This window comes from Hylobates moloch, unplaced genomic scaffold (genome assembly GCF_009828535.3).
Source record: "Hylobates moloch isolate HMO894 unplaced genomic scaffold, HMol_V3 SCAFFOLD_2, whole genome shotgun sequence".
Lineage (NCBI taxonomy): Eukaryota > Metazoa > Chordata > Mammalia > Primates > Hylobatidae > Hylobates > Hylobates moloch.
Window position 1 is genome coordinate 70651120 of NW_026652277.1, and position 72089 is coordinate 70723208.

At 35.2% G+C, this 72089-nt stretch overlaps 2 long non-coding RNA genes across 2 annotated transcripts; one reads left to right on the forward strand and one right to left on the reverse strand.

Annotated features, from left to right (window-relative positions):
• Positions 1 to 485: 485 nt before the first annotated feature.
• On the reverse strand, positions 486 to 33818 carry LOC131381630 (uncharacterized). The gene is made up of 3 exons (XR_009210508.1): positions 33716 to 33818; positions 6052 to 6114; positions 486 to 578 (listed from the first exon to the last, which is right to left on the reverse strand). It is a non-coding gene; the product is annotated as an uncharacterized LOC131381630 (long non-coding RNA).
• A 167-nt stretch (positions 33819 to 33985) lies between these two features.
• LOC131381627 (uncharacterized) lies at positions 33986 to 40988 on the forward strand. Its single transcript, XR_009210505.1, has 5 exons — positions 33986 to 34141; positions 35744 to 35884; positions 36973 to 37162; positions 37406 to 37647; positions 40722 to 40988. It is a non-coding gene; the product is annotated as an uncharacterized LOC131381627 (long non-coding RNA).
• Positions 40989 to 72089: the final 31101 nt, after the last annotated feature.

Genomic DNA, 72089 nt, shown 5'->3' on the forward strand with positions numbered 1-72089 from the left:
AGAGAGAGAAGACTCAGACTTTATAGTTTTATAGACCGATTATGAACATGATTTTGATCTGGTGACTTTTACATGGCCTAAGTTACAAGATAAAGACTATCTCCCTAAGACTGGCTGAAGTAAATTTATGGGATTCCAAAGATGATTAATAATGCTATGACAGGAAACAAGAAAGACAGAAAATCTTTCCTGAAGCTCCTTTCTCCTGTTCTCCAAGAGAGGGTCAAAGGTGTGATTTACCCAAATGCAGTCCTGCAAGAATCAGGTATATCCTGTTTATTTCCTTTCTACCATCTCTTCCTCTCCTGAGGCTAAGTAATCACATTGGAGATAATATGGTTTTAGAGACAGTGAGAAAGATACTATATTCTTCTTAGTTTTTCTCTACCTTCTTACAGAAAGGCATTATCTTAGTTCAGCTGCTATAACAAAAATACCATAGACTGGGTCACTTAAACAGCAAACATTCATTTCTCACAGTTTTGGGGGCTGAGAAGTCTAAGATCAAGGGGTTAATTGTTTTGGTTCCTGATGAGGGCCTCCTTCCTGGTTTGCAGATACTATCTTCTTGCTTTATGCTTCACATGGTGGAGAGAGAGAAAGAGAGTGAGAGAGTTATTTAGACAGAGAGAGACAAAAAGAACAAACGCTCTGGCCTCTTCTTTTCTGAAGGCACTAATCCCATCATGAGGAGCTCATTCTCCTGACCTCATCTAAACATAATTGCTTCCACAAGGCCCCATCTCCAAATATGATTACATTGGAAGTTAGGGCTTCAACATATCAATTTTGGAGAAACACAAGAATTTAGCCCATAGCAATTTATTAAACCATAACCCTATAATTTCAATTTTTAAATGTCAGTCTACAACTTCATGTTTATCAATCCTTAGCCTTGATATATGAACCTGCTTGCAGTTTCTTCAAGCAAAATTGGCTGTTTATTAGTTGTATCCTACAGAATTTTTGTTCTCCTTCCCTCTGTACACACCCGAGCTATACCTGAGCAACATCTATTCTGCACCTTCCCTTTATGTGGAAAATACTTAGTTTCAGTAATTAGACTCCCCATATTAGAATTTTTTTTTTGCTTCTGTGGTTGTTTGAATCTTGCTTTTCAGACTGGATAAGGTGAATCTGCTACTAAGGCATGTTTTACAACAATGTTTCTATTTGTAGCATATCCAGCATATAAATGGAATTGATATTTAATGAAACTGCATGAAAGCTCATGACATAATTTTGGTTAGTGATATGGTTTTGCTGTGTCCCCATCCAAATCTCATCTTGAATTCCCATGTGCTGTGGGAGGAACCTGATAGGAGGTAATTTTCCTCACTTCCACTTTTGCTTCCTACTCATTTTCTCTTGCTGTCACCATGTAAGAAGTGCCTTTCACCTCCCACCATGATACTGAGGCCCCCCCAGCCATGTGGAACTGTAAGTCCAATTAAACTTCTTTTCCTTCCCAGTCTCGGATATGTCTTTATCAGTATCATGAAAACATATTAATACAGTAAATTGGTACCAGTAGAGTGTGGCGTTGCTGAAAAAATACCCAAAAATGTGGAAGTGACTTTGGAATTGTGTAACAGGCAGAGGTTGGAACAGTTCTGAGCCCTCTGGCTCAGAAGAAGACAAGAAAATGTGGAAAGTTTAGAATGCCCCAGAGACTTGTTGAATGGCTTTGACCAAAAGGTTGATAGAGATATGGACAATAAGGTCTGGGCTGAGGTTGTCTCAGATGGAGAAAAGGAACTTATTGGGAACTGGGGCAAAGTTAACTCTTGCTATGTTTTAGCGAAGAGACTGGTGGCATTTTGCCCATGCCCTAGAGATTTGAGGAACTTTGAACTTGAGAGAGATGATTTAGGGTATCTGGTGGAAGAAATTTCTAAGCAGCAAAACATTCAAGAGGTGACTCGGTTACTGCTAAAGGCATTCAGTTTTATAAGGGAAGCACAGCATAATAATTTGGAAAATATGCAACCTGACAATGTGACAGAAAAGAAAAACCCATTTTCTAGGAAGAAATTCAGATCAGCTACAGAAATTTGCATTAGTAGCAAGGAGCCTAATTACTCCCCAAGACTATGGGGAATGTCTCCAGGCCACGTCAGAGGCCATCACAGCAGCCCCTCCCAGGCCACGTCAGAGACCCTCACAGCAGCCCCTCCCAGGCCACGTCAGAGACCCTCACAGCAGCCCCTCCCAGGCCACGTCAGAGACCATCACAGCAGCCCCTCCCTGGAGGCCCAGGAGGAAAACAGGATCCCGGTGCTGCGTGCAGCCTAGGGGTTTGGTGCCCTGTGTCTCAGCCACTCTAGCCATGGCTGAAAGGAACCAATGTACAGCTTAGGCTGTGGCTTCAGAGGGTGGAAGTCCCAGGCTTTGGCAGCTGCCATGTGGTGTTGAGCCTGCAGGTGCACAGAAGTCAAGAATTGAGGTTTGGGAACCTCTGACTAGATTTCAGAAGATGTATGGAAACACCTTGACGCTCAGGCAAAAGTTTGCTACAGGGATGGGGAACTCATGGAGAACCTCTGCTAGAGCAGTTGCAGAAAGGAAATGTGGGGTTGGAATCCCCACACAAAGTCCCTACTGTGACACTGCCTAGTGCAGCTGTGAGAAGAGGGCCACTGTCATCCAGACCCCAGAATGGTAGATCCACTGACAGCTTGCAATTTGCACCTGGAAGAACCTCAGACACTCAATGCCAGCCTGTGAAAGCAGCTAGGAGGGAGGCTGTACCCTGCAAAGCCACAGAGGCACAGCTGCCCAAGACCATGGGAACCCACCTCTTGCATCAGCGTGACCTGGACGTGAGACCTCAAAGGAAATCATTTTGGAGCTTTAAAATTTGACTGCCTTGCTGGATTTTAAACTTGCATGGGACCTGTAGCCTCTTTATTTTGGCCAATGTCTCCCATTTGGAATGGCTGTATTTCTCCAATTCTTTTTTTTTTTTTTTGGCTGGAGCGCAGTGGCGCAATCTCGGCTCACTGCAAGCTCTGCCTCCCAGGTTCACGCCATTCTCCTGCCTCCGCCTCTCCGAGTAGCTGGGACTACAGGCACCTGCCACCACGCCTGGCTAAGTTTTTTGTATTTCTTGTACTCCCATTGCATCTAGGAAGTAACTACCTTGCTTTTTATTTTATAGGCTCATAGGTGGAAGGGACTTGCCTTGTCTCGGATAAGACTTTGGTCTATGGACTTTTGAGTTAATGCTGAAATGAGTTAAGACTTTGGGGCACTGTTGGGAAGGCATGATAGGTTTTGAAATGTGAGAACATGAGATTTGGGAGGGGCCAGGGGTGGTATGATATGGTTTTGCTCTGTCCCCACTCAAATTTCATCTTGAATTTCCAAGTGTTGTGGGAGGGACATGGCGGGAGGTAATTGAATCATGGGGGCCTGTGTTTCTCATGCTATTCTCGTGATAGTGAATAAGTCTCTCGAGATCTGATGGGTTTATCACAGGTTTCTGCTTTTGCTTCCTTCTCATTTTCTCTTGCCACCACCATGTAAGAAATGCCTTTCACCTCCTGCCACAATTCGGAGGCATCTCCAGTCATGTGGAATGGTAAGTCCAATTAAGCCTCTTTTTCTTCTCAGTCTTGGGCATGTATTTATCAGCAGCATGAATACGGACTAATACAGTTACTCTCAATGTATAATGGAAAAGAGTCAAAGAGAAAACAGCTAAATATATTGACAGGCTAGATAATATTGATAATATATTTTGTTTGTCCATCAACAAATGGTCACTTCTTCTTTTATTCTTTTTTCATTTATAAGAGGCAATGTTACCTGTCTCAGGGACTAAATCATTTTTTTCTCCACTTGTCAGTGATTGGCTGAAGGGTAATATTATTAACTCCCTTCTGGTACTTGAATTATAACCAGAAGTAGAATACAAAGTTTTTTCCACCCTGAGAAAAACAGATACCTAAAGATAAGCAGCCCTTGCCTACTTTCTATTCAGGGCATTAAAATGAGGAAATCGTCCTCAATGGCTACTGCACCGTTCATACAACCCAAAGAAGTAAATCAAGAATACACCAGAGAACTGAACCCAGAGGACTATATTGTTCAACTGCTTTATCTGCTCTGAGACTTTTCATATGTAGACTGTTTGTTACAGGGGAATGTACCTTTCTATTTTTTTTTTCACCTTTTAAGTCAAGTAAGGTCAGGAGCTTGAGACTAGCCTGGCCAGCATGGTAAAACCCCGTCTCCACTAAAAATATAAAAATTAGCCAGGCATGGTGGTGGGCACCTGTAATCCCAGCTACTCGCGAAGCTGAGGCAGAAGAATCACTTGAACCCGGGAGATGGAGGTTGCAGTGAGCCTAGATCGCACCACTGCACTCCAGCCTAGGCAACAGAGCAAGACTCCGTCTCAAAAAATATGTGTGTATGTGTGTGTGTGTGTGTGTGTATATATATACATATATATATATATATGTATATGAGTATGTACACAAGTATGCTTGAATATGACTTTACTATCACCAGAAGAATGTACAAAGCATGCCTAACTGTGGTTGCTGCTGGAGAAGAAAACTGGGACACTGGAGGTTGAGGATGAAAGGGAGCCTTTCCATTTAGTATCATGTGTATGCATTGCTATTAAACAATAAAATTAAATTCTCTAAGGAGAGAATAGAAGGAACAACCAAAGACTGCTTATAGGGTCCACACCCTAAAATCCCTTTGGTTATTCCAATTAGGTGGATCTTAACTGACTCAAGAATTTGATGACCGTGACTAACAATAAATCTCCACCTGTTAAGAAACACATCTGGACAGAGGCATTTTCTCATGTTACTTAAGTCCCCTTCTATCTGCCTTTCAGAAAAATTTGGAATTGAAGCCCTTTGGTACAGAATTTGCAGGATGTTGCCCATTATATATTTGGCTATGTAGGGGCCCTGGTCAGTTTTCCAAGTAACACTACCTATGATTGTAACCTAAATATAGTTACAGTATTTTATTGCCCACAGAGGAATTTCCTCCCTTTGCTTTCCTATAGCAGGAATTTATTTCTCTGCAAAAAAAAAATGATGTTATGAGCCCTGAAGGCAGTGCGAAGCAAGCCTCTGCATCTGCAGATAAACTTTTAGGAAAGGCATCACTAGTGAACTAGATAAAATAGCAATTGAACCACTTTATTAAGGCTTGCAGCTTTCTAAAAGCCTCTTATTTCTCTCCAGTAGGAGTGAACTGTGATAGTATCTATGGTGAAGGACAGCATCCTCAGTTTGAAGGAACTCCATTTTTATTTTAAGCATTAATATAAAGCACCTTTTCACTCTTCTTCCACTCACATTGCTTCCACTCACCTACTCTACTTCCTTTCCTTTCCACTATCCTTCCACTGACTCCTGCCTTCCAAAACATATTGCCTTCCTAAAGAATTTAGTCCCTTGCCAAAGAAGCAACTCACTCAGCGTAAGACATAGGGATAATCTCCAGTACTGTGCACACTGTGGTTGAAAATGAAGTCTTTGGCTGATGAGTGTGTGTAGATGTATTACTAATGTGAATTCTATAGCTGTCATATAATGGCTATTATGAACTAGCAGACCCAGAAAATTACATGGTGTAATTGTTATTTGAATTTATATTTAATTTCCAGTGGAAAATGTGGTCCAGTCAACAGTCTCAAGTTTATCAGTCAATGAAATCTTAAAATACCTCTGCCTTATTTACCCATTCATAAAATTGAAATAAAAACAACTATTGTACAACAATGCTATTAGAATTGGAAGTACCCTACCTTCAAGTAAGCGAAAGGCTTTATCATTAAATAGCATGCAGTATGTTACTTAAACAGACACAGGTAAATTCAAGAAATATAACCCAGATGTGGGAAAGGGGAGAAAAAAGCATATTGAATGGCCGGTTCATCAGTGGAAAACCTCATACTTAGGGGAAAATAAATCAACTGCACTTTTTGAGGAGATAAAGAGTCAACACAGAGATACTGCATTTCTAAATTACTAATTACCTTTTATAGATTAAATTATTTAACAAATTTTCATTTACCATGTGCCTTACATGTGTCCCAAATCAGGCTGCTTATTATCATGCCAAATTCTTTTCCACACTCTAAAGAATGTCAAAAATGGTTAAGTCAGTGCACTATCTCTTTGCCATATAAATATATTTCATTTATAATTCAAGATTAATATTTTCTTTAAAGGAAGCAACGGGTTTTCAATGGTTGAAGCTGTTACAGGAGAGCATCTTTGAATATTGACCTATCTAAACAATAAGACCTTAGAGAATGACATCAGTCATTTCTAATTTTTAGATTAAAAGAATGACATCAAATATAGCAGGAAATTTAGAATAACACATTTTGAGAAAAACATATGGTATTTTTATGTAAATTCAAGCCTGCACATAAAAATCTCATTTGTCAGTTATCAGCAATTCTTTCTTGACTGTCTCTGATTCAGGATGAGCCCATCTTTAGCAATGGAGAGAAACAGAATCTGATTTTTCATATTCTGGTTTTTAAATTGTTACACATTCTAATTCTGAATCAAAGTTTATTATTAAGAATTATTAGTTATATATAAATTAATTAAGCTGTGTCTTAATTGATATAAAATAGGAGTTTGAATACTGGACATTAAGAGTCTCCCCTTGGGTGAGATGTGATTATTCCTGATTTAAGATATAGGCAAAATCATTCACTAGGTTTTGAGCACAACACACACCTAATCAGAGAGTGGCTGGGCAAAGGGATTTTATAATCATAGAGATAAATATTAATAATAGAAGGAGATGTGTAATGTCTTATTGTCAAAATATAAAATATATTTAGCAGTGAGTACTACTAAATACACCGCAATCACAGAAGTCAACTTCTTGGGTAGAGCACATTTCTATTTTGAAAACTTAGTTGGCTTGACCACCATTATAGCTTGCTGTTTTTTTATTGCTAGGTATTATTTCTGTACAATATCAAAAATATAGTTAGAAAATACAACTGCTTTCAGAAATCTTTGTATGCCCTTTTGATAATGTTTTACTTCAGATAATTTTTAACACAGATTATGTATTTGTTAATTATTTGTTTCCATTTTGGTAGAGGACCTGAAAGACTATTCTGGGTGATTGGACCCTGTAAGTTACAGAAAATAGTGTTTCAAAACTGTTTTAGAAGATGTATTTAAAATATATATAGGGGTGGGGACCAGATGGCCAACTAGAAACAGCATTGTTTGGAGGCACCCATCAAAAAAAACCATAATAAGTGTGTGAATCCTTCACCAGCAACCAAGGTATCCAGATTCTCTCATCAGAAATGACTAGAAGGCTGACGTGACCCACAGAGAGAAGGAAGAACAGTGTGGTGCTGTGGCTCACCTGAGATCCACCCTCCCCCCAGCCAAGGGAGGTGGTGAGTGACAATGCTATCCAGCTGGTGAAACTATGCTTTTTCCATGGAACTGTGCAGCCCATGGATTGGAAGATCCCACTCACAAACCCATGCTACCAGGGCCCAGCATCCCAACCCGGGAACTCACAGACTTAACAACCTCTCAGCTTGGATCTACTTAAGCCTACAGAACTTCCTGGGGAAGGGGCGACCAGCATCTCAGCTGTGCCTGTTTGCTGTCTAAGCCACATGAGCTCCTTGGGGAAGAGGCAGCACCCAACACTGGGACTTACAACTGCTTAACATGCTAAGCTCCCTGGGCACCTATCTCTATAGCTCCAAGCTATGGTTTTCCACTGTTGGAATGAGGCAGGCTGGTTGGCTTGGTCCCAACACTTGTCACCCACTGCCCAACACACTGGAAGTGGCAGTCTGCTGCCATAGGGCCTCTTCAGGCCTGACCCTGACCTATCCTTCCTCACTGGGCGGGACTCCCCTGCAGGAATTCCAATAACTCCAGCCAGAGGCTCAGGGAGAGAACCCAGATCTCCCTGGGCCTGAGGCCCTAGAGAGAGGGGTGGCCGCAGTGTCTGCGGACCAGCAGACTTAGCCTTTCCTCCTGGTAGTTCTGAGGAATCTGGGCAGCCTAGATGAGTAGGTTTCTCCCTGGGGAGGCACACCCCCTCCACCAAGAGACCAAGTGCTTTGTTAAATGGGTCCTGTTCCCTGTGCCACCCAACTGGGTGAGACCCTCCAGGATTGTCAGACATCCTACGCAGAGCAATCCTGCTGACATCAGATTGGTGTCCCTTGAGGTCAGAAGTCCCATCAGTGGGACTCCAGCCTCCTTGGGTGACATCTCCAGGTGGAGAAGCGAATCAGATTAATAGGGCCTGAAGTGAACCCCCAGCAAACTGTAGCAGCCCTGTAGAGGAGGGACCTGATCGTTGAAAGAAAACAAACAGGCACCTATCAGTGCTGTACTCCAGCCTCCTTAAGTGACATCTACAGGCGGGGAAGCAAATCAGATGAATAGGGCCTGAAGTGAACCCCCAGCAAACTGCAGCAGCCCTACAGAAGAAGGACCTGATTACTGAAAGAAAAACAAACAAGCAGAAGGCAGCAACAATAGCACCACCACCAACAACAACAACAACAACAAAGCCCCCACAAAAACCCCATCTCATGGTCAGCAGCCTCAAAGACCAAAACTAGACAAATTCACTAAGATGAGAAAGAATCAATGAAAAAAATGTTAAAAACCCAAAAGGCCAGAGTGCCACTTCTCCTCCAAATGATCACAATGTCTCTCCATCAAGGCCACAGAACTGGACAGAGGACCAAATGGATAAATGGACAGAAGTAGTCTTCAGAAAATGGGCAATAAAAACTATGTTAAGCTAAAGGAGCATATTCTAACCCAATGCAAAGAAGCTAAGAACAGTGATAAAAGGTTAGAGGAATTGCTAATTAGAATAACCAGATTAGAGAGGAACGTAAATGACCTGTTGCGCTGAAAAACAGTATGAGAACTTCATGAAACGTACACAAGTATCAATAGCCAAATCAACCAAGCAGAAGAAAGGTTATCAGAGTTTGAAGACCACCTTGTTAAAATAAGGCATGCAGACAAGACTAGAGAAATAAGGTGAAAAAGAATAAACAAAGCCACCAAGAAATATGGGACTTCATTAAAAGGCCAAACCTACGATTGATTGGTATACCAGAAGGAGACAAAGAGAATGGAAATGAGCTGGAAAACACACTTTAGGATATTATCCGGGAGCACTTCCTCAACCTAGTAATACAGGTCAACATGCAAATTCAGGAAATTCACCATTACAACATTCCATGAGAAGATCAACCACAAGATACATAATCATCAGATTATCCAAGGTCAAAATCAAGGAAAAACTGTTAAGAGCAACCAGAAAGAAAAGCAAGGTCACCTGCAAAGGAAAGCCCATCAGACTGAGTGGACCTCTCAGGAGAAACTCTACAAGCCAGAAGAGTATTCAACATTCTAAAAAAAAAAAAAAAAAAAAAAAAAATTTCAGCCTAGAAGTTTGTATCTAGCCAACCTAAGCTTCATAAGCAAAGGATAAGTAAAATCCTTTCCAGACAAGCAAATGCTGGGTGATTTTGTCACCACCAGGCCTGCCTTGCAAGAGCTCTTGAAGGAAGCACTAAATATGGAAAGGAAAAACCGGTACCAGCCACTGCAAAAACACACCAAAATATAAAGACCAATGACACTATGAAGAAACTGCATCAACCAGTGTGCAAAATAACCAAATAGCAGCATGATGACAGGATCAAATTCACAATAACAACCATAAATGTAAAAGGGCTAAATGCATGAATTAAAAGACACAGACTGGCAAATTGGATAAACAGTCAAGAACCACTGGTGTGCTGTATTCAGGACACCCATCTCATGTGCAAAGACACACATAGGCCCAAAATAAAGGGATGGAGGAAAAGTAACCAAACAAATGGAAAGAAAAATAAAAGCATCCTGATACCAGCCAGAATGGTAATTATTAAAATGTCAGGAAACAATAGATGCTGGCGAGGCTGTGGAGATATAGGAACACTTTTACACTGTTGGTGGGAATGTAAATTAGTTAAACCATTGTGGAAGACAGTATGGTAATTCCTCAAGGATCTAGAACCAGAAATACCATTTGACTCAGCAATCTAATTACTAGGTATATACACCCAAAGGAATTGAAATCATTCTACTGTAAAGACATGCACATGTATGTTTATTGCGGGACTATTTACAATAGCAAAAACATAGAACCCACCCAATGCCCACCAATGGTAGACTGGATAAAGAAAATGTGGTACATGTACAACATGGAATACTATGCAGCCATAAAAAGGAATGCGATCATGCTCTTTGCAGGGACATGGATTAAGCTGGAAGCCATCATCCTCAGCAAACTAACACAGGGACAGGAAACCAAATACTGCATGTTCTCACTCATAAGTGGGAGTTGAACAATGAGAACACATGGACACAGGGAGGCGAGCACCACACACCAGGGCTGTTAGGGGTTGGAGGGTAAGGGTGGGAACTTAGAGGACAGGTCAATAGGTGCAGCAAACCACCATGGCACAGGTATACCTATGTAACAAACCTGCATGTCCTGCATGTATCCTGTTATTTTTTTTAGAAGAAGTAAAAAAAGAAACTCCGATGTCTATATCTATATGTACAGATACATATAGATATATATGATGAAATACTACTGTGCCATAAAAAGGAATAAGTTAACAGCATTTGCAGCGGCCTGGATGTGATTGAAGATTATTATTCTAAGTGAAGTAACTCAGGAATGGAAAACAAACATCATATATTCTCACACATAATTGGGTGCTACACTATGAAGATGCAAAGGAATAAGAATGACACAATGGACTTTGGGGACTCAGAAGAAAACGGGGTAAGAGGGTGAGGGATAAAAGATAACAAATTAGGAAATTAGGGTCACTGTATATTGCTTGGGAGATGGGTGTGACAATATCTCACAAATCACCATTAAATAACTTACTCATGTAACCAAATACCACCTCTTCCAAAAAAACTATGGAAATAAAAAAATTTTTTAAAAAATGAAAAAAATTATATATGTGTACATAGGTGTTTTGTGAAATTTTCTCTTTCTATGGTAAATGATGAATAATTAAAATAATTATATATCAATATCCTAAATAACAACTATCAATAATGAAATATATGCATTCAATATACATTTTGAATTTAACAATGTAAAAGTCATCGCACTACTGGGTATCTACTCAAAGGATATTACTATATAAACACAGATACATGCACTCATATGTGTATGGCAGCACTGTTCACAATGACAAAAATATGGAATCAACCTAATTGTCCATCATCCATCCATGGTTGCATAAAATAAATGTGGTATATATACACAATGAAATACTATTCAGCCATAAAAAAGTATTAAATCATGTTTTTTGCAACAACATAGATGGAATTGGAGACCATTATCTTAAGTAAAACAACTAAGAAACAGAAGGAAAACACCACATGTTTTCACAGGTGGGAGAAGGATGGATGATGAAAAATTACTTAATGGCTATAATAATGTACATTATTTGAATGATGAATACACTAAAAGCCCGGACTTCACCACTAGGCAATATATCTGTGTGACAAAATTGCACTTGTATCCCTTAAATTTATACAAATTATGTGTGAATATGTATATTTATTTACATATACATATTTACAATTTTATATATATATACACACAAGTATAGTTATGCATTATTAATATTTAATATTTAGACTGGCACTGGCACCTTCCCTAAGGCCATTTATTTCAGAAGGTCATGTGTCACGTACAGAGCAGCATATGTCCTTAGGAAATAGTGAAGTTCCATGAGGCAGTATGTGAAAGTTACACTCTCAATAGTTTCTTTCCTTTTAATGTATTTTGACAAATTACAGTGTACACATGCCAGGTTAAAATGATTTATGGATTATATTAGCTAGATTAAGCTAAATAAATCTCCCAGAATGGCTAATGACTTTAAAACATTTCTGTAAGAAAACAGTCTATTAAAATAGTATCAGTGATTCAGACACAATAAACAATGAAAAAACATGGGTATGACATTTAACATATCCTAGTAAAAATTCTTAATCATGAAACAAAACCATGATTCTTTTAATTATATCTGACAACTGGTGGGTGACAGATGGAAAAAAAATTAGTTTATCAGACATAGGGATTTGCATTCATTATTTTTTAAAATAAATTGCACTCTATCTTGTTGATTTCTGAGGTAGTAATGCTCCGAACTTCTTACAATTTTTAACAATTTATTTCATCTCTGTCTTAAGAATTTATACTTTGAGTATCCTTACGTTTATAAAACTTATATAAGGGTAACCACCTATATATACAATTTATTTTAACATATATTTTGAAATTGTGGTTAAAAATTGTTTTGGGATAGAGGTCTGTAATTTTTCTAAAAAGTTTAAGTACTATTATCTTGGAGTTTAGACTTTGAAAACTTATAATGAAAATGGGAACTTAGTTTAATCTATCTGTATTTGAGCAATAAGAATTTCAACATAAATATAGCATATAGTCTATAAATTTTAATGTTTTAAAAATGAAATATTATTACTGAAATAAAATGATCACAACCTTGAAACTGCAATTCTTACATTTATTACATGATCACTGTGCAATTAATATATAAATAAATTGATCGTAATCTGTTACACTGTTAAAAAAAAAAAAACAAAAAACCCTTACCTGTGGCCATGGATGGGATGCTATTGGCATAAGTAAATATTTGTTTGGTTTCCAGAAAATTTACCTTACCCTGGGAGTCTTCTATGAATGTTTAAATGTAAATCTATGTTAATCTGGCCTCTTGTTCATCTTTCCCATGGAAATATTGCAAAGGGAAATATTTCGGTTTTGTAATTTAAATATGTCTAAGATTATGTTCACAAGCATACATTTTCTCTTTGAATTACTTAAAAGAGTCTACCTTATCTAATACCCTATAATCTATATTTCTCAAGGACTACTGATAGTGAAATAAGGTGACATCAAATACCTCAAACTATTTCTCTGGTCATGCCACCTCCTTTCCACATTACCCACATTCCTGTTAATCCTGAAAGCTTTCAAGTAACTCTGGGATTAGCAGGAGATCTCTGACATGTTCCTTGAATTATACACTCTGTCTCTCAGCATAGCATAATGTTTAGGTGAATAGATTTTGAGCTTGAGTTCTGGCTCTAAACTTATTGTGTGTGCTTATGAGCAAGGGCGTGAAAGCCATAAGTTTCATTAAATTAGTATATGTAAACTTTTGGAAAGTGTGCGACGCATAGAAAGCACCATGCATGTTTTCTATTGTCATCCTTAGTCACAACTGCTGGTACCCTGGACAACTAATGAAGTAGTTTGGCCACAGGTGCCACCCAATTTATGTCCAACACACTGGAGCCTAAATATACCTAGAAGTGTCTTTGCCAGGAAAGCTGCCAAGTCCCAGTGTTGTGAGCCCTGATGTAGTCTCTGAGGACTTGCTTGCTCTTGGCACTGCCTCCATCCCTGCTGCAGCCGCTGGCTCTGAGGATGCTGCTGCTGTGTGCTCTCAGCTGTGTTAGTCGAACAGCTCATTTTTCTCCTGGCTCTTTTTCCATAGCGCTCTACCTTTCTCCTGGAGCAAACAGAGTGACCATTTTCTTTTAACTAAAACCTGTATGTCCAGAATAAATATCGCAAACTAGAAGCCCATGGGAAGTATTTATTGTTTTTTAATATATTTTTAATGCCTTAAGGTTGGGCCTCTACTTTCAATTGACTATAGACTACTGTTCATTATTATCTTACATTCTAGGACACTTTCCACTTTTTGTTCCTGAAGATATGTTTCTAAAACTCTAGTTTCTTTATTATACTGTTGGATAAATTCATTCCCTAGAAGCTTTTTGAGACTACATTCTTATAAACCCTGGCAGATCACCTCAAGTTCTCCAAAAGTTTCAGAACTTAAGATTGGTGTGGTCTGGGTTTAATATGGAGGTTTTACTTCCAATAAAACATGATAAAAAATGTTTGACAGTTATATAAAGTGTTCTTGGCCTTGAATTGATAGACTTGTTGAAAAATACACATAAAATTCCTTAATGGATAATTTTTGATAAATGAATAAATTAATATTGATATTGTAAACATGTTTACTATATGTCCTTGCACAGAGATTTATACCATCGCTTTAGAGAGTCTCTTCATGCAGTTTTCTTTAATATAATCAAATATATAAACTTAGTCTAACATCTGAGCTACTTTAAGACATAGTAGAACATATGCTGAGAATGTTTTAAAGACTGTTGACTGCCTCAATATCTAGGCTTCTGTTCTTCCTTTATAAGCAAATCTCTATGTTTAGTGTTTTACAGCCTCCCCTTCAGATAGGTGTAGCCCATGTATCCAAGTCCTGTCCAGTGGTATTGAGAAAACAGAAAGTGTCAGGTAGCCAAATTGTAATCAGTGGTCTTATCCAGTGTCAAGCCATGCTAATATTTTCAAAGATGCAGGTAGTGGTGTATACTAGGTAAAACCTGGAGATATTCTGTACTGTCAAAACCCCTTTCCAGGTCCTGAATTTTCTTGGCCCAGATTTAACATAGGAAGTTTCTAAACGATGCGTGTATTGCTGAAAATAAAACCATTTTGGTAATGAAAAGTCCTTGTGTTATACTCCAGTAATTACATAGTTCGAGTGACACTTCCAAGGAATCATACCCTCAAAATTCCATAATTTCATAATTCCAGGTGTGTTAACTGTAAAAAAAATCTGAAATACATCAGATGTCTCCTGCTAAAAGTATTTCAGAGATAAGCATTCTCCAGCTAGTAAATACCATTAGTGAGGTTGCCAGGTCATTAGCATTTTCACAGGAGGATTTGATCTCCCACTTACTAATTTCTTATCAGATATATAAGCCAAAAGGTTATGTGTAACTTTCAGAATTCTTTTCTCTAATGTTATATCAAACAATCTCCAGCAATTCAACTGCATTTCAGACAGCCTAAGAGTTGGCACAGAATTATTAATACACCCATATTGAAAAGCCAGCTTGACTTAAATATACCACTCTTCTTCCTTAATGTAGAACTCTCTAAATCTATTTCCACACCATTCCAAGATCCAAGATTTACATGGACATAAATCAGTGAACTCTTGTAATTCTTTTGGTGCATAAAGCTTTTCCTTTTGATTTAAAAATTGTACATGATCTCCAGTGAAAGTTAAGGTCTGATCTATTTATAAATCTAAAGGTAATTAGGGAAGGGATTAGAAAAGAGGGGTAATGAGGAGAATGACAATGTAAATAAGGAAGGTGATGTTACTGAAGATTTCTCAGGGTATAAACTACCCATTGAACTTACAAAGAGCCAGCCTATGCTGGCAGGAGAAGCTCAGGGAGTGTAGGAGTTTTGGATATACAGATTATTAAAATCTACTAAAGTGTCTGTTACAATATCAGTGTCTCTCTTCACCAATCAATACATTAACTTTCGTAAAAGAGATCTGATGGGGGCTTAAGCCATTCCTGCCCTAGTGGTTTCTAGCAGTGGTACCTTGACCCAACAGCATTATGCTTTCAGAAAATAGGTGTGTGTCCTACATCATTATTTACTTCACCCATGTTCCATCCTCTAAGGATAATAGTTTTTGTTGCCTGGAAACTTGACCATGTCAGATAATCCCTCCTGATTTCTATTTCCTTAGGGTTCTATTCTGTTGCCTGCATACAGTATTGATAAATATTATGAAATGTAGTAAGTTATAAATAACAGAATTATTTCTATCTACTTTTAGTAGAATTATGTTTATTAAGAAACAGAGAGCTCAAGTCATCTTTTAGAGAAGTAAATTGACACACCCAAACCTAAAGTTTCAGGAATTATTCCCCAAACCAATCCATAGACCTGGTGACTAAAGTACATACTGCCTTTGCTTCTCTCACTAGATTGGGGTACATAAGAGGTGACCAACGCTGTTATTTCCAGGGTCATGGTACCCTGCAAGTATTCTTATCTGTAAATATGCCTGCTCCTTCCCTCTCTTGCCAAGTAGCTTCATTAAAAAGTAAAATTTTCTATTGGAAATCTTTCTCACTTCATGTGGCTAAAAGTTTCTTCATCTAATTTGTAAAATCTGAATCGTATCCAGATCTCTAGTGTCAATACAATCTAGAAAACAATGATTTTTGCTTCATTTCTTCTACATGCTATGAACAAATTGTAGTCAATTTTCAGCAAGCCTCAAGCCATTGTATCTATCCTATCTATGGCTGAGTTTCTAACGGGAATCAACTATGAAAATATAATGTTGGTGTATATAAGTTTTATAAATGATAGGTTAGACAAAATGTATTTCTTTACTCTGATGTCTTTGAGAGTATATATGGAATCCCTTTAGAGAGAACATAATAAGAGGTATATTAAAATTTATTTGGCCATACAAATATTTTCATGAAACATCTATTAGAAACTAGTGGTATCTTAGGAGTCGATGCAATAAAGTTTTGGGACTAATATTTAATAGCCCACCTTATATTTTTGGAGACAACTACGTAAGTAAAATCGATTACCTTTTACCCTCATAAAAGAGATGTAAAGAGAAATTAGACTAGTAAATACATATACATTCATGCTTGTATAACAACATCATGTGTATGTATATGAGAGAAAACATATATGGAAAATTGAGGTAGATTAAATAAGAAATAATTACAAATTCAAAAATATAATAGCAAAGCTGACACTATAAATCCTAATGAAGTGACTGTAATGTAGAGGGAAAAAATGATAGACTAAACTGGCGAGAGAGAGATTGATAGATATGAAGGACCAGAACAGGAAGGAACCCAACATAATGATTCCTTCAACCATTTCTGAGAAAGAGATAAAACAAAGTTAACAAAATAAATGCTTATAGTAAGAAGGCTTTCTAGTGTTATGAATCCTGCGAGTGTGCTATTTGAAAGTGTTGAGCATTTGTCAAAAATCTATGAAATTTTATGCATGCCCTATAACATTTTGGACCCTTCATAATTATGAAAATATTCTATAAGCATTTATATTAAAAAAATAGACTTTTTAACAAAAGAAAATAATTTGTTTTATATATCTCTGAACTGTAAATTTCTGAACTTATGGAAAATATATCTACAATTTCGAAGAAAGAAATTCCCTGGAAATGTCTAAGATGGACAATTTACTTTTAATTTTTAATGCAACTGGAAGTTATTCACAGAGAAGCAACTTCTCAGAAACTTTACCACTCGCATAACTTTTAAAAATATTTTATTTGCTATTACATTCAAGTCAACTCTCAAATTAATATAGTTTATAAAGCATCATCAAGAGGAAAGGAAATTATTATGCAAATATGTTAATGATATGTTTTTTCACTTCAATTGTCATTTGAAATGAGACCTAAATGACAAGGAGCCAGCAATTCAAGGATCTGAAAGGTAGAGTGGGAAGGCTTGGTTCGTGAGCATTTTGAAATGAAAAGAGAAATGCAGAGAGGGACTCACAGATGTAAAGCTTTGCAGGCCACAGTAAGATCTACATCTTACGCTGTAAACTCTTTGCAATGGAAAGCTATTGTAAGATATAGGAAAGCAGTCACTTCACATCATTTCATTTTGGAAAGATGCCTTGGGTTACAATGGGAAAGAGGGATTTCTGGAATAGAATTAGAAACAGGAAGGCCAGATAGGGGCTATTATAGGGATTTAAGTGAGACATAATTGTGGCTTAGACCAAGGAAACAGTAGTAAAGTGGGTGCAGAGTGGAAAAATGTGGAATATATTTTGGAGAAAAATAAAGTATGGTGTAGATTGGATGTTGAAAACGAGAAAAATAGAGAAATGAAGAATAACTTCTAGATTTTGATGTTAACAACTGGGAGAATGGTGATTCTCTCCCAGAGGAAAAGTGTATTTTGGGAGATATACTTTCATAGAGGGAGAAGGAATAAAGAGATTGTTTTTTTGAAATATTCAATGTGGAAGTACTTATTAGATGTGAAACAGCAGTGATAAGTGGGTATCTTTTAGACATTAGGAATATAGCTAATGTTTTGGGTGAGTGCAGTGCCAAGGGTTATTAACCAACAAGCCAGATCAAAAGAGGAAAATACATTGAACTCTGAGGTAGCTTGGGATCTAACTACAGGGACTTTGGACAGTGCCCTAGAGATTTCCTGAATTAGCTGAGATGCTTTGAATTAGGGAGTGGAAAACCAATACATTCCATAGAAGAGGTGATTATGAAGCCTTATCAATTTTGTTTTGCAATTTTTATTTTGGACTAATTTTTTTAAGCTAGTGCAAATTCAGACACAGTTTTGAGTTATTAGGTAAGATAAATGTTCAAGGGATTCAATGTGAAACATGTACACATTAATGTAATGTAATAATTAATCTTGAACAATTATCAATTAGGAAACTTCAGTTATCCATGCAATGCATTGAAGTATACCTATAAGAAAGAAAGGCAGGGATCCCAGGTTTATATTAAAACAAATTATGCAAAATTTTTATAAGTTAATATACATTTTCTGAAAGTCCAACTTGTTTTAAATATTTCATTTTTCTATAAAGAGCATTTATTACTTTTGCTTTTAAATTAAAAAGCAAAACAACTTTGTAAAATCATTTTAAAATGTTCACTCCTGCAATAATTTAAATTACTATTACAATTTGGGACATTGAATCTGTTAGGTAAATTTGTATTCATCAATTTTCTTGTATAAGATCTTATATAAGTGAAATGCAAATAATGATTTTGGCCCACGGATATACAACACAACACTATGTACAGTGGTGAGAAATTAGAAACAAATTAAGTGCCAGTACAAGGGCAGTTTAAAAGAAAAAGATGCATCTCAACAATAGACAATAATGGAATGATTAAAGCCAAGATTATTTGACATTTTATGCACCAAAAAAGTTTATACTATAGCTGATAATTGAATAAAACAGTATGCAAATTATGTTTTCAGTATTATCAGAAATGTTTAAAATAATCATTAAGAGCCCAATATACTATGAGAAGATTTTAGCTATAATTGCTTCTAAATGTTGAAATAACTGATTTATTATATTTATTTCATATTTTTGTATTTTATTATGTTGATTCTATCAGTATTCTCGTCTAGATTTATAATCAGACAGAAACAAAAACAACAAGTAAACATAAATTTTAGGGGGGAATTTTGAACATTTTCAGTATCCAGAATCCCCTTTGACAATTGTTAGGGACTTAGAAAAGCGATAAATAATACCTACCTCTCCGAGCTAAACTTTGAGCAGAGAAATATGACAAAAAGCCTGTAGAATATGTGAGATAAAAATATACATTTTTTTCTAATAAAGCTAATATCTGGTATCTGTAGCTCATTTGATTTCCTCATATCACACATTTGATATCTTCTCTCCCCATTCATAAGTAATGTTTGAGTACTTCTAATATGCCTGTTATCATAAAATTTTTTACCTAGAAAGTTAGAGTACATGTTTGGGGGAGCAGACTGGCTTCTATGCAAAAAGAGAAGAAATAGCAAACCATATAGGCATACTATGTTCTGCTCTTAAATTTAATAGCCAAATAAACTAACTTGTCTTTTGCAAAGAATGCTTGGTGTGAGGGAGAGCACTGAGAGGAAGCTAGTAATATCATGCTTGTGGAACCCCTTCCACGTGGAAGGGCACACCACAAATTAGGAAGTTTTGAACACGAATCACATTACCTGTAGGAACCAATTCATTTTTATGGATTAAAATTAATACTTAATTTAGCCTATGACACCTGGAAGAAACATCTATGCACTTCTGTTTGTGAATTTATACCCCACACTTACTAATCCTTCTTGAATAACCAAACCAGATTTAGGAAAATAATATTGCTTACCAAAAGGCATTTTTACATGGTTGCTGTAGGAGAGTTTCTAAGTATACCAAAAGTTTGAATGTTGCTGTTAGAAAACATATTCTAAAAGAAAAATAGGGTTTTTTTTGTGTATAAAATAAGACATGAAGCTTTCCTTTCTCAAATGAAAAGTTATAAAAAATTATTAATTACTTATTTTTAACAGAAATTAAATGATAATAAAAGATTTTGAAATGTTTAACAATATGCCTTCAGCATTCTTCTATGGCAGAATATAGAAGTCAATTAATTTCCTCTTTATAAATGCAAAGCATCACATTGAATGGACATACTTCTCTTTCTTAACTAATTATTCTTTAGTAAATAAATTTGAAGTGGGGCATTAAAAACACAGCAAATAATATCCTAGAAAATATATCTTTCCTAAATTATCAGATTATTTCACTTGACTAAAATATTAGAATCAAATTTTCTAGGTAAAGAAATGCACAGCTAATTTGTGTTATATATTCCAGAACTGATGCCCTTAAAAAATGTAATTGATAAGATTTTTATGAAACCTAATCATTACTTTGGATAGACTGCTAGTTCTTTAAATGTGTTTTATGTACTTTATCTTCACAACATTTAAATACAGCAAAAATGATTAATTTTTTTATTAGTTAACATGTAGTCTGAGTAGTATTTCCACAGTCCAGCAAAACAGATGAATGTAATATTTAAGATTCACGATTGCACATTATTTTAGGAGAAAATTAGTAAAATGGGTGAATTTGTACTTGTTCCAAGATGTAATTTTAATGTGTTTCCAGTGAAGACATTTAATGAGTGAAATACTGGTGTATCTTGCTTAGAAATATCTCTAACACCTGCCCAGCCAAACCTGAATGGAAAGAAACACTTAACGCTTAGAATGTGTATTCTAGAAACCACACCTATTTTTTAGGTATATTCAGAGGCTCCATTATGTCACAGTGTCTTACGTGCAATGTTTATAGCAATAGCTCATTCATTCATCCATCAACAACATAGACTTAGACCTCTTATGCTTCATTTTGGTGTCAGGAATAAATAGGTGAGACAGAAATGACCTTTGCCTTGTAGAATTTTAAAAGGTATATTATTCTGCCAAAAAAATCAATTGCAGCGTTATTTAAGACGATCATTGTAGAATCAGGCAATTAACAATACAATATACATATTTATGTTACCATAGGATTTATTTTTTGAGTAAGTGAATTATACCATTCTCTGATTACTAATGTAAAAAGTATGCAATGCTTATTTGTATATCTAGGCAAAATTGTAAAGTATTCAAATGCCTTCTCAGATGCCCTCCATTCTAATGTTTAAGTTTGTTAATTGCATATGTTCTACTCATCTATATCTCTGCTCCCAAGGAGCCCCCGTATTTTCACGATCATCAGGTTTAACTCTTAATCTATCTGTATGCAGAAATGTCAGCCTAGAAGCACAACACATTTTCTTTTATATTTCGGGCCTCTTCCCCATCCAGGTCTCTAACATCAACCCTAGCACATATGTATTACATTAGAGTCTTGCTTTTAGCTAAGGACTCAATGACCTGCTAGGAGAAAAACAATGTTGTTGGATAATTATGTATTTCTTTTCTTTATTCAAGGATAAAATAATTAAGAATTGCTTCTATTTTATATGGCAGTGTGCTAGGTGCAAAGGATTAATCGTGGCAGAAGGTAGAAGTGAATCTTAGAGGAGGATTAAGACCAATGGCTATTATTTTATTACAGACCATAGTATCAATAGGATCCCTTGAACAAGAAATCAGTATCTCCCAGTTTCCAAATGTTCAACTGTATACATTATACGCGTCTTATCTCAATGTATTTTCCCTCCAATTTGCTATGAATTTTTTATGTAGTATAAATACTTCACTTTTGTACCATACCCATTATACCTTTAAAACATTTCCCACCAGAAGAGTAACAGATATGCACAATAATATTCACAATTCCAATTAATTTTAAATAAAAGTCAAAATAAATAAGGATGATTTCCTTATATATAACTGAAACTTGATATATATTATTTGCCACTTAAAGTGTCAGCAAGAGAATAAGCATTATCTGGAAATTTTTTTGTTTGAAATGGAGAATCTCAAGCCCCACTCTGAATAGGCATTTTAAAAGATCTTTAGATGTCTGTAATAATGGCATAATAAAATTTAAGAAGTACTGTTCTATACAATTTTGTGGAGCTTGAAACAGAAAGAGATGAGGTTAAAATAAGATTATAACAGGAATGGTAAGTTAAAAAGTAGACACACTTGAATGGTCAGGATAGCGGTGGAGGAAAGAAGAACTAGGATGGTAGGGCAGATGTTCTGTTTTGATTGTCCTTCAGCTTGTTTTCCTTTAGAGTATCCAGTGATCCCTGGAGCATTCTAAGATGTTCACTATTTGCTCCTTTAACTCAAGCAATATATATATATTGCATTCTGGAGCATGTATATGCATTTGGGGGCTGCAAGTCACTTGAAATAGATAACATCTTTACTAAGAAAAGTGAATACTTTAAAGTATTTTTGAGCAATTAATAACTGTATTTTTTTCCAATATACATTCACAGCAAAGAATGAATGACAAAGCCACCAAGTATCTAAAAACTATCTTTTCATGAAAGTCAGAAAAATACCCTATGTGGAGGCTTTCTTAACATCTTAATGTAGAATAATTAACTCTCCCATTTGTGCAGTTGTAGAACTTCATTCCTGTCTTGAGGATTACGTGTCTGTCTCCTCATAAGACAGTCTCCTTGAACACAGAGACCAGCTATCTCTGTTTCAGTAGCTTTAATTTGTGGCATAACCTGTACATAGTAGGGGCTTCATACCTCCTTTATTAGTGAAGAACTCAAAGGCTCAATGACACAATGAATGATAGACTAAATTGTTTAAGCAACAAATCTTTCATTTGGCATCATAGTTTAATAAGAGAAGAAAGGCAAGAGCTGTGTCCTTAGCAGAGTTATGAAGAGGGTCATTAAGCAACAGGGGCCCATCCCTTGATTTTTCAAGTGGCAGCTGCTCCATTCACTCAGCAGGTAATGCCAGCTACTCTATCACTGCTAACCCCAGGGAAGGCCATTTAGTGTGCAACTGCCACTTCAGGGGGATTTCATATTTGCAGAGTTAGCAGACTATGTAATCTATTGCATTTTCTATATATGTTCCACACAACTTCTGAACACAAACAAGATGTTTTAAAGAAATATATTGAACCCCGCTGTCCTGTCCGCCACAGCCAGGGTCATTGGAGTTATAGAGTTATAGGAGTTCATTTGAAAATAGATAACCAAAAGAAGCAAGGCAATGTAAGTAAAAGCATAAAATGAATTTTATGTATCATTAATTCTGATAACTGATTTTTTTGCTTTGGAAAATTATTATGGCAGTCTGCTACAAAATACTTAACCTAATTTAAATTTCTGAACACAATTTTTGGCAAATCGCTAGAAGCAATATTTTTAATCAATGAAGTGGATCTAATTTGGATCTCAGACACATAAAGAAAGAAAGAGAAAAAAAGTTTCCTAAGGTAAGCACTTCATATTTCACAGCTGTGTTTTAAATGTTGTTATATGGAACAAAATTGAATGATGACTTTTTATTTCTATACAGAAATCCCACAAAAGCTCAAAGTCTAAACTATTTCCTTGCGAACTATTTTAATTGATATTTTTACAGAGTCATTATGTTTTCAGGAACTACTTTATTACCATAGAGGATAATAATTTTTCCAAGAGCCAGACGATGTGTAGGAGTTCCATTAGAACACCTAACACATTGTTTCAGGAGTCAGAATTTTAAAATTGCTATTACTTTGGTTTGAAGAAAAACTTAAGCTTAAGGAGTTATTCTGAGTCTCAAAAATTTGAATTAGAAAGATAGGATCACACAGCTTTCTGAATTTAATTATTTTAGTTGCTTCAGAATTGTCTGGTGGCATCATCTTTATCAAAACGTTTGACTGCATCAAATATTAATGATATAAATATTGGTTTCATACAGATGAAAGAGGAAATCTCTACTTTGTCATTTGCTCACTAGAAAATGTTGGTAAATGTGAGAAAAGACGTTTATATCGGTCGGTTGACTACATGCTGTGAACTGTAGACAGTCCTCACAGAATTCTGGCTTTATTTCCTTGTTTTATTTATTCCTAGAGCAATCATCCATGATACCGGCAAATAAAGCTATCCACTGCACTTAACCTAAAACCTAGATGAGGTCAGTGACTGTCAGAGTCAAATGGGAGCCAGCAGTACATAAACTGGTCCCTCATCTGGACGTTGTTGAGGAATGCAAACATTTTTTTAAAATGGTGTGTGTGTGTGTGTGTGTGTGTGTCTGTGTGTGTGTTGATAGGAGGAAAAGTGGATTAACTCTGCTTATTCTAGGCTTTAAAATCAATGGGCAAGATTCTGTTTTTTCTGTAGATTCCTATTATTCCTGATGAAGTCAAGATGCACATAAATAAAAGCAGAATGCTGCCCAACTCATTCTAGGTACTAAAATGTTTCACCTGTGCCTTAAAATGTTCCTGTACTTTATATGACCAAAGGAAAAAAAAAAGTCACATACAAAGCACCAATTTTTATTATTTGTAATTGACAACCCAGTTTTCTACTAATATGCTTTTCTTTTAGGAAGTGTAAAGTAGATGAGATGTGTAGAAGAACATTAATTTAATATGATTTAATGAGAAAAGTTAGGTTCTTACAAAATGATATCAGAAACCAATGTACTATGTGGTCCTCAGACAAAGAGGAGGGCCACCTGCATCTCAAGGGGAAGAGCTAATCTTCCCTAAAGAGGTAAAAATTCTGAGAGTCTTAGCAGAACACGCACTTGAACAGACAACTGAGCCAATGAAATTTTGAATAGAACATGAGAGCTGCATTTTTCACAAAGGAAATCCAAAATGTATAATCTATGTCTGGTAGAGTGATGGATTTCTTTTCAGAAAATCTAGTATGTCATCATTAAGGGGGAGATAAGATTATCAGACATTACATTGTGATACTGATGATTTAATCTTCTTCTTAACAGGGCATTCACCAAACAGGAATGCCAAAAGTTTCTGGCAAGAGCTGCAGCCAGAGAAGATGATACTCTCAGAGATACCCCACATTTAGGTGATATTTGAAATACCGTAGTTTTATCTTCAGAATTTCAGAGGACATAGAGGAAATGCATTTGAGTTTCTTCAGAATGTTGTGCAACAATATAGTTTATACAGAAATAACTTCTTTTAAAATGTGATGGATTGGTACACAGAGAATAATTTTAAAATAAATTTTGGAACAGTAACTGTTAGTCATATAGACCATTTCCACATGAATTCATTTGAATCAAACATTTAGATCGTTTAAATATGCACATACAGGGCCAGGCATTGTGGCGCCCTTCTGTAATCACAGCACTTTGGGAGGCCCATGTAGGCAGATCACAAGAGGCCAGAATTTCGAGGCCAGCCTGACCAACATGGCAAAACCTCATTTCTACTAAAAATACAAAAATTAGCCAGGTGTGGGGGGGCATGTCTGTAAGCCCAGCTACTCAGGAGGCTGAGACACGAGAATCACTTGAACCCGGGAGGCGGAGGTTTCAGTGAGCCAAAATCACAACACTGCACTCCAGCCTTGGCAACAGACTGAGACTCTGTCTCTAAATAAATAAATAAATATGCACATACTGAATGCCTATCCTTTCCTGAATAATTAGATACCAGGAGTTTCTTGAACTCGCTGAATAACTTACACATTTTATTAATATAAAGCATGTTATTTTATCCTCACAACTCAGTAAACTTTGGTCCTTAGCAAAAGTGTAGTTTAGGAAATTAATGATTAGTTTTCACAATTAGGAAGTAAGAGAAGCAGAGATCAAAACTGTATTTTCTCCTGTGAATACCATTTTTTAAATTATTATTATTGCCTCCCAATAAATGAAATATGAGACTCAGTCCTTTTTTTTTTTTTTTTTTTTTTGAAGGAGGGAGTTTTGCTCTTGTTGCCCAGGCCAGACAGGCTGGAGTGCAATGGCACGGTCTCAGCTCACTGCAATCTCTGCCTCCCGAGTTCAAGCGATTCTCTTGCCTCAGCCTCTTGAGTAGCTGGGATTACAGGCACCCACCACCATGCCCGGCTAATTTTTGTATTTTTAGTAGAGACAGGGTGTCACCATTTTGGCCAGGCTGGTCTTGAACTCCTGACCTCAGGTGATCCACCCATCTTGACCTCCCAAAGTGCTGGGATTACAGGAGTGAGCCACCGCACCCGGCTGAGACTCAGTCTTTTTTATGTAAAATAGGCTAAATGTATTATTTGTGGAAAGGTTCAGATAATAGAGTAGCCTAGTACCTTATAAGACAATGATGATCAGTGACAAATAGATTCCCAAAAACCAACTCTGCTTACTGCTCTAAATGGAGCTACCAGAGAAGATGGGTCATGTTGCAGAATGCTGTATGGAGCATTACAAGAAGAGAAAGAAGGTCAGTGTGAATAATTAAAAGGAAAGGAGGGGGCAGAGTGGAATGAAATAAAACTGGAGAAATAAGCAGGAGCACACAACATTAGACCATGAAGGCAATACCAAGAATTTTAGTCTTCATCTTAAGAGACTAGGGATCTATTAAAATATTTTAAGTATAATGGGGCATAATCATGTTTAAATATTTAAAAAGATGGCTGCAATGTGGAGAATTGTGAGACATGAATCAGAGTGGATATAAAGTGAATAGACTGAAGCATCTAATGTGTGGTATAACGTTAGTTAATATGTGACTTCTTATTATAATGATGATGATTGTGATCATTTCTCAATAAAACCATGAAGAAACAGCCTCTGAGTTAGCAGCAGGATAATTATCATCCTCAATTATTTATAAACTACCTGAAGGAGTCACACAAGTCATTGAGGATAATATCTATTGGTCTCTACAATTTAATGTTTCTCAAAGCTGAGGCATAGCAGTTTAGGGCTAACCACAATTTGCTATGGATTATAAACCAAAAGATATATATCATCCTTTAATTCTAGCAGTTTATATATTTCTTAAAGGAAAATAATATTTTCACTACAAAGTATGAGAGATCTCTAAGGGATAAAATGAATTTCCAGATTGATTTATTAGTCACGACAATTTGAATAAATATCACAAAGGATTATTTGATATCTGACCTGAGTTGAGTATGTTCATAGTTACTGATTCATTTGTTTTGCTTTAATTACTACATACTCCTTGGTCAATATGCTAATCTTGTTTTCTAAAGACATGGTAAATGGCAGCACTTGAGAATACTTAATTTTTGCACTAAATTATTATTGTGCATTGAAAGCCTCTGTGACAGGCTCAGAAATGCACCACTGAGATGCCCTAATAATTGTCTGACATGGATCCATCTGCTACCACTCTGGATTCCACCACATTTATGCCTAGGCAATGCTTCAGCCGATGAACGAGCACTCTTGAGGTTCTAATGAAGACCATTTCCTTGAGATGTGGGACTTAATCCACTGAGTGACTTTGGCTGTAGGACTCCCAATTGGCCTTGCCAAATCTTTCTTGAAGTTGCACTGCATACTGAGACTTCTTATTCAAACTTTCTGTTTTCTCCTTATTCTTTACAGCAGATTTGTGGCTAAAGATCTCCTCATCTTGTTCATCTCCCTCACCTTTATTCTTAACTCTCATTTTCTTCAGTAATTCATTGCGTGTCAAATTCTGTCTTAGTATATGTTTCTCAGAGCAACCTCACAAAAAACTGTTTGCAGTAGTAGTCTGAAACACCAGGCAGGAAGTCAGAAAACCCCAGCTGGTGCTGTTCCAGTTATCAAAGATTTCATTGTTGGAGACCTGCAAAATGTCCTAGTGGTAAGTGCAATGATTTCAGATTTGAAAGATATGAGACGAGCAACGCCCATAGTAATATCAGAGGTAGCCAGTTACAACTGAGTTGTATTGACACATTGCAGAGAAATAGTGAAAAACTGAGGTAACAAGCAGTTTAGAGGTTACGTATGAAAGGGAATCTTTTTTGGTAACTTACAAGAGACATTAGTCTCTAGGAATGGGTATGTCTGCACAGCTGAAAAGCAGCCTGGGCATCTGATAATTATAGCTCTCAGGTAACATTTACATTTCCAAATGAAATAGGTTATTATGCTAAGGTCAGAGCCTTATTGTTAAAACCTGGGACCCAGAAATATGGGATGAGACTAGATGAGTGCCTCACATGATGTTGGCTGCACAAAGCCTTTTAATTTCTCCTAGCTTGTGAAAGTGGCCAACCCATCCCTAATAGGAGCCAGAATTTCTCCTAGGCTGGAAGATGCTGCTTCAACAAGACAATACGGCATCTACTCATGAGTTGTCTCTATCTTCTCTCTTGGCCTCCAGTTTCACTAGGGTTAAATTCAAAGGAGAGTTATTTGGAACTTGCTGATCCTGATAAGGGAAGAAAAGAATTATGTGATAAAGCAGTTGTAATGATTAGATTTAAAAAGTTCACAGGAGGCAAGAGAGTATTCCTAATATTGATTTAGATTGAGTTTGCTTACCTGGACCAGAATATAAGACATTGTAAACAAGAAGAGCCATTGATTTGGAGACATTTTCTTGGGATTCCATATTTTGTACCCAGCGAAGGACTCCACAAGTTTGGGAAGCTCACTGTTGGAGTGGATCTTAGAGGTATAGAGAAAGTGATGGCCAACACTAAATGACGTATAAATGAATGTGTTTTCTCTGCAGGTTGTAGGGTAATAAATAAATAGCTGACATGAGTAGAAATGCTGGGTTGGATATAGAATGTGAGGCTGGAAGAGTCACAGAGGATAACATTTCTATTTCATTTGTAGCCCAGAGGACCCACTATTCATCAAGGCTACCAGAAGACACTTTTGTGGAATACCAACACCACCAACAAGTTCAATAACAACTTTCCTCTATGAGTTAATTCTTAGGTAAGGAAAGCAGTCAGAAAGCCTGTTTTGATAATATCAATGGAGATAATATAGCTCTAAAGTAATAGAAGTCACATGGCAGAAGTGACAGTGCTAAATTATCAAAATTCAGGACTCTGTATTTACCTTAACTATCAGCGTGATGGAAGGGCATTCAAGGGAGCTGACATGGTGAGTTGTGGAAATGGTAAAGAGAGCATGGTATCAGTAGGGGGCAAAAGACATGGGCAGCCAGCAAGGGTAGTTCTTAACGTTTATAACCAGAAAAAGTTGAGCAAAGGAGAGCAGAAAGATTAGAACAGTTATCCCAATGAAAAGTCCTCATTTCTTGCTCAGAACCAAGGCCAGACCTTTTTTATGTGAAGGACCTTTGACTAAAGAAGAGGCTGCATACCCAGGAGGAAAGGCCTTGCAACTTGACTACAAGTATATTTATAATTTCTCTAATCTTCCCCAAAATGACTTACGGCCATTTAAGCAGGTGAATTTGCAGTGGGAAACATAGAATATCCAGGCACTGCAAGCAGTGAGACAGATAGTATGAACTGATAACAATATCTGAAGACCCAAAGCATCTAATTGGCCCCTGTTAGAATAGCATACGAGCTAAATTTCTGCTCACAATAAAGCTAATAAGATTTGAAAGCCTAAGATTTGGGATCACCAGTGACCTCATTTAATAACGTTGCTCGTATTTGTTTATTACATTACCAACATTATTAGATGCACAGCAGGGAGGCACCGTGGTATAATATAAAAAGCATGGCCTTTAGGCACATGACCTCCGTGGATGCACCCAGTGGTATTTCTTCAAGATTTGAGTGTATAAGTGGAACTGATACACTTGGCAGATAGTGTAACCCACATTCAGTCTTGGACTGTGAATAAAAATTATCACAGTGGAAAAGCCCAGGCAGAAATCTCTGAAGCTATACCCCCAACTCCTCCACCACACACAATCTGGCCGACAGAGTAAATCCAAATGAATACATCCTGGGAGGGGGAAAAGATGGTGGAGCTTAGTGACATGATTACAGACTGAAATGATGCACTGGTATGATAAAGTCTGTATCACACCTGTATTTATTTGCCATGTAGTCACCGTAGAAGCTAGACAGTTCTGAAAAAAATAAATGTAGACTACTATATTTAGTAGTATCCCAGTGTAAAGAGCTGAAGGAGAGGGAACTGGGGCATGATGCCAAGTGACATAAGCCAGACATGAAATAACACATATTGTATAATTTGATTTATATGAAATGTACAGAAAAGACAAATCTATAGAGACAGGAAATGGATTAGTAGTCACTTGGGGCAGGGGCAGTAGTGCACAATTAATTGTAAACATGCACTTTGGTTTACGCAATATTCTAAAACTCAATGTTAGTGATGACTTTAAGACTGCGAATTTACTAAAAGTCATTTCATTATATACTTAAAATGGGTGAATTTTATGGTATACACTTAAATTTTAAAGTATTTACTCAATGTTATTGAGAAAATTACATGTAAAAGTATGAGGAAAAACCACCAAAACCCAAACTAATCAAGAGATCCATAAAGCATTTTTATTTAAAACATGCACACATGCCCACAAACACACACCCACACACACACATTCCACTATCCTAATTATGTAAAAAATTCTTAATATTAAGAAAGAATATATTCAGAATTATTTCTAATGCCGTTCTCTAGGTGATTTTAATTTTATTGTTGATGTTTTTATACTGTATACATTTTACACTATGATATTCTAAAGTAATAAATATATTTAAAAGAAAAATTGCACCATACATGGCATTTTCATTATAAGTCTAAGTAACTAATTAGCAATTTGAAGCTATAAGAGGTGCTAAAAAGCTTTTAAAAATGTTATGCTGTTAAAAATGTATGTCCTCATAATTAGTGAAAAAAGAAAAAATTAAAAATCCATTTATACAAGTGACACTAACGAAATAATAAAAGTTTCCAAGATCTCAAAATAAATAAATAAATAATATCAATTGGCAGAGACAATAAAAAGATTTGACACATTTTTTAATTAAAAAACAAACTTACAATGAAAGAAGCCAATCTGTAAAACCTACATACTATATGATTCCAATTACATGCCATTCTGGAAAAGGTAAAATTATACTGACAGTTAAAGATCAGTAGTTAGCAGGGGCTGGGCAGGAGAGGGGATTAAGGTATAGGCAGAGCACAGGCAATATCCAGGCTGCTGAAACTATCCTGTGTTATACTGCATTGACGGATACATGCCGTTATGTTTTTGGCAAAACCCACAGAACTATACAACAGAGAGAGTAAACCCTAATGAAAACTCCATAAATTTCCTTAATAATAATGCATCAATATTGATTCAGCTATTATAATGAATGAATTACACCAATGTTACTTAGTGACATTGTATGCAAGGTAGGGGGTATATAGAACTTTATTCATTTTCTATTCAAGTCCTATTTGAAAACTTCTCTAAGAAATAGACTATTAATTTATTTTCGTAAGTAATTTTAGTGTTTTCTGAAGGTATGTATAATAAAATGACAAAAATATTTCATCTTTTTTATGTATTAAATTATCAAAATTTAAAACTATTGATAAACTTAATGCTGGGAGTTATAGAAAATGTATACACATATATTACATATATTACTTTGACACTTGAATGGATGATACTGTTTTAAAGAACAATATGGTGGTATATTTCAAGCATCTTAAAAATGTTATTTTTGATATGATAATCATGGTCTTAAAAATGTATATTAAGACAATATGAAGAAAGATAAAATAACATCTATTTATTTTTTAATAAGCATGATGTTTGATAACAATAACAAAATTGGTAAATGATTAACATTAACTGAGTGTTTTTCCTCTGATGCTATGGTAACTTCATTACATCTATAAACTATATCTCAAACAATGATACAATGATTAAATAATTTAATTGCCGTACTCTTCGTGAAATGTTTTAACTATTAAACAGAGATATGAATGTTAGAAGAAAATATGATAAAGGTTTATAATATAATGCTAAATTGTAAAGCAACTACAAAATATTAAATTGCAATTCCGTGAAAACACTCAAGGATGTAAACAAAAAAGAAGATATTAAAAAGTGAAAACATTTTGTTTGTATAGTGTAATTCTGGATGCTTATGTTTTCTTTTGTAAAATGTCTATTCTTAGTATAATGTTCCCTGGGTATTAAGTATAACATTTGGCATTATAGTATTGCATAATAATAGCATAAAATCTTATGCAGCATTTACCATATTACAAGCACTTTCTAAAATTTAGAAATCTATTCTACACATCTATCTCCATTATTAACCTGGTTTAATGGATAAAATAATGAAAAAAAACATTTCAAATAACAGATGGCACAGCTAATAAATGGCAGAGCCACTATCAAATATCTTAGACAATGAATCTACAATCAATTCATCTTATTTTATTATTTTTGATAAATTTTATTATGTATATTTAAAGTATACAATGTCATACAATACCATATATATAGTCAAATGGCTGCTATAGTAGAATAAGTTAACATATCTGTCATCTTATGTAATTACCCATTATTCCCCTCACCGCCACTCCTCTGGAATGAAGAGCAATAGCCTACTCATTTAGCAATAATTTGGAATCCAATACATTATTATTATTATTTTTATTTTTTATTTTTTTTTTTTTTGAGACGGAGTCTCGCTCTGTCACCCAGGCTGGAGTGCAGTGGCACAATCTCGGCTCACTGCAAGCTCCGCCTCCCGGGTTCACGCCATTCTCCTGCCTCAGCCTCTCCGAGTAGCTGGGACTACAGGCGCCCGCCACCACGCCCGGCTAATTTTTTTTGTATTTTTTTAGTAGAGACGGGGTTTCATCGTGGTCTCGATCTCCTGACCTCGTGATCCGCCCGCCTCGGCCTCCCAAAGTGCTGGGATTACAAGCGTGAGCCACCGCACCCGGCCTATTATTAACTACAGTCTTCATGTTGTACATTAGCCCCCTCTGACTTGTCCAGCCTACATATTTGCTACTTTCCGTACTTTCACCTATATATTTCCATTTTCTGTCACCTCTACCACCATAACCACTGTCTTATTCTCTATCTTTGTATTAACACATTTGGCCTTTATAAAATTATCTATGATGTCCTGTCTTCAGATCATGTTATAGGGATAATTTGAAAGAAGAAAGTGGTTTTTAGTGATATTTTGAGAAACTAACCCTCTTGTGAATAAGGGCCAGCAAGATGTAAGTTTTAAACTGCTCTATGGGAATTAACTAAACTTTTATTTGTAAAACATGTGAAAGTGAAACAGTACTTGTCTTCATCTCATGTGATATTGACTGTATGTTATGTAAGATAGTCAGAGTAGGAAATATCAGCTTTGTACAGATTTTTCTTAAAAAATCCGAGGCTCAGGGAGAAGAAATTCTTTTCATGCGTACCTATAACAATAGCAAGTATGGACTCAGAACTATTCCTGTCAGTGTCTGTGTCCTAGCAGTTCTGCCTTACTTGGATATCTCCTGGATTTGCCCTCACTCTGTATTTTCCACTGGGTTTCATTGTCTGTGCAATACCATTTTTAATTTATCTGTGAAATAAGTTTTCAGAAATCTGTTCTAAAAGGTTTCAGGTAGAAGCAGATGAGGAATGTAAAAGCATAAGAAGCTTACTTTTAATTTTCATCTCACCAATTTGAGAGTAAGAGAAGGAATTGTTAGCCTTAAACTGTGGATGTATACATGTTTTTCTTTCTCCTCAAAAAAAACATAGCTAATTAGAACAATTTGACCCTTTCACTGACCAGTACAGATGAATATTCCATCCTCCGTAGTATTGTATTTTCCGAGTGGGAACCACAATCTAGTGCCTGAAAAGAGAAAATGAACTTACATAGTCATGCTGATTAGCTGACTTAGTTGACTTATTAATTTTTAAAATTAAAATTAATTTTTTTTTGGAAACGAGTCTTGCTCTGTCACCTAGGCTTGAGTGCGGTGACATCATCATAGCTCATTGTAGCCTAGAACTCGTAGGCTCAAGAGATTCTCCATCCTCAGCCTTCTGAATAGCTGGGACTACAGGCGCAGACCACCATTCCTGGATAATATTTAATTTTTTTTTTTTTTTTGTAGAGACAAGTCTCACTGTGTTCCCCAGGCTGGTCTCTTAACTCCTGGCCTCCAGCAATCCTTCTGCCTTTGCCTCCCAAAGTGCTGGGATTACAGATGTGAGCTACCACACCCAGTCAATTTTATTTAAAATACATAATGACACCCTTGTAATTAGTGTCAATTTTATAATGAAACAATAGTTATATAGATATTATTTTATATCATTTCTATTATAGATGATAAATTTTATTACTTGCCAGTTATATCAAACTTCCTAAAACATTATTTTATATGTCAAATTGAACAAACACATGTTCTTAAATGTTAAACAGTTCTAGTTATTAATTTAAAAATATATAATAAAAGCAAAGATAAACGCTACTTTTTTTTTAGTTTTGTGAGGCTTTCAAGCTTATTCAATGTATTGAATTTTTTTTGTTTTTAAATAGTTCAACATTTTAATTCAAAATCAATTATAGGATGTTGGGAAGAACTTAGCAAATAAAGATCCTGAAGCTTACGTTGTATTAGCTTCATGGTAAATCAATCTGTACTAATATATATTGAATGCTTTTTCCAGTAGTCTGTATAGTAAACACTTGTCATGCATTATTTCATATTTTTCTAATAATGATCATAAGAGATAGATACTTTTATTAACCACAATTGATGAATAAGGATGCTGAGGCGGAGAAAAATTTTAAAAATACTCTTAATAAATCGTTGATCCTGGAATCATGCCTAGCAGCCTATTTCTTAAATTACTTAAAATATTAATTTTTTTAAAAGGCAATATGTAAAAAAAAATGAGAGACCTCCATTATTCTTCCCAACACCTTTATTATTTTATTTTATTTTATTTTATTTTATTTTATTTTATTTTATTTATTTATTTTTTCTTGAGACGGAGTCTCGCTCTGTCGCCCAGGCTGGAGTGCAGTGGCGCAATCTCGGCTCACTGCAAGCTCCGCCTCCCGGGTTCACGCCATTCTCCTGCCTCAGCCTCTCCGAGTAGCTGGGACTATAGACACCCGCCACCACGCCCGGCTAATTTTTTTGTATTTTTTAGTAGAGACGAGGTTTCACCTCGGTCTCGATCTCCTGACCTCGTGATCCGCCCGCCTCGGCCTCCCAAAGTGCTGGGATTACAAGCGCCAACACCTTTATTTTATTAAAAAATCTCCAAAATCAAAGAAGTCATGTTACTTACCCGAGGTTATATAGCGAGGCTATTTGTCACAAAGTTAAAACTAAAACTTCAAGTGACGTTTGAATCTCATCTCTGTTACTTTTCCTTTCAACATTTCCACAAAGAGTGTATTTTGAAAGACAATGGCAAATCACTGTGGCACCCAGCCATATTAACTGATTTTGCTTCAGTATTATTTGCTTTCCAGCAATTCCAAGTTTAGCAACCTTATTTTTTTTTTCACTAACACTTTGTATATATCTTTTGATATCTCCAGTCACAGAGATCTAGGCCATGGAAAGTCACAATGTCAGATTCCATTTGTTCTTCTGCCCATTGCAATTTTATTCCTGCAAAGCTTTCAATTCTACTTAGTTTTACTTTAGCTTTGGAGTTGGTTACTTGCTTCATTGTCTGTATGAATTATGTACTTTCTCTTTTGTCCCACTGCTAATTCAGTGACACATAATTCTAAGCTGATCTGTCAGTCTTACGGATTTGTATTCAATATTATTCACATTTTGCTTAGTTCGTAGAGACCCTTATTCACATTTTTGATGGAAGAATATTTCTCTGACTTGTGAAAATGTGTGCCATATATGGAGAAGCATATAAAAATAATCATTATTTCCATAGCCTTCTTCATAAATTTACATCTGTCATTTTCAAGGTAAGTGGCTATAAGATAATGAAACATGTATTTGCATATTTGTAATTTATAATTTATCTTTAAAAATATTTTCCAGAAAAAATAAACTACATTATTAATTTTATTAGAAAATAGAATAAGGATTTTATATACTGTGAAACTTTGTTCCACACTTTTTCAAATCACAAGAGGAGAAAATGAGCTATGAGATCTACTAAAATATAGCAGTCTCATCACCAGAACTTTCACTTCACTAATACGATATTGCCTGAAACACAAGAAAGATTAATAACTTCCCCAGAGTTCAGGACTATTGGCTTAAATAAACTAGTTTTTTTTTCCCAAGATACTGACTTTAAAAGCAGTGGAAAACTATGTATTTTTAAAGAAACTATTTAATACATGAATATATCGGATATATTATAGTTGTCTGATGTATAAACTTTGAAAGTTAGATTTCAGTAAACTTATCATTGCCCAAAGTGAACACTAAAATGTTGGATCAGATCAGTGGCTTAAAAAACATTAACAAAAAAACCTAAACTTTCTTTTAGAAAAATATGAAAAGAATGCTGTGTGTTTAAAGCAGGTATACTGAAACTGCTCAATTTCGAAATGTGTTTGGACACCTTGGAGTCTTGTTTATTCCTCCTGCTAGCACTTTCATCTATAGGCTCAGAGGAGTAGTCTGCATCTCAAGAGATTCTGTAGAAACTAGTGAGAAAACTTCTGGCTTCAAATGTGTTTTTAAAATTACAAAAGTTTTAAACATGCTTACCCTTTCCATTTCTATCTCCTCCATTTTGGAAAAAGATTCTCTGTTAAGACAAAGTAAATCAGCATATACTTTTTACTTACGGGACATTAACATTCAGCTATGAATGAAAATATGTTTTCTACCGAGCATCTGGCTCGATTTTGGTGTGAAGCTTGTGTTAATTGTGAAGATAAAAATCCCTGACATGCATGGCATCCCATTTACTGAAGTTTTTACCTGTATTTACTTGGGATGATATTAAAGTGAATGGCAAAGTATTGGGAGGTCAAGAGCCTTTGGCATTTTCTTGATATGGGAGCAATGATATCTATAATATTTTCCTTCTCCACAGAAAAAAACGAAGTGATACTGAAACCCCAGAGGCATACAAAGACTACTCACAGTAACAAATACTTGAGCATGCATGGTTGTGATCACCACAATATCCTCATTCAATTCTCTCATCTTGCTTCTTCAAGGAAAAAAGAAAAAGAAAAAAAAATACATAGAAAAATTAATAAATAACGTCTAAACTTATTCAGGTAGTAGCCCGAATTGTAGTCATTTTACTATATTATAACATATTATCTATGTCATTAGAGCTGATCTATACAAACATTGGTACTTGGTATGAAGCTGTTTATGTATAGAAGTCTTTTATTCAGTCCTCATTATTAGAAATAATCAAAAGCAATATGCAATTACAGGTCAAGAAAAATAGTATAAAAAATCTATGTTAAGTGTCCTGCTATCTGTGCCTATGTACTCCTGAACTTATTCAACAGAACATTGTGCTGGCCTACTATATTAATGAATAATATTAAGTGGACCTGACCAGAAAGTGGAAAATTTCCTAGACGTCATAGGAAGACATAGACCTGGCAGAGGATAAGAGAAAAACAAATCTCACACACACAAAACAAGGTCCTGTGAATTTCTTGGAAAGCCAGTGGTCTGTGATATGTTATGCTATCCTCCTTAAGGGCCAAGACAAGTAGTTGCGCCTTGCATCTCCTGCCACTAAAAGGTACAGAGTTGAAATGCTATTGTACTCTTCAACCTCGTTTATTGCGTGACTTCAAATATTGTCAGTGTCAAGTGAGGACCATTTTAAGAGACTACTCTTAAGAATATTCAGACTCCAGGCCGGGCGCGGTGGCTCATGCCTGTAATCCCAGCACTCTGGGAGGCTGAGGTGGGCGGATCACGAGGTCAAGAGATCGAGACCATCCTGGCTAACATGGTGAAACCCCATCTCTACTAAAAAGTACAAAAAATTGGCCGGGTGTGGTGGCGGGCGCCTGCAGTCCCAGCTACTGGGGAGGCTGAGGCAGGAGAATGGCGTGAACCCAGGAGGTGGAGCTTGCAGTGGGCCAAGATCGCACCACTGCACTCCAGCCTGGGCGACAGAGCGAGAATCAGTCTCAAAAAAAAAAAAAAAAATCACCTGCATCTTAAGACCAAATAGATTCAATCTTGCTAGCGGTATCTAGGATAAATAATGATGGCATCTGGAGTCAGGAACGTTGCAGCATAGACCCTGGGTCTTGAAAGGAGGCGATATCTATCTCAGAAGAACTATTTTCTCTTCTCTAAAAAGTTATTGGTATCTATGTGGAGGGTGATCCCCTGATAACACACTAATTGACGACGATTGTGGGTAGCCATATGTCATCTAATTTCAAAAGGCTTAAGGATAAGCAAACATAGCAACAGTCTCTTGCGTGTTGGTAGTGCTACAGTCAAACACTAGCCTGATCTGCTGCAGAAGACATATGTAAATAGTTTCCTCATAATCACGAGTAATTGTCCCATACTTTCATATTTCCAACCTCTTTAGCAACAATGCCACATATATAGCTTCATGGGAAAATCCCAAAAATTAACTGATAGAAGAAGAAAGGATATGAACCGTCACAGGGACATGGTATGAATCGTGGGACTGAGCTGGAATTAATAGCTGCTGCATTACTGTCCTTACACAAGTTGACCTTGAGTACAGATATGAGGGAAATACTTACCATGAACAGAGCTGCTAGGGAACACGTAATTTTCCATATAACATGGAGGAAAAAGAAAGCTGAGTTATGGTTATGCTATGAAGGAAGAAGAAAACTGAGATATGGCTATGCTGTGATGCCTGAGAAATGAAGAATAATTTGACTTGGAGGCCTGAGACTTGGGATTTGGACAAGAATTATGTGACTGAACGCATGAAACTGGACATGTAGATCTTCGTGTTTCACTTATAATGCCAATTGGAGATCTTCCAAAGCAGAAAAGGCTTTCAAAAGCTGGATAGACAGGATTTGTCAACATGTGAGTGTTTCCAGCTTTGGCCTTCAGCTTACCCTAGAGTAAACACAGACTCACAGGTAGAGTGGATAGGGATGGAGCAATAATTGTCACCAACAATATAGACCCTCACCATATCTGGACTAGCTTCTGACATTATCAATCTGCCAGTAGTAGAGACTGATGTTGAGCTTTTGAGACTACACTACCTTTCAGAAAGACCAGCTATCCATTGGGTGGTAGTTTGTTGAAACCTCATGATTTCTCACTTACAAGGAGCATTGAATTATTCTTAAAATAAATATTACATAACTTGAATAGTTGGGATATCTTGTCTGTTCACAATGACTTTACCAATGCCTTTAGTCAATGGCATCCATACTTCTTCTATCAAAATGGTACCACACACAATATTACCTTGAATTAAAGGACACATTTATAGCCCAGGAATGAATTAATGGGCTCAAACTTATAGAATCATATCAAATATATCATGCACCTCTTCACACAGATGCAGATGACTAACTGAACATTGGAAGGACCTACTGAAGACTTAGCTCAACTAAATCTGCAGCTTGGACAAACCACGTTGAATGGTTAAGGTAGTATCAAAATGAACAGTACAGGATGGTATTTTCCTCATATTGAGAAACTATAAGTCTAGGAATTAAGGGATGAATAAGGGTGGACCCTTCTCCATATCACTCTCATCATCTACTTGTAGAGTTTTTGCTTTCCATTTATGCCAAATTATGCTCTGCTGTATTTAAAATCTATGTTTTCTAAAAATCGAACACCTCTGTGAAGGTACACTATAAGAGTTTTACCAAACTGGAGGCTGTGTTTGCCACTTCGCTAGTTTGGACTCTTTGTGCCAAGTGGCAGAAGAATAATTTCTCTGTCGGCTGAGGTAATCAACCCTGATTACTATGACAAGTTGGGATTGCAAATACATGATGGAGAAAGGGAGATATGTTTTTAATACAGGAGTTCATTACAGTATCCTCTAGTATTTTTCTGTCCAGTGATAACTCATTGGCAACTTCAACAGCATGTGCAAGTTAAATAAGTGCTCATATATCTCATGATGAAGGTCTTGTTCACTCCACTAAAATATAGAATTGGCAGTAAAGGATATTTATGATTAATATTAATTATTGCTTTGGACCAGCTACAGCAGCAGTGATATTGTATTGTGTTTTGCTCAGCCAATTTGTTTTACAGAGAATCCTAAGTGGCCATCTCTTTAATATTTAGGCTCCCTCAGAGGTCAAAATGTGGCTTAGGACCAAGTTCCGTTACACAGATTATGGAAAGAACCACACCAACTTAAGCATCCAGGTCATACTTTTCCCAACATAAGCCACATCCTGAGAGTATGGTTGAGTAAATGTGCTTTTGGGTGACCCTTGACCAACGAAAGAAAAAAAAGGAAGAAGATAGCCTGTAAGTTGGTACGCTCAACGCTCACATAGACTGTTTTGAGATGCAGAAAATTATTTCACACATTCAGAAGATATTTGGTGGCACTGAGGAACCAGCTACGTTTTTTCTGACTCTTCAGGTCAACGCAATAAGACAACAACTTCAATTTTCTTTCCCCTCCTCTGCTTTACTTCCCTGCTTCCCTCATTCTGGATTTTCTGGGATTGCTCACCCTAAATAAGTGTTAAATGCTATCTTTGTCTCAATATCTAGTTTCTAAGAACCTCAGCTTGAGAAAAGATGGTGTGTTGACACATTCAAAGAGGTAGAGATGTTTTTGAAAGAGGTTTTTGAAAGAGGTTTTTTTTTTTCTCTTTGCAGGATGAGCAGCTGAGCCACTGAAAGGCAGAGGGTTCAAAACTGCAACTTCCTCCACCAACACTCAGGGTTTGCGGCTGAATCAAGTTTACCCATCAATATGTATTATTCTACTATGTTGATTTTTTTTCTCAGAAGTTCTTCTTTACTGTTTGACAGTCTATTCGCTATCAGGTTATCCACAGACTGTTAGCAATACATGCACATGTCTGAATTTTGATTGTTGACATGGCCTAATTTTTCTCAATTGTATACCTGAGCTCAAACATATAAGAGACATGTTTACTGTCATAGAACATGACTACTAAGGAAACACTGATGTTTTAGCAGAAGAATCAAACCTTGTTAAATATTTTGAAAACTATTTCAAATGTTTAGTGCATACCTTCATGGAATAAACTAAGTGGTTTCCTTGAAAAAGGTTTGCACTATCATTTTAACTCTTTGTTCTTTCTAATAGATCAAGATCTGAAAATATTAAATAGAAACTTTCATTTCCATTCAAGTTAATTCCTCTCATATAATCACAAAATTCACTTCAAGGCCTCCAAGGAGGAAAAGAATGCCACCATATGCAAAACAAAAACAAAAACAAAAACAAAAAACAACAACAGAAAAAGAAATTTGGAGTGTCTCCTGTTTCTGATGAATCTGTCATAGTGAAATTCTTCTTCTCTCAGACCAGGCCATTATGATAAACCAATAAGAAAACACCATATTATTATCAGATTGCTCAAGTTTTCTAGAAACTAGGAGCTGTTTATACAAGTTTTTAAAACTTGCGTTAAAGTGTATATGAGATGAATACTTGTAGCCTTGTATAATTCAATTATATCTCTTCATTTGTAGTCAAATTTTAAAAAGCCTTGTTTTAGTAGTTCAATATGCAAATGTTATTTCAAAAGAAACATATACTTGCAGAATGATTAAACTCAATAAGATTTTAACTGATAAAAATACTTTTGAATATATATGTGCAAATATACATAAGTAAATATAAATATATGTTTAATATATATATTTAAGTAAATATTTAAGTATATAAGTAAACATATAAGTAAGTACATATGTATGTTAGTATAGGGGAATGCATGTGTATGTCTGGAATGAGAGAGTAAATGCCAATACATGGAATATTAACATTGCAAATGATTTCAGAAATGTTCTTACAGTGCTATTATTGCCTAACATACATAGATATAGACAAACACAAACGTGTATCCAAATTGACATTAACTAGTTATAAATAGCTGGGATGGGATGTTTGCCCTATCTTTGTAGTCTGAACAATGGCTCTAATTTTCATAGCAAATAATTATCTAGGTCATTTCTTAAGAAGTATTGTGCAACATGTACTCTCTTAAGTTTCCTCATTTCTAACTTTCTCTGTCAGTTTTAGCTTGAGAAACCAATCAATGATTACAAAAATGTCTGGCAAATAGTAGGTATTCAATATAAAACAATATTGAAAGTGAAATTTTATCCAAAATGCTAATCTCCTATTTTGCTTAGTGCCTAACAGACAGTTTATAGCTAACTTCAGCACTGTCTATTTGCTTCCTGTGGTGGGTGCTAAAACGATTAGATTACCTTCTAGGACTAATGACATAAATATATAGTGCTGTTTTGAATGTCTGTCTTTCATCTTATTAAATGTGTTAAAACTGATCCAGATAAACACACAGTAGCTGCCAATGTTGGGATTGTAGATTTGGGCTTCAATTTTCTCCAAGAATGACACTCTGAATTTTCTTTTTTGGTGCATTCTGGAGATTAGACACAGGCATTATAGAACTGGGCAATGCTAATAGAGAAGAAAAGTCCTCAGCAAGACTCGGAATAAAGATTCTATTTGAATAAAGAATGGCTCTGCATAAGATTTTCTACCCATGAGAGGTAGCTAAGGGAAACAACTCAAACTATCTATTATCATGAGCAACAAAATAGTGTTGCTTAATTTGCATACTTATAAGACCTATGGCCAAATTGGTAAGGGTAGCCTAGTTCAATGTGCACTAATCACATCTACTGCAATCATATCAGTTTATTAGTTTTGCAAGATTTATATACACATAAAACCTCAACCTAACGGATAGTGAATAGTGGAGCCAACATATAGACCAGTCATATCTGGGAGTCACATGTTAGGGCTTACTTAGGACACAAATTTTACTCTTACCTTTCATTGTTTCATGCCATTTGCTGCCAATAGAAGGATGCATTGTACTTTTTTGCTCTGCAAAACCTGGATAGTGGAGTCTCTGGCTGAAGGCATTATAACTTACTCTGACAAGAACCAGCGTGTTAGACCTAGTACCTATTAATATCCTATGCAGCTATTAGGAATAGAGCATTCATACCAGAGGTGACTGGGTCACCATGGCAGAAAGTCACTTAGACATTAAAGTAGTATGATTTTTTACCCCATTCCATGTGGGTGTGGTATATATTCATATGAAGGTTTGCTTTATGTAGATCCAATTCTCTTATAACCTTTTGCTGTGCTGAATAATTCTGTAAAAATTATGAGCAATTTGAAAAAGTTAGCACTTTGTGTTCACAATACCATCTCAAAGTGGTGGAGTGTGTGAGGTCTTTGATTAAGGCCATGACATTCAAACAGGCCCCCTCAATCCAGACTCTCCTTTTGTTTGTTGCAGACATTATTCATGTTGTAACAATTATTTCCTCAATTAAACATGATAGATTTTTCCTTATTTATTTGGCAGGTGAGCTCATAAATAGAAAGATATACTTGCAAGGCTTCATGAGAAGGGAATAGATCTAATACCAAGAATAAATCATAGTTTCTTAATTCAGGTGCTCATACTTAGAACAGAAATACTTCATTCTAACTGGTGTGCGATGGTATCTCATTGTGGTTTTGATTGGCATTTCTCTGATGGCCAGTGATGATGAGCATTTTTTCATGTGTCTGTTGGCTGCATAAATGTCTTCTTAAAGTGTAATAAAAATATATCTATATTAAATAAATAAATAATATACATAAAAAAAAGAATAGAAATACTTTAGGGAAATCTTATCAGATACAACATCCTGGTGTGTTGGCTCCAGATGCTGTTAGTGTTAACAAAAAATGGGACTTGTTTATGACAACTGTACTTCTATTGCTTTTGAAATTAAATGGACATATAATAAAATTTATAGTGGGCAAATATTTCTTTTGGATTATTAATGCCAAAAACTTAAGTCCTCTTAGACTTATTCTTAAATATATAATTGTATCACATTTTGGGAAAGTTAAAAGTAAATAAAATAGGTACCATTTGTTGATCATTAACTGTGTATCCAGAAGGTGCTTTATATATGTTAGTTGTAATTTTCACAGTAACCCTTCAAGGTAAATAGTATTTTTCAAATTTTATGTGAGAAGACATAGAGGTTCAAAAAAGATTAGATCCTCAAATAGCTAGTAAGTGGTAAAGTCAAGAACCAAATTCAGAGGTTTCCAACTCCAGATTTGAATTGTACTATAATTCCATTCCAGGCTAACCATTGCTATGATACTTTTGTGTTTCCATAAAGTAATTTTGGGGGGTAATTAAAACTTTTTTTACATTGTGAATGAAAGATTTCTTAAAATTTGGTTTAAAAAATACTTTTCCCTTTGAATAGGGGAAAAGGAAAGAAATTGTCAGCCTCAACATGGGAAAATAAGTATAGACTTTTAAAAATGATTGCCTTACGCTAAAGAAACAAAAGCAGTATTCATCCTAAACATCTTTTGACTAGAAATATATTGTTTTCAGTAAATTATCAGAGATGGTAAATTTTTATGAGATCAGATTGCAGACACCTTTTGAATTCTAATATTTGCTAAATTTTATTTTCGTAAGTAAAATAGAACAGCTGAGTCAGTACAATTAGTCACCAAGTCTTCTGAATGGGTAATCAGGGGAGATAACCCAATGAAAACGAAGCTCCTGAGCTCATGTTGAGTGGAACAACAAGTGAACAGTAGCCTATGCTCTTATAGATGGTAGGGGAAAGACAGCATCATCTAAGGACTGAGGTCCATCATGGCACATCTTTTCCATGATTCTCTGCTTTTTATCTTGCAAACGTGTGGACAGAGCTTTGAGTGTGATCCAACATCTCTGTACTCCATGCAGAATCACTAATATACAGAGAGCTATGATCCACTTTGCATCCACAGGTAGAATATAAAGGCTATATGAGTAGCCTGCACTGCAACCAAGAGTAGGAGAAGTGAGTGGGTAGTTGTAAACATTTTTCTTTGTCTACTATACACAATTAACAAATCTATCTTCTTTTTGAAAGGGCATGGTTTGATTGTTCAGTTTGCAGGTAGGTTGTCTTAAACTTAGAAGGCTATCTTTAAATTTAAAAGTTAAATTAGAAGTTATTTTGCAATGTATAACTTATAACTTATAACTGCCTATATTATTTGGTGGCCTGCTATGTTTTATATAATGTTTTCTATGTTGCTACTGTGACCACAGTCATCGTTTTAATGGCTCCATATGATTGAAGTTTTGTTTATATAATTACATTAATGAAAAATATTTAATTGCTATTGTGGCCTAACTTTCAACCACCACTAAATTTTCTTTTTTGAACCGCATTGGATGGGATTTTCATCTGTTTGCAGAATCAGTTTATATCCTAAGAGAGATTTAGAGAAAAGGAAATATTGATTATGTGCATTTTGGCTATGTGCATACTATTTAAAAAGGTTTAAAAAACTGTATGAGAAGAGATATTTTTTTGCCCTTGATGGCTACTTTTCTACATATAATATAATTTCATAAATATATACCTCATTCCATCACATTTTTCTTGGGCTTGGCATAAATTAGAGCACAGTAATGTATTTTTTTCAGAAGAAAATATAATTAAAACAAAAATTCCATACTGGCTTACCAAGACACAAAAATATTAGTCCACTAGGACTGCCAACACAAAAATGTTGCGTTAAATATATTATGTTTGGCTTTATATACTATTTTTTAGCTATAAGATTTTACAGGTACCAATATTCAGGTAATAATACAAATTCTATTTTTTCAAGATGTTTCTGACCAAAATATTTTTGATATATTATTCATATAATCGTTTTAGTACTTGCTTATGTAAATGTATTATTGGATCATAGCTAAAGTTTGATTCATTCAGGGTTTTGTTTATTTTGTTGGTTAGATGTTAAGCAGTATTTCAAATGATATTTGATCCCAAAGCTATATAATGTTTAATGTCAATATCCATACAACATAAAATTATCTGATTTCATACATTGTTATATTTACAGTTGCCTAACAGATTGTTTTGAATCAATTAAGGAGATTAATTAGCAATTTATATACCCCAACGTGATTTTATATATTAAAATATAAAACCTCATGTAAAAGCATTTAATATTTGCTCTTTGAAAATATATTTCAGTAATTGTCTGTTCAGCCATGTTTATTCATACAATAAGCTGTAGCACAAATCCAAAATCAGAAAGCAATAAAAATCAAGTAACTTTAGATGGACATATTTTTTCAGGTCAAAAGCAAGAACACAGTATATCACCAAAGAAATACTGGACAGTTGATTGATTGTTTTGCATGTTGCATGTGGGACCTAGATGAGTATAACATCAAAATAGTAGTTGGGAAAAATTAATAACAGAATGTTAAATAGCAGAATTAAATAACAGAAAATTAAATAATAGAATGACTAAAAACTAACACAATGTTGACTGATAGCAAAAAGATCACATATAGTCTATTCATTTCTTTTAAATTCAATTTAGAGACGAGTTGTGGTATATGACACAAATTATGTATTTGTATTTGAATCTATACTTGTAATGACATATTTATAAAATAATTTCCTGAATTACATTGCTGATTACTAAATTTTTTAATCTGAAAAAAAGTCTCAGTTTTCTGTAACCCTTGTGTCTATGTGCAGTGGCAGACCTGGAATGACACGAGAGAGCAGATGGTAAGGGATGATCTTGGTCAGAGTATCATGCTTGCATGCCTGGTGGCACCCCCACAAATCAAGATTTCAAGATTACATGTCACTTCTGATACAGGGAGACCTTATGGCAGTCAAAGTTCCATTAAATTTAAAAGAAGTCATCCATGTAATGCCACTATCCTGGTGTTATTAATATTATAGATTTTAGGATGATATTTTCCACTCAAGCATTGTGAACTACAGTCCACCCGATACTACTGTGACCTCTACCAGAAGTGTCTGGTGCAAAGTAATATACAAGCTTCTAAGACTGTTCACTTGTTTATTTTTCCCATAGCACAAGATTACACAGTGAATTCTGCTGACACTTGCCAAGAAGCTTTACTCCATCACAAGGATCCTCAGTTGAAGTTTTCAGATAGATGATAAAATGGGGCAAAAAATGTGAATTCTTTGAAGATGCAATAGTGAAAGCAGTGTGCTCAGTTGTGTATATTCTGGCTTTACATGAGAGGTCAGCAAAATCATGCTCACAATGATAAATGGAATGACTACTAGTGATAGTTTGGAACAGTCTCGAGAGTTCTATCCTATTATCTAAGTATAATTATTAATAACCCTCTTTTACTGTTACATTCTGTGTTGAATGGAAAATATTTAAACACTCTACTTACAAGACCATCTTTAATTTCTCCTATCCCTGTTTCATAGCCTGAAACTACAAAGGCCTCTGGTTTCCTCCCTAAGAGAATTCTATTCAATGCTCTATCTCTTTCACGAGTATTCTGGAAATGTAAGGCAGACCTCAAAGCTTTGATGACTTCCTTCATATATAGAAACCCAATTTTAACATCTCAATCACGTGATAGAGTAGAATAGGACTTAGCCATTAGAATAGGAGCTAACCTAACATTAACTTTCAGCCTTTATATGTAATAGTTGCTATACTTTTTCTCTTAGAGATGGCTTAAACTTTCTAACCAACTATAAAATTTATTATTTATAACCTTCATTTTCTTACCCCATGTAGTTTTCAAGAAGGCAAGAGGTTTTAGCCCTTTTTTCTAGTTTTGTCACTGCATTTCTTGGTTATTGAAACAAAGTTCATATAGTATTTGCTTAACAAATATTTGTTAAGAGAAGATAAATAATGGCTGGCTTTGGGCCATTAGTTTTCTTAGTTATGAGAAGTGTGATAACGTGTAAGTTTTTGAACTATAACAGGTCCTAAATAACTGGGTGTCTTCCTTCTTCCTAAAGCACTTGCAAGCCGTGTTTAATATGTTTTTGTTAAGAAAAAAAGTTTAGAAAATATTTTTGGCTTCTACCATGATATGTATTTTGTTAAATTTATCTCCTATTTTTTATTATATAAGTCACTCTGATTATTTCACCTAAATTTAAACTTCAAACATGTTCGAGTTCATTAAAATATTGACAGCATAAGGAATTCTGTACTTTAAAGAAAGAAGAATTTATGCCATAAAAGTTCTTATGGTATTTCCACAAATATGCTCAAAATAAACCAGGTGACATATTGTACTAAAATATTGTCTCCTAGACAAATTTGTCAGTCTTACACTTTACTTGGATCTAAAAAACAAGTGAGAAAATTAGATTAGCATAAAACTTTTGCTCTCTACAGCATTGGCAAGGCCTGTTCCCAAAACTAGCTCAGGAGTATAACTCAGATAGTTTTTTTTAAAATCTCCAATGCTATAGAATAAATATATAAGTACATTTTAGATTCTTTATAAAACTGATCTCTGGTATTGCCTAAATCTCTCACCTTACCTGTTGCACTACAATTAAAGGTTTGGGGTATACTTACACTTACTTACTAGCTAGCGAGGTTTTCTTCAGTACAAAATTTCTGAATGGTAAATAGGAAGATACTATTGTAAAAAAAATCAAAGACAAATAGCAAACTAGAAAAAATACTGTTTGAAAGGACACAACAAATTGCCAATTTTCTTAATTTTAGAAATAGGGCAACTCATTCAAACAGGAAAAAAAATACCGAGTACAACAATACACACACTATATGAAGATATAATTTTTTTTAAAAAGTTGTCTGTAAGCATATGAACACATGGTCAATTTGTGTATAAATAAAGGATTGAAAATGAAAACAATAAGAAATGATTTTCACCAATATGGTTTAAAATATGAAAATGTTGCTGGTACACAATGCTGTTTAAGTTGTAGGGAAATGTGGGAAAATTGAATACACCCCTATATTTCTGATAGTAAAATAAATTTGAACAGATTTTGAAAAACAATTTTTAATAATTTAATGTGGAGCACAATTCATCATAATACTTCATTTTTTTATCAGCTGCCTTAAAGAACCAATTACATATGTGCACAAGCAGCTTGTGAGAAGTTTACATTGCAACCTCATTTACATTGCCAAAAACTGGAAACATACTTGATATTAATCACTAGGCATTTGTTAAAATACATGAAACAGCAAATAATCATCCAAAAGAACAAGGTAATTGTGTATGCGTTGATACAGAATCACGTCTAATCTAAATTCAGTAAGTTTGATAATGAATACATATTAATCAATATACATATCAGTTATATTAATATAATCATTGATTATTATAATGTATGACATATGTTGCTAATAATTCTACTATAATTAATTATATTATTATAATTATTTAAATAATACATGATTATTGATAAAATTAATAATTTAATAAAATAATTTAAGGAAAATTATTTTATATGTACCAGAGACTATAATGAGGCTTTTATAATAATTTTCTAATGTATTCATACAATATCCCTAAAATGTAGTTTATTCATTTTACAGAAGAGGAAACTAAAGTTTTTTAAAAAATTTATTTCAGTGGGGGTGGATGAAACTTACTCATGATAACAGGTGAAAATTTTGCAACAACTACTTTCATTGCAAGTGATACTGGATCACTATAACATACTTTCTTAGGTATCTGTTATGAATCCCAGTCTGATTAAAAAACTCAATTCTACATTGAGGTGCTGACACCACACTGTCATAATTAATACACAGTTAAAGTATTTTGATATGTGATACACTTGACATTTAATATTCCACATGTATTAGAATAAGAACCAATTGAGATTTTAATGGAATCTCAGTTGGATAGATTAGTGTTTGAAGAGCTGTTATATACAAAGTTGATTTTTAGCAACATGAGAGTTAGAGTGCTGACCCCTGTACGGTAAAAAATCTGCCCATTACCGTTTACTCCCTGAAAACTTAACTACTAATAGCCTACTGTTGACTGGAAGCCTTATTGATAATATAGACAGTTGATTAACACATATTTTATATATTATACATATGATATACTATATTCTTACAATAAAGTAAGCTAGAGAAAAGAATGCTATTAAGAAAATCATAAAAAAAAGAAAATGTATTTGCTATTTCTTAAGTGGAAATGGATCATCACAAGGGCTTTTATTCTTGTTGTCTTCATGGTAATTGGGCTAAGGAGAAGGAGGAAGAGGAGGGGTTGGTCTTACTGTCTCAGGGGTGGCAGAGGCCAAGGAGGAAGAGGAGGGGTTGGTCTTACTGCCTCAGGGGTGGCAGAGGCCAAGGAGGAAGAGGAGGTAAAAGACGAGGCAGTGGAGGCAGACACATCTGGTGTACCTGTTACTGAAAAACATGTGCATGTTAAGTGGACTTACGAAGTTCAATCCCATGTTGTGAATGGATCAACTGTATACTTTTGCGTCTTTCCATATTGAATCATCACATGGCTCCATTTAGTCAAGTCTTTGTTGTCATTGTTCTTTTTCTTCTTGATACTGATCTTGTACATTTATCGTAAAGTAGATGTCTAGATATTTTATATTTATGTTTTTATAATACCTATTATAATTTGCCTTTTGTTATAACAAAAGGAGTAATTATAATTTTTTAAACTAAAAGCTAAATGTTTAGTTTCACATAATATATTCTTGTTGTAGAAATGCAAATAATAAATAAAATTTAAAGCCCCTCTTGATCTCCAGGGCCAAATGCAATTATCTCTTCAAATACATATACTCTTCTTGCTCTTGTTTTAAATAGTAGCTCTCATATATATTTCCTTACAGAAAGGTTTAGTAAGTTTTATCTGTGTGTGTTTTACATAAATAAGACAATGTGCATTTTTCAATAAATTGTCTTTTTAAAAAGAGCCAAGTAAATTACTACTTGGTATTTTTTAAAAAACTATGTCACAGACTATTTAGCTATTCTCTTTTTAGAGACATTTAGAGCCATTCATTCATTTATTCAGATTGAAGCAAGTCTTTATGGGCTAAAAATAAGTAGACCTCATCACACATAATTGCATCACTGGAAAAGCAAAAAGAACATTCTTTATAAACATACATGTATAAACAATATACCCCAAATTCTAGAGAAATAAACTCACAAACTTGCTTTCTCCACTCAGAACTACAGACCAGAAACCCAGAAATATTGTCCATTTGTTTCATTTTCCTCACTCTTTGTAGTATTCGCCTTCAATTATCATTCTTTTTACACACTTAACTTCTCTTCCGTCCAGACCCTCAACCCCTTCCTCTAGGATTTTGCCTTTGCCTGATTGCGCTTTCTAACTCTGGAATGCTTTGCTTCAATACTCTTTCCGCTGAACTTCTGGTTTCTGTCTCTGAACACTTCATATACACAGTTGACAGAGTAATATTTTAAAAACAAAAAAGGAAATAAAGAGACATCATGTTACTTCTTTGCTAAACACTTAACTTGTTTCTTGCTTCTGCTTATTTTTCCTATTAGTTATTTAAATAGGCCCAGACTTCTTAGTATGCTATTCTTTGTGCTTCCTCTGTTATATGTCGACGTCTCACTAAGCTCTAGCTATTTCGTCTGTGTGTCCCAAAGAATGGTTCATGGACTGGCAGCGTCAACACTTCTTGGGGACTTGAGAGAGGCAAATTTTCAGTTTGTAGGTTAGCCCTACTGAATCAGAACAGGGGTTGTGAGGTCGTGGCATCTACGTTTTAAGAAGCCTTCCAGGTGACTCTTATGCACACTACAGTTAGAGAACTACTGCATTTATCTATAATTATCTGTTTTTCTCTTAATATTCATGCTGCTTCACCTGAGTGCTTTGTTTAATTCACATTTGCTTTCTTACGTACCATTTTCTCTCCTACTTATTTCCTCCCTTATTCTTTCTAAAACTCCTCTTGTTTGAAGTCTGCTCCTCTTTCAAGATGCAGATCCTGCTCTACTCCTTTAGGGAGATTTGTGGTCACTCCCAGGTAAAATGGGGTACTTCCTCCTTTCCAGACCTTCTCACCAACTGCATAAATGTTTCAAAACTACTACACTTTCTAGAGCCATGTACTCATTTATCTTTTATTAGAAAGAAATCACCTCATTCTTTATGGTGTCTCTATTACTCGCTACAGTGTCAGACAAATACTAGGCATTGATTACATGCTACTTGACCTAACTAATGGAAAAAAAATTAAACTGCTATATTATACTGAGTTTTGGCCTCATGGAAATGATAGAGTAGGAAATAAATCAACTTGTTTGTTTCTTACCACTGCAACTGTCCAGAAAATTGGACTGAAATATATTCAAGGTTATGAAATAATCTCTGAAGTGTTATAATTTATGGCACCATGGCAAACCTGGTCAAATAAGGTAAGTGGAAGTACAATTAAATATGGAACACGATTTTTAATAGACTGAGATATTTAAGGCCCATTCAAGTCTCCACGTCAGTCCACAAAGCATCCCAAGCCCATCTGTTGTCTTCTTACTTTATTCAACAGCTATCAATGGATGCCAATGAGGAGTTACTACTTCGATATGAGCCTTAGCACAAAAGGCTTTAGATAATTAAAAATGATAGAATTGGGGCAGACTGCTAAACATAAACAGAAGGATAAAAAGACATCTGGTATAATTAACAGTGAGTAAAGCAGGTTTAACTAGCCTGAGTACAAAGTACATTGAAACATCATGAAAAACTGAGAAACTTCTGTCAAGAGATAATTTGACTGATACGTAACTTAAAATATTTCTCTTCCATTGCATTTTTATTAATTGGGACATTTCCATAAAAGGGGGTATATAGTTTTTAGATTTAACCTGCTCCTGCTGCTTGTTTCTCATTTGAAGGCATAATCCTTTGTTTGTGACTATGAAATTGGCTTATGTAGAGATGATTATGATGTACATTCAGAGAATTGTGACTTCAGGTGAGAAATAAGCAGCAGGAACAGATGAACTCTTAGCAACAGAGAAGCTATTTTCATGCAAATATCCCCACAGTGGCAGGAAGATGAGAAAAGAGAATTACAGAATTACAGAACACAGAAGGCTTACAAAAATGTTATTTCATAATATTGAATGATTTCTCTATGTTTTTACGTAGAAGAATCAATCAACAGGTTTTTAGAAATATATTTGAATGTCTCTATAAATACCATTAAACCACTTCTCTAGGAGAAATTACATTTACTTGTTTCTGTTACTAAATGAAATATACTATCAGCAGGCATGCTTTTTCAGTTAGTTGAAAATCAGAACTAGGACCAGGTCTCTAGTTTAAGCATTTAGATTTCAGGAAGCAAATTCACTCAGCAAAATGAGAACTTGATATATGGTTGTTGAGCTGTTTTTGTGTTGACTGTTTTGTATAACAATCTGTTTTTAAGAAAGGGAAGGCATAATCATTCAAACTAGGTATAAATGTACACACTGTTCAAATTAAAACAAATTTAGATAATCAGCTTGGCACGGTGGCTCAAGCTTGTAATCCCAACACTTTGGAAGGCTAAGGCGGGTTGATCACTTGAAGCCAGGAGTTCAAGATCAGTCTGGCCAACATGGCAAAAACCCATCTCCACGAAAATACAAAAATTAGCTGAGTGTGTTGGTACACGCTTGTAATCCCAGCTACAGGAAGGCTGAGGCATGAGACTCCCTTGAACCCAGGAGGCAGAGGTTTCAGTGAGCCAAGATCTTGCTACTGCACTCCAGCCTGGCTGAAAGAACAAGACTCTGTATAAAAATAAATAAATACATAAATACATAAATAAATAAAATTAACAGATTTTGCAGACTAAATCTTAATGATGTTTTAGAACTGACTTTTACTCTTGCCATCTGTCATTTCTTTGTCAATGGGAATATATAAGGAAGTCAATTTATTATAATATCTGTCATATGTTGTTTCTTATGATTTCTAGATAAAGTATCAAGAAAGTATGCAATTATGTTGTAGAAGAAAAAAACAACATAATGTTCATAATTTTAATCCTGCAATATTTTGTTGGTAAATTAGTTCATCATAGATGTAGGTTATTGGCCTATATAAGAACTGGGAGCTTTAATTTTACCTATAAAAGTGGTATAATATCACTTATTTCTGGCCATACCCAATTCCTTCCAATTGAACCCAAAGATGGGACTCAGGTATTAATCACAGATCAAATGGCACCATGATGGAGCACGGTTAAGAGCTAGGATCTGGAGACAGCATGCATAAAACAAATCTGGGGTCTGCCACGTGCTGACTGTGTGATTTTGGAAAGATTCCAACTCTTCCTGTGCCTCAGTTATCTTAACCACAAAACAAGAACCAAAACAATATCTATCCCAGAGAACTGGTCTGAAAACTAAATGGATTTATATCTGTAAAGTACTTTGAATAGCTCCTAACTAATTTTAAGAACCAAAGAAGTATTATTTAAAGGCAATGCATACGTGTGTGTATAAAATAAAAGCATGTGTCTTCCCAGCATAGAAGATATATTAAATGATAATAAGTAGTTTAATCTGAACTCCAGGCAAAAAGAAATTGAGATGCCAGGTCCTCAGAAGCGTTCTGAGTGTGTGTCTCTAAGTGTTACAGTGCTGGAAATAGGGAAACTGATACAGTTCAAAGACTAAGTAGATGGAAAACGGTGATGAAGGCTGTTCATAATGCTGTAAGGTAAGAGCTCGAAAGAAAGGCCTCTGACAACAGAAGACAAAGGGAAAATTCCACCACACGAGCACATTTCAAACCTTTGATTTTATCATATTTACCGATTGGTTGAAGAAAGTTTTATTATCTGGTCTATCAAAGTACTGTGCACATTGAAGGGAAATTGGAAAACTCTCTCTCTCTGTCTCTATCCCCCTCCTCTCTCTCTTGCTGTCTCCCTTATGTATGAGATGTTTTATTTGATACACTTTCTTATACCAGCCATAGCTAATCTTCTACATTTCTAGCTTCTACTCTTGTTGCGTATGAATTTTTCTCATATCTTCAAGGTTATAGATGTGCTACCATCAATCAATGTTAGAAAAGGTTAATCTCATTTTGTTCTTATAGGTAATCTGGAGCATCCCTTCACTAGTAAGATTTACAGTATGCAATGTTTGGCCCTGCATACCTAGATATAATAAATTTTCTATGTCAAAAAAAGAGTCTTTTACCTGCATTTCCAGTTGTTTTCATGTCCTTTTTCTATTAATCATTACAACACCTTACTGACCTTTACTTTTTATTTTGTTTGAGTGTTTTCATGTTTCTGATTATCTTCTGGTTTATGTCATTTCTTTGGATTGTTAGAAATGTATTGGGTACCTACATTTTACTGGGTACTAAGATATTAGATCAGGTTCTAAATATTCAGTTGTGAATAATGGAGGCATGGTGCCTCCTTCAAAATGCTTACACGTCAATGGGAAGATAGACAATGAAACAACTGAACATGAATGAAACTATAATCGTAAAATTTGTTTAGTACCATTGAAGATGTGTTAGATTAGAAGAAACTGTCTCTCTGAGAAAGTAGTATTTTAGCATACATTTGAAGGAGTCATATGGAGAAGGAGTCAGATGTGAAGATTTGCAGAACATTTCATGGAGGAAGTAGCAAATATAAACCTCTCAAGTGAGAAAGAGTTTGCCCTCCCCGTTCTCCCATTCCCATTGTTTTTTATTTAAATTTATAAAATAAAGTCAATATTTTTAGATAATAATGTTCAAAGAAATGTGGAAAGTATGAGATTAGGAAGGTGTGCAGGATCCAGATAAAATAAGATTTTCTGATCTAAGCTATGAATGGTACAGTGGGGAACTATGTAAATGGATTAAGAGAAGAATGAAGCAAGAAATATTTAACTGGCCTCAATCAAAAGGAAAGACTAGTGGGAAGGTGTTCTTTAAAGAGTTGTCATTTTGCTGGATTAAATGTTAACCAGCAATTTCTTTGGAAAATCCCATCATCTCACATAGGTGCAGTATTGTTTTATTATTATAATATTAATTAACAATATTATTAATATTAATTAACTTGATATCACTGCTGACCCTTGAAGGAATAATATGGTGACTTATAACAAAAATGATTATGATTACCTTCTACTCAATTTTGCTATAAACCTAAAACTGTTCTAAAAAGAATAAAGACTATTAAAACAAATAATTGTGGTTCTGGCAATGTTTGGAAAACATGAAACAGACACAAACAGTCACAGAGTCTATTTCCCATGACTACTAATTTCTCTTGCCCTTCTTTCAGAAAAAATCTCATCTTTATACATGATTTTAGCTCAGGGTATGTGTTTTTAACCTTGCTAGCTATAACAATATCTGTTAAACCATTTCTGTGTTCTAGCTGTTAAAAAAAAACCTGATACATAAAATAGCATAAATCCAGAGAAGCGATTACCAGAACATTCATCACATTTGTAGGTCCATTTGTTTTCTTCAAAGATTGAGTATCAATTTATAAACCGTGTGTGTGATTTCTGCACAGCTTAAAAGTCTTATGAATTCACATAAATAGAATTGAATGGGTGTTTTAGTAGTTAGAAAATAAGCTTAACTGCTGTGATAAAGAGATGCTAAAATGCAGTGCCTAAAAAAAGACAGAAGTGGGCTTATTTATTTATTTTGGTTTTGGTTTTGGTTTGCTCTCCCCACACCCTGCATAACAAAATTCAGAGGGAATTATTCAAGGCTGTGAGTCAGCTCTTTTTCTGAGATTTTTCAGGACCCAGGTTCCTTCTTTTTGCATCAGCATTCCCTAGGTTGTTTCCCTCACTCATACAGTCAGAACAGACTTAGTAGGGCCACATTCAAAGACAGCCCATTAAAAAAAAAGAGATGGGGGAAACAACACCCAAACCTTTTACAGGCAAGACACGGAAGTTACACACTACATTTCTGTTCAAACACTGATGAACTAACTAGATGTGAAAACTAACTAGATGGTCACAGCAAGCTACAGGGGAGGTTCAGAAATGAAACACTAGCTGGAAAGTCATGAGTCCATCTAACTCTCAGATAGAAGAATATGGTCTAAGTTACTAAAAGAAAGAAAAGATAATAAAGAAAATTAACAGTCTCCGGGACAGGGAGCATTTTAAAAACACATTGTGATCACCATCTTATTCTGTTTCCTGTCTTGGCCTTGAAAATACCACCTGTTTTTCAATTATGGCAGATAGAACATCAGTATTTCATATAGATGCTATGCCTCTCTAGCTGAAGAATTCTGAATGCTTTTCTTGATTAACCAACATTTATCAACTTATCTAACCTTATTGTAGAAATGTATTATTTTCTGCATATTCCTCCACACAACATAAAACTATATGAACCCAGATTTTACCTATATTCATTTATTAATTTTTTTTCAGCAAAGATTTGTTAGGCACTTATTATAGATTGGGTTTATGGCAGACTGCCAGTACACACCAGTGTTGAACATTACACAAAATCTCTCTTCTCATGAAGCCTACGGATCAGTAGGGAAGATATAATATTCAAATAAATAATTGTCAGTGATGTGAAGGAGGTAAAGAGTGCTATGCAATGCACGATAGGAGAGTTTTGTCCAAACAAGGAGTCATGGGGAGGGTTCCCTAAAGGACCAATGATGAAAGTGCTGGAGAAGTCGGGTTGATCTAAGTGAAGTGAGGTGGGTGGTAGATGGAACGTTCCTGGTATAGGAAACGACAGATTCCAAAGCCCTACTGTGGGAGTGTGCATGGCACCGTGCTGGGAGAGTAGGAGGGAGATGAATGAGAGTGAAGCACAGAAGGACGGGTTTGAAGCCAGCTGGAGAGCCACGCAGAGAGCAGTATTAGGAGCCTTGAGACCTCCTTTAAGGATTTTGTTTTTATAGTAAGAGCAGGAGATTGCTGTTGAGGTGATTAAGCAGGGAAGATAAGTGATCAGATTTCTACTTCAGAAAGATCCTTCTGACAAGTGCAGAGAATGGTCTCTTGAGGATAAAACACACAGCACAAAGATGTGTGCTTTCCCAGTAGCCCAGGTGAGAGTGGACCACTAATGGATTTCTAATTCTTTAGGTGTGATTTTACATTTCTGGAAGTTTTATGTGAGTCTTTAAAGAAAAAGAAAACACATTTTTCTATACATTTGGTAACTAAATCATTCTAAAAATAACTTCAGCCATATAGCATGTAATACAGTGTTTCTTTCATTTTTTTATGTTCAAAATGTTTGTGAGCTAAGATATATATTTAAGATAATTTTCTAAAGTAAGACATACAATGGACTCAAATTTGAGGTAGGTATTGAACTAAAGAAATATATTTCTCTTTAATCAATGATATTATTTAAATTGGAAACAAAGGAACATTCAAATAGAAATTATGTATAAACATTTGCATGTATATGAATATGAGAATTAAAAGAATTATGAATGCATTATTAACCTGACTGTATGTTAGAGGCATTGGATATGATTAAATTATATTTTTAGATATGAATAAAAGCAAACAAAAGGGAAACATTAAAGAGCTTAAGTTTGTTTCATCCTAAAACGACCCACATCTCATAAGTTCAAACCCAGTAGGTTCTACATTGTAAAGTAAATATGATGTCTAAAAGCACAATTCAACAAATAATTTTTTAAACTTATTTATTTGATATAACTTCTTGAAACATATTTTTTGTTGTTCTTTTCTACGCGGATTATTCTAAAGTGGATTAAAAACGAAGAATTCATCTGGATACATTTAAATTAACGATCAAACATTTAAGTGTTGTCCTTGAGATGAAATTCTTGTTTACAGGCATATGTTGAGTGTTGAACATCAAACAAAGGAACTTTCAGGGGTAGCAACATTTAAGCAGATGCTTAGGGAGGTATGTGTGATGAGGGAGGATTTTTATGTCAAAATGTTTCAGAGTGAATAAATAAAAGTCTCAGGATGAATGTTATTTTCCTGCCACTGCCTTCCCCTCTCAAGACACTGTTTTCTTCCTGAATGCGTGTACATTAGAAGATTCTTCTTGCCGGGCGCAGTGGCTCACGCCTGTAATCCCAGCACTTTGGGAGGCCGAGGCGGGCGGATCATGAGGTCAGGAGATCGAGACCATCCTGGCTAACACGGTGAAAGCCCGTCTCAACTAAAAAAAAAAGAAAAAAAAAGATTCTTCTTTTTTAGCCTCATAAAACCAGTTTCTCTGAATGTGGTTTAAATTAATTAAGACTTATTTGAAATTTTTAAAATGCTAATAGAAGTAAATGAGGAAAGAACAGTAGATTCAGTACTCTAACTTCAATATTAATGAACATTTGATCTGTTTATTGCAATCAGAACATAACTTTGGAACTGATTTTAATCACTTTGACTTGGGTAGTCTTAGTAGCAATTAACTCTCATTAAATATCGAGAGGCAAACCAAAAAGGATATATCATATTGAGGTTCTAATTAGGCTTAGAATAATAAAGCATACAATGTAAAATGAGAAGGAAAAAAGAATTTGTGTTATTTTATGCATCCAATCAATAGTATTCCTCTTTCTCTAGATGCAGAACATTTTGCTTGGTAGCAAGCTAAAACAAAAACTGGAGACTTAACAGAGAGACAGACCTGTGTCTGAGACCATGATCTGTGTGATGGTTAATTGTGTATACTAACTTGGCTAGACCATGGTACCCAACTGTTCAGTCAAACACCAGTCTAAATATCTATGTGAAGGTAATTTTTAGATGAGATTAATATTTAAATCAGTAGACTTTGGATAAAACAGGTTACCCTGCATAGTATGACTGGGCCTAATGGAGTCAACTAAAGGCATTAAGATAAAAGAAACTGAGGTTTCCAGTGGAAAAGGGAATGCTGCTTCCAGACTACCTTCAGAGTTGAGCTGCAACATCACTGCTTCCCTGGGTCTCTAGCCTGCAACCTATGCTGCAAGTTTTGGACTTGCCAACTTGCCAACTTCATGATCTAATTCCCTGAAATAAATCTGTTTCTCCCTCCTTTTTTTCTTTCTGTTGCTTCTTTCTTCCCTTTAAACATACATACACACGCTCTCTTCCCTTTAAACATACATACATACATACATATATACACATGTGTGTATGTATGTGTGTGTGTGTGTGTATGTATATATGTATATACATTTTATTGGTTGTTTCTCTGGAGAACTCTAATATAAGCAGGAACAATCTCTCTGCCATTTGGGCCATGATGGGTGTTCAAAATTTTATGGGGATGATGATGGCTATGAAAACAATAACAATGAAATCAAACGTAGCTGAAATAAATACCACAATATAAATCATAAATAGCTGTGTAGTTATTTTCCTTTAAGATCTTGTGGCTTATGCCTTTAAATCTGTTTGTACGCAGGTATTACCAAGGAGGTTTACTTTGTTAAAAAATCTTGATCATTTTAACATTAAATGTTCTTTTGTCTTAAGAAGCAAGAAGGCTGTATCATTCATAAGTATTTTTCATTTGGCTTCCATCGTACCTTAAAAATACATTTCCAAATGACCCATCCTCAGTCATGAAGAGACTGTTAGGCCTGAGGTCTTTGTCAGGACTCAGGATGGAAATGGGAGGATGATGTTAGGAAAGCCATCCCACCCAAGCTGAAGGAGCAAACAGCCTTCTCAAGAACAGTCAGAAACTCCAAAGACAATAGGCAGTGTACTGTGACAAAAGTCAAAAAGTTGAAAGGTGAGACCATGGTCAACCAACATCGACACAGTGAGAAAGTAAATATTATGGGAGCCCTAGCAAACTAATGCCCTCTTCTACTCACTGGTAGGTTGGCCTGAGAAAGTCAGTCAACCCTGCCCTGCTTAGCTCCTTATTGGATTCATCTACAAAAGGGAGATAATATCAATCTGACTAAGCTGTTTTGCATATTAAGTATTAATATTAAATCTAAATACAAGAGTTCTGCTTATATTGTTCACTGCCATAGTCCAAGAAAACAGAACAGTACTTGGAACAGTATCTCAATTGGGTTTATTACTTATTAATGAATATCAGAAGCCTGGCGTAGTACATTTCTTGTAGCAAGCCACGTGGTGGCCGTTTTTACTGCAACTGCTAGCTCTAATCATTTAGTGCAATTAAAGGTGAGGACAGTAAACAAAATTTCTGTGGAAGGTAAGTTACCCTGGGAACAAACCCAGATGGTACACATTATTAAATAACAAAATCAGTTGTTCACACACTAAAGTGCTGCACAGAAACAAAGAGATCAATGGAATCTGTAATGGATGAAAAGGATATTATGCAAAAGGTGAGGCTTGTTAAGGCCTTAAAAGATGAATATTATTTGGAGAAAGGCAGCTATTTAACACATTTTTATTGTTAATAGTAAAAGAAGCAACATAAATGCATTTTTTGAATTGGCAAATGATAAAAATTGTTTAAAACCTTAATTAAATTCACCTAAAACAACCTTCATTGACACTATTGTCACCAATGAAATTGCTTTATAGTAAAATAACTTAGCAGCAGCAAAAATAAAAACTTTCAAGTTGGTTAAAATTATATTCTCTACTAGTTGTAGTTATGAAAAGACTGGAAGAGTTTTATTGAATGTGTCAGATTCACAGTAATTTTACTGATGCCCAAACAAGCTGTTACACTTTAAAGACTGAAAGGTACTTACCTTGGTAATAGAATGTAGCTTTTCAGATATCTATGCACACTGAGTACATTATCTCAGAAATGTCTGTGTTTTCAATCTCTCAAATTAACTGTGTTTCATTTCCTCCTATTCCTTTTAAGCTTAAAGTTTCGGAGCTCTGTCATTCCTGTTATATCTTTACAGACAGTATGAGAAAGGAGCACACGATATATTTTCATAAATTTGAAAGCAGGTCTAGATCCCAAATTTACTTACCATGTAAATGATTATATGCAGTTTTCAAAGGATGCTCTTTTAATCTGTTGGTGCCTTTAGCTTCCCTCATAACAGGGCAATTGAAACCGTTGAGATAAATTTAAAAAATGACACTCAATCATCACCTTTTTCGAACGAAGATGCTATTAGTCTCTTTCTCATTTGCTTTTGCAAATACTTTTAGTATTAATTAGGCCATATGTGGAACATTACTTAGTTGTTCTACCTTTATTCTTTTTCACCTGATTGTCAGTTTGGGTCATGTGACTTGATTTGGCCAATGAAATGCAATAAAAAGCAGTAAATACCATTAATCTTCCTCTGCCTTATCAGCAATTTTTCAGGACAGGAGTTGTTGTATTATTTTGATTTCTAAGTGCAATCAACACAAAAACGATTCATAACTAACCCATAATAGTTATTCAGACATAACAGTTATTCAACACAAAAACGATTCATAACTAACCCATAATAGTTATTCAGAATGCATGAGAAATGAACCTTTGTTCTTATAAATCAGCGAGATGTGGTGGTCAGTTATTATTGTGACATATAATAGTACACTATTATGACACGTATATAAACACAGATTCTATGCCATTGATTGATTAGTTCACATCACAAGTATTTGAAACACTGCACTATATCGGATATGATGCTAGACACTGAGGTTCCAATGGTGAACCAAAAGCTATTCATCCTGAAGATGTTTTGCTATTGTGTTTTTTTTTCTCTCTCTCTCTCTCGATGTATTTGATACGCTGACTATCACTGCCTCACTGACAGATTTCTCTGTCAGATTGTAGAATTAGCATTGTATCTGAACATTGTGAGTGAAAGAAGTTGAAAAAATAATAGAGCAGAAAAGGGACAAGACTTGAAGAGGAAGGTGGTATTTTAGTCTATAAGAAAAGCCTCAGGTGTTAATGCAGACCTCTGTTTCTGCAAGGATTGATCAAAGCAGATGAAGTGGGAACCTTGTTTATCTTTTCTTTGTTCTCCTGTCTATAGGAAGTTTCAAATTGTCCTCTGGGTTATTTTATATCATGCAATACCTGAAGATCAGCACTGAATTTCCTTTTTTCTAATGTAAGGAGTAGCAGTATTTTGTAACTGTCAATAACTCTGGAGCAAATCCCTGTGAACTGTGAAGCAAATTATTTTCCTGGGAATCTCTGCAGCATTATAATGATAAATTTTATTGTAATTGTAAAGATCTTGCTCATAGCTTGAATCTGAAATTCACATATATATAAAATTCATATAGTTATAAATTTATATGTAATTTGTTCTGTGTTTATTACGTATGATCTGTTAGATGAGCCAGATATATGTATGTAAAATATACCATATATCCAGTATGTATATATGTATAATATACATAATATAAATAGAATTGATTGTATATTAGACATCGCTCTCTAATTAGTTTTGGTCTAACTCTTCTAACAAATATCTTCGTGCATCCTAATTTTGAATTTTTCAAGAATTATGAAATTCTAACAAATACATACTTCTATAAAAAGGTAAAGTGTGGGCTTAAAATGTTTCTTTTTCCAATGTACTGAGAAGGTGCAAATCAGCCCTAATGAGAATCAATCACTAAAGCATAAACAATACTTACAACAGGACATGGTCAAGGCCATAATGTCGCTGGAAGCATGACTTAGCCCCTACTTCTGAGCATGAATGATTTTTACCTGTGTCACCTCTAGGCCAGATTTAATCTTCTCTCCTCCTGGATAAAATTGTTGATATCAAATTAACTTTATACACTTTTTCCTACTTTTCCCCATTTTTTCACAATGTCCAACCCAGAACTTCCCCCTCCTTTTTATATCTCTCCAAGAAATTATTGATAATAACCCAAACCTTAAAAGTTCACCCAACTCCCCTTTAGTGAGGCACTCCCTACTTTTTTCTGGTGTGTGTTCTTTGCTTCAGACTTTGCTTGAGTACAAGAGTGTACCTTTCCCTCTTTGGGTAGAGGGTTTCAGGAATAATGATGAGGGGTCTAAAGAAACTCTTATGGTGTGATTAGCCATATACGCATATACACAGAAACATTGCCCTAAACATCAATAAATCTGCACAGCACAGGGGAAAATATTGGTATATTTTATGAAAGTAAGCAAGCAGTGGATTTTTCTGAGTAAGAAAAGTTTTTCATACATTGAGATTTAAAATGAATGGAAAATGCTCCTTGGCATATGTTTCAAAACCTTTAAAAATAATCCATTCTTGTTTGGCAGCCTTACAGGATTGGACATGTAAGGTGCTCAGCCACTTTAAATTGATGCTGGGACTACAACTTCATGGGCACAGAGAGTCCTGAAATGATCAATTATACTGCATTTATAGCCAAAACTGGTATTTCCATTGTTTATTCTTTCTTTTTATTTCAACTCCGTGTTTCCCTGGGAGAAACACTGAGCTGATTGGGATAGATTCTAAGAATTTTACTAGCAACAAATACATGTCAGACATTATTCACACAAAACATATATTGCAGTGAAAAATAAGTAGAATTTATATATTTTCTGCAGGAAGGATGAAAATGTTTGAGTGTTTGCTTTCCTGGTCAGAATTCTGTGAATGCTTTCTGTGCTATAATCACAACTTGAGATTTGTTACTTTAAGAATATAGAGTAAGACTATAAAAAAGATTCATAACTTCAAATTACATTAACCGTACATTAAGGGAGATGCACAAATCCCAAGAAATAATGAAATGTCAGGGTTAGAATCATCTTTTTTCAGGTTTAGTGCTCAATCTCCTATGATCTTGCATAAAATGCTATTGCTGTTCACCTTGCTATTAGGAAGTACAATTGATTTGCTTGCAATATTTATTAGTGCATTAGTCATGTACATTAGCACCAAACTGGAAACAAATAATGCTTTACTTCCTCAAGTCTGTGGCAAGCCAATGCAAGTAAAAATGTAGGTGCCGATATAAATACAAGTGTGACTCACACTCCTGAAATATCCTTCCTTTACCCAGATTTACCAGAAAACATTTAAGAGATAAACACTCCATCCATTTCAGTCTTTGAGGAGATGGAAGAGTTCACATTTTTCAAGATATGATTTGTTCTTTCGGTTTGGTGTCATTTTGACAAATTATCAATAAGAGGTCACAAAAACAATAAAAATGGAAAGGAACAGTTTGTCTGATGTTAATAAATAGGATAGGCTAAAACCCAAAGCTATCATTTTGCCAAATATGTATTTCAACTCAGGAATATTATGCTAAATTCTACATGAGACTGGATTGTTGGCTTAAAAAAAGGAGAAAGAAATGTATCTACAATTAACTAAAGGTAAGTTTGAAGACCCAATGTTATTCATAAGAGTTGGTTTCGTCATCACCATACTACCACGGCCAAGGCATCTAGACCTAATTCAAGTCAATTCCAAACAACTCACTCCATGACTATTAACTTCAATTTCTGGACACTGGCATGTGAAAATTGTCTGTACATAAACTACAACTGGCTGTGATCAAAGGACCTTAAATTTCCTTATTCCTTGGTTCTCATTATTCTGAGGTTTCTCCTGTAGAAATCTTGTTTTGCAAACAAATTCTATCTCCTGATCCTTCAATAACTTCCCAGGTAGGTAAGCCTACCTCCCAATTCCTCTGGTTAATTGCAGATACTGGAACAACAAGAAAGAAGAGTTGATAATGCCAATGCATGGCATTTATAAGAAAAATAAAATCGTACTGTGAGTTTATATATTTTATATACAGGAATCCTATCATTTTCATTTTTTTTTTTCATTTTGGTTTAACACTGTAGTTGAATCACACTATTTTTCAAACAGTCCTAAATTCAGTTTTACTACATGAGAATTTACGATAATCTGAACTGAGTTTGGGGACATTTTATACTTGTTCAATTTTATGTGACTGATGACACTTACTGAATGTGTGCTAGATCTTGATACATTTTTTAAACTTCACAAAACTTTCATAAGAAAGGTATCATTATCCTCTGTGGCATGTTGTATTTCTTAAAAATAGCCAGAACCGTATCTCCTATCAGACATGCTGTTTTGCATTGCGACTCTGCCACTCCTCATCAAGTTGTGTCCAGTTTATTCTACATCCCCTTGAATCTGGTCAGCCCTTGAAACCTCTTTAATCTAAGAACACAGTGGGAGTGGCCACTTATTGTTACAGCCCCTAAAACTTTTACTTCTGGCCCCTTCAAAACCAATCACATGTGAGTTGTGTGACTTTCCAGATATCACCAAGTTGTGAAAAACCCTAGCCACTTAGAATGAAGGATGAAACAAGTGAAGAGTGAGAGGCCAACGAACACTAAATTGGTAGGCATGGTCATGAAGAAGCCATCAAAACCCAGCTGAAAACCGGAACACAGGCCTCAGACAGGGCAAACCAGAGACCACAGTATCCTTGTGTCAGGCCCAAATTCCTCTCTCATAGAACTGCAAGCATACTAAAATGGCTATAGTTTTCTCCTTTAAGTTTTGGGGTCTTTCATCAGGCAGAGATGGAGTGATGAAAATACACTGTTTGGAAGATGAAGAAAACACAGGCTCAAATAAATTAAGAAATTTGCCAAAATCCACATGGATAGGATGTGGCTAAGCCAGGAATTGAACCATATCCTCCTGAATGTATATCCAAAGGTCTTCACCACTATATAAGGCCTGCCCCCAAAATATACCTAGAAAGATTGTTATTTTTTCTAAAGAGACTCAAATTGTAAGTAGTACTATAGGAAATGTGTTTGTCTTGCTTAAAGAAAAATCTCGGTTTATGGGTTATAGCATATGTTTATAACCAAACAGATGCTCCTAATTAAATATTTATTTTATCTACTTATTGAAACAAGTTGACATAACTCCCACTTAGAAACACTGTAATTTAAAGTATATATTTTAAACACATGGAACTGTATAATTTTCTTTCTTTAAATGTATATTTAGATTTTCATTAATTCACTGAATTTCCAGGAGATTTTCAGTAGTAATTCACACAAAATTTATTTAATTCATGCTTTCATATACATTATTTCTTTTATGCTCAGTTAAGAAAACAAGTCAAATAAAAGAGAGGTATTAGTTACCTCTCTTAGTAATATGAGTTACCTCTCATAGTAATATGACCATATTTTGAAGCAATCTACAAGTTAAAGTCACTTGAATTTAAAGATACAGGGAAAGGAGCAGAACTAGATGTATAGAAAGAAAATATAAAAGATACATTGGCAATAAAATTTCATAAGTATAGTATGAATAGAATATCTCTTCTACTTAGACTCACAAAAGGTGTTCAGATGTCAGTAAAATGAAAGAGGAATAGATTTACGTGGGCAATATTACAAAAGACCTTTAGATGACCTTTGCTGACATTTAAGATCTATGTAAATTGACGAGAAGACCAAATTCCACAAGATGGAAAGGACTTGTACTTAAGCCTTTCCTTTCTACATGTTTTCCTGTTCCATATTGCACCTTCCACGTTTGAAATACAGACCCATGTTCAAATTTCAGAAAACCACTACAACAACTATGACAACAAGACTCCCAACCAAATTTACATCAGTCTTCACTGAGGATTCGAGAAACACAAGGCTGGATCACTTTGCATCTAGAAATTCTCGCTTCTCAGAAAATCCATCTCCTCTGAGACTTTGGATTTTTAGCTCATGGAAAACCCAATTTCACAAAACCTCTCCGTTTCGAATCTTTGCTTGCTCGAATCTTTCTTCTTTTTTTTTTTTGTAGTTGTCATTTTTGTTTTTTAACTTTCCTTTTATAAGCACACCAAAGTCATGAGCCCTCAACCCCCCTTTATTTAATAAAAAGTGTCATTTTGTGTGTGTGGTCTGAGCTCCTGCTTCCATCTACTCCCTAAAACCATGTCTTCTACCTCAATTGACCACAAACATATTTTCTGTAAACAAGATAATTCTCCCTCAAAGGAAACTGTGAAAATAATTTGTTTATCATTTGTATCTTGGCTTTGACCACTCTAAAACTTTTCGACAAGTTACTTGTTTTAATTCAGCCTTAGGTTTTATGAAATAAATATTGAATAAAAGCAATCACAAATGTTAAAGAACTCAGTAAAATAAAGAAGATTAAGTCTAATACAATGAAAGAATTTCATAAGCAGCCATTTCCTTTCTGCTTATCTTTGCCATCTTCCTTTATGCTTTCCTCTCCCACTATTAAAATCACTCGATGGTGTTGCCTTATTTTTAAGATAAATATTACACAGTAGTGCCAAAGATTCCTGTTAGTTTCAAATAATTTTTCTTACTCTCTTATTGCCTATTAGCTTGTACCCCAGTCTGTGGAATGGCCTGGTTTCATACATGTTGTAACCTAATCTCTACATCTCTATGTGAAAAGACCCGGAAATAAGGAGATTTTGTTCATTTTATTTATATTCTGTACTCCTAAGCACTTGGAAAAATAATAACACCCCGAGACCTATTGTAAGTTACTTTGTTTAATAGACCATGTACAATAATCATGCTACAATCCTTATGAAAACTGGAATTTTATTTTTTTCACAAACAAAAATTATACTTTAAAAAGATACAATAAAATGTGTTTGAAATAGTTAAAGTTAAATGTGGCTGTCTTATTAAGCACAAGATATTTATTAGTTTGATTTTAGGGTTTAGAGAAATTTGCACAGATTATTGTAATTAACACAATTATAATTATAATCAAAATAATTACTATGTTCCCTCTCTATAAATTTAAATGAAGCAATGGAATTTTAAAACCTTTATACTTTGATGAAGTATATTTAGCTTTTTTGTACACCTTACATCTATATTACTTGACCCATTTTGAAGCAATCCACAAGTTAAAGTCACCTGAATTAAAGATACAGAGAAAGGAGCAGAACCAGATGTATACAAAGAAAATATAAACGATCTATTGGCAATAACATTTCATAAATATGGTATGAATAGAATATCTCTTCTACTTGTACTCACAAAAGGTGTTTAGATGTCCGTAAAATGAAAGAGGAATAGATCTACATGGGCAATATTCCAGAAGAGGATGCTTTTCATGAAGAAACAATAGGTATCTATTGTTACCTTCCTTCTAGAAAATAGTTTAAGCATTTATTAAATAACTGTTTGAGGTTGAAAAACTTAAGCTTACATTTTAATTAATTGAAGGTGTAGGGAATAATACTTTGCAAGGAGGATCCATCTGGGGGCAATTTGAGTACACTGTTTAAACAACATTGCAAATTAAAATTGATACAAAACCAATACACATTAAAATTTAAACATGGATTTTTCAGTTCAACAAATATTTATTGAGCCTCTACTTACATATTTGATTAATTGTTTAACGTTAACCTCATGTGTGGTGACATAAAAATATTGACACCTTGATTAGGCTACTGTAAGTCATGTAGATAGATATTCCTTGTGTGGAACACTTTATCTCCTACAGCACAGGGGATAACTGCACCACATGGTCTGTTTCTTACACATCTCTCTGGCTTCATGAAGTTATGTGGGGCAAGGTATTACTTCTAGCCAATAGGATATGGACAGGAATGACTTGTCTTGCTTGAAGCCAAAGCATGTAAAAGCCAATACGTAACACTTCAGATATCTCTTCCCCTGATGATATAACCCAATTACATACTATGTATATGACATATATAATCTATTATATAAAATCTACACACAAACTCAGATACAAAGACACACACACACACACACACACTCAACCTTCTGTGGAAGTAGTTTGTTGATTGAATAGAGGGTTTTTTTTTAATACTTTAAGTTCTAGGGTACATGTGCACAATGTGCAGGTTTGTTACATATGTATACATGTGCCATGTTGGTGTGCTGCACCCATTAACTCATCTTTACATTCGGTATATCTTGTAATGCTATCCCTCCCCGCTCCTAACACCCCACAACAGGCCCCAGTGGGTGATGTTCCCCACCCTGTGTCCAAGTGTTCTCTTTGTTCAATTCCCACCTATGAGTGAGAACATGCAGTGTTTGGTTTTCTGTCCTTGCAATAGTTTGGTCAGAATGATGGTTTCCAGCTTCATCCATGTCTCTACAAAGGACATGAACTCATCCTTTTTTAAGTCTGCATAGTATTCCATGGCGTATATGTGACACACTTTCTTAATCCAATCTATCATTGATGGACATTTAGGTTAGTTCGAAGTCTTTGCTATAGTGAATAGTGTGAATAGTGCTGCAATAAACATACATGTTCATGTGTCTTTATAGCAGCATGATTTATAATCCTTTGGGTATATACCCAGTAATGGGATGGCTGGGTCAAATGGCATTTCTAGTTCTAGATCCTTGAGGAATCGCCACACTGTCTTCCACAATGGTTGAACTAGTTTACAGTCCCACCAACAGTGTAAAAGTGTTCCTGTTTCTCTGCACCCTCTCCAGCACCTGTTGTTTCCTGACCTTTTAATGACCGCCATTCTAACTGGTGTGAGATGGTATCTCATTGTGGTTTTGATTTGCATTTCTCTGATGGCCAGTGATGATGAGCATTTTTTCATGTGTCTGTTGGCTGCATAAATGTCTTCTTTTGAGAAGTGTTTGTTCATATCCTTCGCCCACTTTTGGATGGAGTTGTTTGATTTTTTCTTGTAAATTTGTTTAAGTTCTTTGTAGATTCTGGATATTAGCCCTTTGTCAGATGGGTAGATTGTAAAAATTTTCTCCCATTCTGTAGGTTGCCTGTTCACTCTGATGGTAGTTTCTTTTGCCATGCAGAAGCTCTTTAGTTTAATTAGATCTCATTTGTCAATTTTGGCTTTTGTTGCCATTGCTTTTGGTGTTTTAGCCATGAAGTTCTTGCCCGTGTCTATGGTCTAAATGGTGTTGTCTAGGTTTTCTTCTAGGGTTTTTATGGTCTTAGGTCTAACATTTAAGCCTTTAATCCATCTTGAATTAATTTTTGTATAAGGTGTAAGGAAGGGATCCAGTTTCAGCTTTCTACATATGGCTAGCCAGTTTTCCCAGCACCATTTATTAAATAGGGAATCTTTCCATATTTCTTGTTTTTGTCAGGTTTGTCAAATATCAGATGGTTGTAGATGTGTGGTATTATTTCTGAGGGCTATGTTCTGTTCCATTGGTCTATATCTCTGTTTTGGTACCAGTACCATGCTGTTTTGGTTACTGTAGCCATGTAGTATAGTTTGAAGTCAGGTAGCATGATGCCTTCAGCTTGTTCTTTTGGCTTAAGATTGTCTTGGCAATGCAGGCTCATTTTGGTTCCATATGAACTTTAAAGTAGTTTTTTTCCAATTCTGTGAAGAAAGTTGTTGGTAGCTTGATGGGGATGGCATTGAATCTATAAATTACCTTCGGCAGTATGGCCATTTTCACGATATTGATTCTTCCTATCCATGAGCACGGAGTGTTCTTCCATTTGTTTGTGTCCTCTTTTATTTCGTTGAGCAGTGGGTTGTAGTTCTCCTTGAAGAGGTCCTTCACATCCCTTGTAAGTTGGATTCCTAGATATTTTATTCTCTTTGAAACAATTGTGAATGGGTGTTCACTCATGATTTGGCTCTCTGTTTGTCTCTTATTGTTGTATAAGAATGCTTGTGATTTTTGCCCATTAATTTTGTATCCTGAGAGTTTGCTGAAATTGCTTATCACCTTAAGGAGATTTTGGGCTGAGATGATGAGGTTTTCTGAATATACAATCATGTCATTCATCAGGAACAATTTGACTTCCTCTTTTCCACATTGAATACCCTTTATTTCTTTCTCTTGCCTGATTGCCCTGGCCAGAACTTCCAACACTATGTTGAATAGGAGTGGCGAGAGAGAGCATCTCTGTCTTGTGCCAGTTTTCAAAGGGAATGCTTCCAGTTTTTGCCCATTCAGTATGATGTTGGCTGTGGGTTTCTCATTTGGAGATGCGTCCCATCAATACCTAGTTTATTGAGAGTTTTTAGCGTCAAGGGCTGTTGAATTTTGTCAAAGGCCTTTTCTGCATCTATTGAGATAATCATGTGGTTTTTGTCTTTCATTCTGTTTATATGATGGATTACATTTATTGATTTGCGTGTGTTGAACCAGCCTTGAATCCCAGGGATGAAACCAACTTGATTGTGCTGTATAAGCTTTTGATGTGCTGCTGGATTCGGGTTACTCATATTTTATTGAGGATTTTTGCATCGATGTTCCTCTGGGATATTGGTCTACAATTCACTTTTTTTGTTGTGTCTCTGCCAGGCTTTGGTAT